The sequence below is a fragment of the Mobula hypostoma genome, chromosome 8 (genome assembly GCF_963921235.1).
Source record: "Mobula hypostoma chromosome 8, sMobHyp1.1, whole genome shotgun sequence".
In the NCBI taxonomy this organism is placed as follows: domain Eukaryota; kingdom Metazoa; phylum Chordata; class Chondrichthyes; order Myliobatiformes; family Myliobatidae; genus Mobula; species Mobula hypostoma.
Window position 1 is genome coordinate 142,612,832 of NC_086104.1, and position 72,089 is coordinate 142,684,920.

A 72,089-nucleotide genomic window follows, 5' to 3' on the forward strand; every position below is an offset into this window, starting at 1 on the left:
ATGGACTGAGCCACTCTCTGCAATTTCCTGCTGTCTCAGGTAGAGGATTTGCCGTAAGAGGCTGTACCCGATCCAGTTCCACATGATCACATAAACCAGCCTTTGTTCCATATCGCGTAATGACTGCAGATCACGAAAGTCAGAATTACTGTAAACATCTACAAAGCACAAAAATATCGGGTAAGATATTATCTTATTCTGCTTGCACCTGAGGGATCTGAGAACATGCACCATTCCAGTGGAGCTGAGTACAACTGGTGGTTATTACTTTGGAATACATTTGGTGCTAATTCCATGCTCAACCTTCGTGCCTCTCAGCCATTCTAAAGCAAATACCTACAAGAGGGATTTCAGACATCCTTGGGTGCATTCATTTGAAAATATGTGCAGTACTCATCCCACTCGGAAGTCACAAGATAATTTCAATTTTAGGAGGTCCTCTCTTTGAGAAATCATTATCATGGTTTACTTCTGTAAAGGACATTATAACCCATCTTGAACATTTCACATGCTTGCTGCTTGCTGTCCTCACAGCAGTAATGGTAAAATCCTGTAGATCCTGGCCCATGCAGAAGGCACGCTGTAAACCTTCACCACACAGCCAGCTGTATTTTAAGAACACAAGAAAGTCTGCAGATTCTTGAAATCCAAAGCAACGCACACAAAATGCTGGAGGAACTCACCAGGTCAGGCAGCATCTGCGGAAATGAATCAACAGTCGAAGTTTTGGGCCAAGAACATCATCAGGGACCTTCAAATCCAGTGGAGAGATTAAGGGAGTACAGGGACCTAAAGAAGGGTCTCAGTCCAAAATATTGACTGTCTATTCATTTCCATAGATCCCCCCTGACCTGCTGAGATCCTCCAGTGTTTTGAGGGTGTTATCAGCATGATTAATTGTTAAGCTGCTGCTCTGTAAAATGCAGCTGACATTTAATGCACAGCAAACTTACAGGAACAAATTATTTGATAGCCAATTTAATTAGCCTGTTTTATAGAGAAAAATGTGCCCTTGTATAGTTCCTCAACAACATCCCAAAGTGATTTACAGGCAATGAAGCAATTTTTGAAGTATTGTCACAGTTAGAATTTAAGAATCGCAGCAGCTAATTACTGTTCAACAGGTCTCTTGAAGCAGCAAAGAGGTAAAGACCAGGAAAAACACCTGTTAGGAAGTATTGATTGAGTACAAAACATTATCAAGGCACCAAGGAGAAGTGCAGTACTTTCAAATAATGCCCGCAGAATCTTTTTATGTCCAATAGACAAGTAGACAAGATCCTGGAGGAAAATAGAGTGGAATATCTTAACTCTGTGAAATTGTGGATAGGCTGGAATGTTTTCTTGAGGGATAAGAGGCCCAGGGGTATTTTTGTAGAGGGCATTCATATAATTATGAAAAAAATGGATGGAATAAACTGGGAGAAACCTAGCTGAGGGATCAAAAACCAGGGGAATTTTATGATCTGTGACTTGTAGGAACATAATAGTTTACTTTAAACTGGCACAAGCTTGATGGGCTGAATGGCTTTCTTCTTCAAACGTTCTATGATTCTACAAAGGGTTTGATTTGACTTCTCATTCAGACACCTCTAAGAGTTTCCTCATCGTCTAGCCTGGACTTGGAACAACTATAATTGAGGCAGGCTTACAGAAGTCAGTTCATCTGCATTGTTAGAGTCCACTTCAAATTATCTTTTCACTGCTAAATACTCTTGTGAAAATGTTAACCTTGAGATGCATAAAAGGAAATTCATAGTTTAAAACAATATCATAATGCAGAACTCAAATATTTTTTCCCCTGTTCTCTTTCTCCTTAACAGTTAGTTTATTAAGAAGCAGCAATTGAAATGAAATGTGGTTGCCATGAGTTTATGAACACATTACAGTTCACGTGATGGCCTCTTCCCCCAGCCGCAGCTTAATCCTTACACCTTGACTACAGCATGAACTATCCATGGGACGTATGCAGCATCTCCACCCCGTCTTAATCATATAACAATTACAGCACGGAAACAGGCCATCTCGACCCTTCTAGTCCGTGCCGAACTCTTACTCTCACTGTCTTCATCAACGTCACTCACCGAACCCACACTTCAGATAGCTAGAAGGAAAAGGGGAACAGGCTCTTGGGGAAAAAAAATTAAAAATCAAAATCAAAATATTTACTGATGCTGAAAATCAAAAATAAAACAAAAACCACCAGGGACTCAGCAGTTTAGACAGCAAATTTGAAAACTGAAGCTGAGTTAGTGAATCAGGTAAGCAGTTGAGATTTCACGAGCATGACTGTTGACCAAAATTAGGAGAGTGAGAACAAAATTCAAATTTCCAGCACTCTTCCTCCTTTCCTCCTTCCCCTTCTCCCATAGTTCACTGCTCATCAGATTCCTTCTTCTTCAACCCTTTACCTCATCCACCTCTCACCTCTCAGATTCTTACTTCATCTCCCCTTCCCCAGCTCGCCCCTCACCTGGTCTCACCTATCACCTGGTGAGCCTTTACTCCTCCCCCTCCCCCCCCCACCTTTTTATTCTGGCTTCTGTTTTCTTGCTGTCCAGTCCTGAAGAAAGGTCTCGTGCTCAAATGTCGACTATTTATTCCACTCCATAGCCCGACCTGCTGAGTTCCTCCAGCATTTTTGTATGTGTTTAATTTTTTTTTTGACTTTATTTTTCTCTGTTTCTCAATTCTGACAAAGGGCCCTGGACCTGAAGTGTTAACTGTTTCTGTTTCCAGGGAAAATTACCATCTTCAATTTCCAATCCGGAACAAAATATCTTCATTTGGAAATGTATTGGCCTAATTCAAGGTACACTTATTATCAAAGAATATATACCATACACAGCCCTGAGATTCCTCTTCCCACAGAAAGCCACAAAACAAAAATATGGAACTCGTTCAAAGACAAACTCAAAAAGAATCGTGCAAATGGCGATGACAAAAAAACAACAGGTGAAAAACACAGAACATAAAAAAACAAAATCGAAGAGTCCGAGCATATTCAGTTCAGCTCAGTGTTCATTATCAGCAGGCCGCCCCGACTCAAAATCGCCCAAAATAGCAACTAAAAATGGAGTGACCGGAAGCACATCTTAAAGTGAACCACAGTGTCCAATCCATGAACCAGTTTGAATAAACCTTGACCAAGAACTGGAGCTCTGGTGCCATCCTCTGACAGGGAGAGAGAGAGAGATCATTCAAAGGCAGGGACCTTCCTTTGGGAGCAGTGGGTGAGGGGGGGGGGGAAGAGAGAGAGAGAGAGAGAGAGAGAGAGAGAGAGAGACTAGCACACGCAGCAAGTGAGAGGTTGGTAGACGTCACTGAATACCATCTCACTGCCCACTTCCAGAGATCCCTATCTGCATCCTTGATGTATGATTCTAAGACTCAATAACTGTCGAGAGCACATTCATTACATTGATTGTGGCAACTCACAAGGTTGTCTCCCACCAATTTATTATTGGTAGTTAGGTCTGGGCAATAAATGTCACCAATGGCAGCAATGCGGACACCTCATGAATGAGTGTTACATCCTGCAGATTGATTGTCACTCTTCCCCTCCCGTCACTCCCGTAAAAATGTTTATAGTGCTCTCCATCATTGTTTCAAATGATCACCTACAGTACTTGGAAAGAAGCCACCAAACTTTGCATCGGTCTTTCTCACAGATTCTAACTGACAGACTGAGTGGCCCCACAGGACCTACGATAGGAGGCAATCAATCATATGCAGCTCACAGCTCTGCCCTGGAAAATCTGCTGGGTATGTTAATATAAAAAAAATTAAATTGTGATCATTACCAGCAGCAGTTTTACACAGCTCATCTGTTGCATGGTCCAAATACCAATTAATAATTTATAAAATCCTATATAGGTACCATTTTGTCTCTAAAGAGCAGAAATTATCCTCAGATTCATTTCATTCCAATAAAGGGTTTTCACAGCATCAAGACAGCTTCTTAATAATTTGTTTTACATCTTATGATCTGTGAATTAATACTCATGTGAACATGGATTTGCCAACTCTGGTCGAATACTCATTATATTTTCTCCCAACTTCAACCACCCACCTTGTCAAATGGGTACTTACAGTATTTATTTCTATTCACTTTGCAACAAGCACCAAACTGAAGGAGCGTTATTTTTTAAAGCCCCTCATGAGGTTTTACTCCTGACTGTTCAAAACACCCAGAGTCACATTGTTAATTTCTGGAGACACTGGGAAAACCTTGGAAGGTTGTCAGCCAAATGGTGTGCCCAGCGTAAGTACGTTCATAGTGGCTATAGTAGCCTCCACTTCCAGCATATTATTTTCCACAATTTCCGCCATCTCTACAGGGATCCTACCACCCAACACATCTTTACCTCCTCCCCCCTTTCTGCTTTCCACAGGGGTCACCCCTCTGGCTTCTCCTATCACTTTCCAGCTATCCTCCTTCCCATCCCCCACCTCTTTAATTCCAGCATCTTCCCCATTCCTTTCTAGTTCTGATGAAGGGATTTTGGCCCAAAGCATCAAGTGCTTGTTAATTTCCATGGATGCTGTCTGACCTGCTGAGTTCCTCCAGTATTTTGTGTGTGTTGCTTTTGATTTCCAGGAACTGCAGACATTTATTTTTGAGACTTAAAGGAAGTTGGAGTCCTTAAATAAGCAGACTTTAAACTTTGTCTAAGACACCCCTTTCTTTACATTAAAGTTGACGGCCAGAGCCGTAGTTTCATGCATTATGGAAATAGGCCCTGCTGTCCAAATGCTACAAGCCAACGAAAAGATTCGAATCTAATCTGAAACACAAGAGAAACTGCAGATGCTTGAAATCTGGATCAATACAAACAGGAACACAATGGTCAGGCAGCAGCTATGGAGGGAAATATACAGTCGATATTTTGGGCTTAGACCCTTCATCAGGACTCCTCCAGTATTTGTGTGTTCTAGTGTAAGCTACATGCCTGTGTTTGGCCCATCCCTTCTAAACCTTTCACATCCGTTCTGAAATTCTCACCAAGTGAACCCATTCTGAAAACACCATTTGCCACGTGTGCCACAGCTGTAGGTGTCACAGGCTGATATTGTCTGATCAAAAATACTGTATCCTTGCCCGTATTATTCAAATCAAACATCATTCCTGTCCCAACCAACACTGTCATTTCCTCTGTCATCAGCCACTGTTTCTATATCATACTGAGCTCTTCTCATCCCTTTAAGCAGCATCTTTACAGTAGAGGGTGTCCTATTGGTCTTCCAGATCAGACTACCTCCCCAATATGTCCTTGGGGCTGTGGCCATCTTTAATGACTGTACTTGCATAGCCTTTCTGCTCTGGGAGGAGAATCATTTGAAATTCCTTTTCCTTCTATGAGATGCCAAGAGTATATTGCAGACATCAAATTGACGTGTTGAGCTTTCTCTTTGCCAGGGCGATGAATCCATGCTTCACTGGCGAACAGCAGTTGACTAAGATTAGGCTTTATTGATTAGCATTGAAATCCTGAGAGCGAGTTTGTTATTATTCTATGCCTGATTTGTTAAGCTGCCAAAATTGGGGCTGACTATATAATGTACATATTGAATATTCATCATAGAGAGAAGTGAAGGAGAATCATTCAGTCACAAAGTAATGTGTGATGGTCACAAACAAGAGAAAAATCTGCTGATGCTGGACATCAAAGTAATACACACAAAATGCTGGAGGAACTCAGAAGGTCGAACAGCATCTACGGAAAAGAGTAAACAATCGATATTTCGGGTTAAGACCCTTCATCAGGATTCAAGTATGTGATGGTCTTGGGTTTGCTGTCCACGAAACTCTGAACTCAAATGAAGGTCTGAATCCCTATCCAATAATAGATAACTATGAGTACCTTCACTAAAGGGAGGTTATAATGTAGCTCCCTATTCATCAAAGGCTAGATCATTTCCCTTGTTTATTCTCCACAGTGAGTTTATCTGCCAACACTCACTATTTGAGTGGTGGGTCCACCCTCCTGAAGGGTGAGATACTTCTAGCCAACAAAGTAGCTTAAACAGGGTTCATTTATTTTTAGTGAAATAGATTTAAATTTAGATAAAATTCTTAAAACTCATTTAAAACTCACAGAGGATTTCTATCATATACAAGGTTTCCAAATTACAAAAGATTTCTAAAACACAAAGAATTCCAAAACACACATACAATTCCTTTAAGCTAAAAAGACACACCAATGAGTTACAGATAAATGAGTCGTCAGTAACAGAAATCAAAGGCAGAGAAATGGATTCTAGTCACCCATATTTCTGTCATTCTTCTTGCTATTCCTTGACCATTCCTAACTAACCTAACTGCTCTCTAGCGTTTATACAGTTTTTCTATTTTGCTACTTGATGACTTCACACAATTAGTCTAAAGGCTTCTGGGGACAGTGATAACAGGCACCCAAAACTAATACTCTGAGGGCTGACTCTCTGAGTACACAAATTTCCCAACCATTGATAGATCAACTTTTTAATATTTTGATGATAGTATCAGTCTGGTCCGATAGCTGCCTTGAACTGGTTTGATACAGACCAATTAACATAACCCCATTGTGTTACACTGCAGCTATCCTGTGCTGTGGACCAACAATCTGTACTCTATAGATAGTGCTGTTTGTCTGCAAAGTTGTCCTTTTAATTTCAGACTGATTATTGCTGCAATTTACATTAAGAACTGATGACTGGTTTTTGTTTATGACAAGAAGCTGAATAAAAAATATTGGTTGTGATTATAACTTACTCAAAAACATGTCAACTGCTGTGGCAGAAAGTTAAGCTTAGCATAAAGGCCTCTGGGCCCTGGATATTAAACATCCATCATAAATGCTGCATGGAAAAAGGTCCTTCTGCCCAACTTGGCCATGCCGTCCAGATGTCCATCTAAGGTAGTCCCATTTGTCGGTATTTGATCCTAGCTATATACTGACCTAAATGTCTTTTCTGTACCACCTCAACTATCTTTTCTGGCTGTTCATTCCATGTACTCACCATCGCCATGTGAAGAAGATGACCCTTTTACAAAATACAAAGTAAAATTATTATCAAAGTACATATATATTACCTTGAGATTCATTTTCTTGCAGGCATTTACAGTAATAAAAGAAATACAATGGAATTTTATGAAAAAATGCACATAAACGAAGACTGACAACCATTTTGCAAAAGAAGACATAAGGTGAAAATAAGAATTACACAGAGAACTTGAGTTGCATAGAGTCCTTGAGGGTGTTAAGTCCTTGTTAGCTCGTAAATTAGTGGGGAATGAAGTTATCTAATCAGTTCATGTGTCTGATGCATTGAGGGTAATTAATAACAGTGCAAGCTAAGGCTTCAGTACCGACTGCCCCATGATAGAAATGAGAACAAGACATGGCCTAGATGGATTAAATTTCTCCTCTCTCACCATAAAACTCTGTCCTCTCCTTTTAATTTCCCTTCCCCAGCAAGAAGACTGTGTACATTCACACTATCTACAGTACATGCCTCACACACTATTAATTACAATGAAACCAAGATAGCATTATTTGTTGACTCTTTCCAGTGAACATGATCACAGATGGAGCTCTTCGCCTTGCCCAGCTGCTACACTTTTCATGATATTAGCGATGAGGGAGAATATGGTGCAGATTTGAGAAAGATGATTTATGAGCTGTTGAAGTTGATCCTCTATCCAGAAAACTGATGTACCAGCATCAGCATAAATGAGTTCACCGGTCAAAATCTAGTAAACAGAACAAATGCTTTCTGACTGATTGTGTTTGAAGGGAACTCCAGCCATGTCTGTAAGGAAAACACAAGTCAGGTGCACAGTGAAGAAGAGAAGCTGAGTTGGGGTCAAAACACATCCTTGACTCGCCTTGCTTCTCATCACAAAGCTATCAGAGGAAAGCTGACAAACTGGATTGTGTCACCCTGGCTGTCATGAAAGTCAAGAACGAGGCTGAAGCCAATTTTCCCCAATCTCAGTGACTGCTCATGCTGTCAAATTCTTCGGTGAGTTGCACAAGACGGATCCGTGTTTACGATTCTCTGCAGTGCTTTTAGAGCTGACTTCAAGAAAAGATTTTGTCTACCACTGATCTTCCTGCCCTGTATCTATGTTGTGTCTCTGGATTTCTTCTTTCAGCCCTGGCAATAACTTTCCCATTGATGGTAAGTAGTGAAATTCCCAGCAATAATTATTGCCTCCCCACACATCGTTAACTTTTGGATAATGTAAAAATGCAAACCAATGGAGTTGAATGAAGAAGAGAGTCTTATTTTTTCCACAGATTCTATTGTAATTCTTTATCTTTCCTGTAAATGCCTGCAAGAAAATGAATGTCAAGGTAGTATATGGTAACATACAATAAGCATACTTTGATAATAAATTTACTTTGAACTTTTATTTAACACAATGAAGATCAAAGTAGTAAAGTCAGTTAAGTTTTTGTCATATGCACAAGTACGTGTACACAGAGGTGCAATGAAAAACCTAGAGTATCATATAAGCAGCGTTCATTGGAAAATATAAATTAAGTATAAATTATGCACAATGTTTACAAGAAAGAATACAATTAGAACAAAAAAAAATCATAAAACTAACGTGAATGGAAAGTGATCAGAGTGGTCAAAATGTTGCTGAATTGTGGTGACTAGGGTTGTGTTGGTAGGTCCAAGAACAGAACAGCTGAAGGAAAACAGTTGTTCTTAAACTTGGCAGTACAAAACTTCAGGCTGCCTTGCCCCCCTGTACCTTACAGACCAAAAGATTATAAAACATAGGAGCTGAATTAGACAATTTGGCCCACTTCATCATGGTCGATCCAGTTCCTTCTCAATCCCATTCCCCCTGCCTTCTCCCCGTAACTGCCACACCCTGACCAACCAAGATCCGATCAACTGCCACCTTAAATGCACCCAGTGACCCGACCTCCACAGCCGCCTGTGGCAAGGAATTCCACAGGCAGTCTCACAGAAAACCTGAGATTACAAAATCAAAAGGACATATTGCAATGAGTCACATTATGACTGGCAGCTGTCCTAGGATTCAATTATAACATAGTTTTCACTTCACAGTGAAATGACTGTAATTAGAGTGAAGTGAAGATGGTAATGTAACTCCAGCTTTAGAAAATAAACTTAGGTTGGACGGAATGTTATTGGACCTTATATCATTTCAGCTTCAGTCCCTACCTTACCAGTACTAAGAAGATGCATTTATATACCATAATTTTACAGGAACATTTTACAAGTAAAACATTTTACAGGAATACATGCAAACTATGTAACAGCTAAAGTTTCAAGAAGTATTAACGCAGATGGTCAAAGGCGGCTTTCTAAAGTAGGTTTTGATAACATTTGACCTCTCAAAATCGCGACTTCACAATACCTGATTCCGCAATTGTCCACTTCCCCAAACAGAATCCAGAACTATATCAGGATCAGCCTTGATTACAGACATTGACTGAATATCCTGAATCCCTATGAGGCAGAGAATACCAACGATTTTCGAATTTCTGCAAATTTTCTCACATCTCTTACCTAGATGGCCAACCACTTTTGGTGTGTCTGTGAATTTTGGACTCAGAAATAGGGGGAATGATCTATTTATATTTATTATTTCAATACCTTTCAGAAACCTATGTACCTTAAGGAGAACTTCTCTCAGAATCAAAGGCAGCATCAGGTTTATTTATACTGGCAAATGTTATGGAATTTGTTGTTTTGTGGCAGCAATACAGAGCAATGAATAAAACTAACAATAAGAAATATATAGATTTAAAAAATAAGCAGTGCAAAAAGAGCAAAAATTCTGAGGTTGTATTCTTCGGTTGCTCCATTGTCCAATCTGAAATTTGATGGCAAAGGGGAAGAAGCTGTTCTTAAAACATTGAGTGTGCGTCTTCAGACTCCTGTACCTCCTTTCTGACGGTAGTAATAAGAAGAGAGCCATGCCCTGGACACTGGGGTTCTTAATAATAGGTGCTGTCTTTTTGAGGCATTGCCTTTGAAGATGTCCTCGATGCTGGAGAGGCCAGTGCCCATGATGGAGTTGGCTGAGTTTGCAACCCTCTGCAGCTTTTTCCAATCCTGTGCAGTGGCCCCTCCACACTAGATGTGTGATGCAACCAGTTAGAATGCTCTCCATGGTACATCTGTGAAAATTCGTTAAAACCTCTGGTGACATACTAAATCTCCTCAAACTCCAAATCAATTCTAGCCCCTGTCACGGGCTCTTCATAACTGCATCAACATGTTGAGCCCAGGATCTTCAGAGACGTTGATACCCAGGAACTTGAAACTGCTCAAACTTTCTACTGCTGACTCCTCGATGAGGACTGGTATGTGCTCTCCCAACCTCCCCTCCTGAAGTCCAAAATCAATTCCTTAGTCTTACTGGCTTTGAGTGCAAAGTTGCTGTTGCTATGCCACTCAGTCTGCTGATCTATCTCACTCCTACTGTCTCACTGGCATTCTCCAATCTTTCTTACTCTCTCACAGGACAGCACGCTCACTCCAGAATTGCATCCCATCCTTCTGTTTCATTGCGCAAGGAAACTAAAACATGCAGGATGTTCCAAAACGTTTAAATCTGAACCTTACTCAATTGACACACATAAAAGTTGCTGGTGAACGCAGCAGGCCAGGCAACATCTCTAGGAAGAGGTGCAGTCGACGTTTCAGGCCGAGACCCTTCGTCAGGACTAACTGAAGGAAGAGTGAGTAAGGGATTTGAAAGTTGCAGGGGGAGGGGGAGATCCAAAATGATAGGAGAAGACAGGAGGGGGAGGGATGGAGCCAAGAGCTGGACAGGTGATAGGCAAAAGGGGATACGAGAGGATCATGGGACAGGAGGTCCGGGAAGAAAGACAAGGCGGGGGGGACCCAGAGGATGGGCAAGAGGTATATTCAGAGGGACAGAGGGAGAAAAAGGAGAGTGAGAGAAAGAATGTGTGTATAAAAATAAGTAACAGAAGGGGTACGAGGGGGAGGTGGGGCATTAGCGGAAGTTAGAGAAGTCGATGTTCATGCCATCAGGTTGGAGGCTACCCAGACGGAATATAAGGTGCTGTTCCTCCAACCTGAGTGTGGCTTCATCTTTACAGTAGAGGAGGCCGTGGATAGACATGTCAGAATGGGAATGGGATGTGGAATTAAAATGTGTGGCCACTGGGAGATCCTGCTTTCTCTGGCAGACAGAGCGTAGGTGTTCAGCAAAGCAGTCTCCCAGTCTGCGTGGGGTCTCGCCAATATATAAAAGGCCACATCGGGAGCACCGGACGCAGTATATCACCCCAGTCGACTCACAGGTGAAGTGTTGCCTCACCTGGAAGGACTGTTTGGGGCCCTGAATGGTGGTAAGGGAGGAAGTGTAAGGGCATGTGTAGCACTTGTTCCGCTTACGCGGATAAGTGCCAGGAGGGAGATCAGTGGGGAGGGATGGGGGGGACGAATGGACAAGGGAGTTGCGTAGGGAGCGATCCCTGGGGAATGCAGAGAGAGGCGGGGAGGGAAAGATGTGCTTAGTGGTGGGATCCCGTTGGAGGTGGCGGAAGTTACGGAGAATAATATGTTGGACCCGGAGGCTAGTGGGGTGGTAGGTGAGGACCAGGGGAACCCTATTGTTTGTGGGGTGGCGGGAGGATGGAGTGAGAGCAGATGTACGTGAAATGGGGGAGATGCGTTTAAGAGCAGAGTTGATAGTGGAGGAAGGGAAGCCCCTTTCTTTAAAAAAGGAAGACATCTCCCTCGTCCTAGAATGAAAAGCCTCATCCTGAGAGCAGATGCGGCAGAGACAGAGGAATTGCGAGAAGGGGATGGCGTTTTTGCAAGAGACAGGGTGAGAAGAGGAATAGTCCAGATAGCTGTGAGAGTCAGTAGGCTTATAGTAGACATCAGTGGATAAGCTGTCTCCAGAGACAGAGACAGAAAGATCTAGAAAGGGGAGGGAGGTGTCGGAAATGGACCAGGTAAACTTGAGGGCAGGGTGAAAGTTGGAGGCAAAGTTAATAAAGTCAACGAGCTCTGCATGTGTGCAGGAAGCAGTGCGAATGCAGTCGTCGATGTAGCGAAGGAAAAGTGGGGGACAGATACCAGAATAGGCACGGAACATAGATTCTTCCACAAACCCAACAAAAAGGCAGGCATAGCTAGGACCCATACGGGTGCCCATAGCTACACCTTTAGTTTGGAGGAAGTGGGAGGAGCCAAAGGAGAAATTATTAAGAGTAAGGACTAATTCTGCTAGACGGAGCAGAGTGGTGGTAGAGGGGAACTGATTAGGTCTGGAATCCAAAAAGAAGCGTAGAGCTTTGAGACCTTCCTGATGGGGGATGGAAGTATATAGGGACTGGACATTCATGGTGAAAATAAAGCGGTGGGGGCCAGGGAACTTAAAATCATCGAAAAGTTTAAGTGCGTGAGAAGTGTCACGAACATAGGTGGGAAGGGATTGAACAAGGGGTGATAAAACCGTGTCGAGGTATGCAGAAACGAGTTTGGTGAGGCAGGAGCAAGCTGAGACAATAGGTCGGCCAGGACAGGCAGGTTTGTGGATCTTGGGTAGGAGGTAGAAACGGGAAGTGCGAGGTGTGGGAACTATAAGGTTGGTAGCAGTAGATGGGAGATCCCCTGAGCGGATAAAGTCGGTGATGGTGTGGGAGACAATGGCCTGGTGCTCCTTAGTGGGGTCACGATCGAGGGGTAAATAAGAGGAGGTATCCGCAAGTTGTCGCTGTGCCTCGGCATGGTAGAGATCAGTACGCCAGACTACAACAGTACCCCCCTTATTGGCGGGTTTAATAATAAGGTTAGGATTAGTGCGGAGGGAGTGGAGAGCAGAGTGTTCCGAAGGAGTGAGGTTTGAATGGGGACAAGGTGCGGTGAAGTCGAGACGGTTGATGTCCCGTCGGCAGTTAGCGATAAAGAGATCCAGAGCAGGCAGAAGACCAGAGCGGGGAGTCCGTGAAGAAGAGGAGGTTTGAAGACCGGAGACGGGGTCATCGGTGGGGGTGGAAGAGTCCTTGCCAAAGAAGTAGGCTCGGAGACGGAGACGGCGGAAGAAGAGTTCTGCATCATGGCGAACACGGAACTTGCTGAGGTGTGGGCAAAGGGGGACAAAGCTGAGGCCCTTACTGAGGACACAGCGTTCTGCCTCCGACAGTTGAAGGTCGGAGGGGATGGTAAAGACCCGGCACGGATGAGAGCTGGGATCAGAGGGGGGAGGGGGGAGGCTGGTGGTGTCAATGGAGAGGGGAGGGTTGGGGTGAGAGCAAGATGGAGCCTCTGAGGGCCCAGGAGCTGACTCAATTGGATTGGAAAGCACAAGAATGGTCAGTCAACAGCTGCAAGTTTCAACACAGGATGTCCAAGTGTTAAAACAGGTTTGGATAAGGAAGGACAACCAGGAGTGTAGTTAACTAGATCAGACAATGGTTTGAAATTAAAGAGAGGCTGAGACAGATCCAGCGTTGTTACAGTCCTACCTTAGCAATGGAAGACTACAGATCACTTCTTGCACTACACATGAACTTGGCTCTGATTGTGGAGTTTTCTGTTTGTCTTGTCATAGAAACATAGAAAACCTACATCACAATACAGGCTCGTCAGCCCACAATGCTGTGCCGGACATGTACTTACTTTAGAAATTACCTGGGGTTCACCTAATCCTCTATTTTTCTAAGCTCCGTGTACCTATCCAGGAGTCTCTTAAAAGACCCTATCAAATCTGCCTCAAACACCATCACCGGCAGCCTATTCCATGCACTCACCACTCTCTGCTTAAAAAACTTACCCCTGATAGCTCCTCTGTACCATCATCCAAGCACCTTAAAATGCTATATCTGTGCATTTTCTGAACCTGCAATCCAGTGATTCTGTTGCAAGCAAGTTCTTCATTGTACCTGTATCTCACTGTATTTATATATATAACAATAAACTCAACTTAACAAAGGTAGAAGTCCAAACACGAGGAAATCTGCAGATGCTGGAAATTCAAGCCACACGCATCAAAGTTGCTGGTGAACGCAGCAGGCCAGGCAGCATCTTTAGGAAGAGGTACAGTCGACGTTTCGGGCCGAGACCCTTCGTCAGGACTCTGACCTGACCTGACGAAGGGTCTCGGCCCGAAACGTCGACTGTACCTCTTCTTAGAAATGCTGCCTGGCCTGCTGCATTCACTAGCAACTTTGATGTGAAAGGTAGAAGTCAGCTGGTTATACAGTTCCACCCAATGTAACACACACAAAATGCTGAAAGGAATTCAGCAGTCCAGGCAGCATCTACGGAAAAGGGTAAACTGTCAAGTTTTGGGCCAAGACCCTTCATCAAGACTGGAAAGGAAGGAGAGAGGCCAGAGTAAGAGGGCGGAAGGGAGGAAGAAGGACAAGGTGGCAGGTGACAGATGAAACCTCCTGCTTGCATACAGGCAGGCAGGCAGTGTGTGCTCTCTGAACATTGATACAAAGCCAGAAAATATTTGCAAGGCATATTGCTCTCTGTGTAATAGATACCAGTTTTGACTGGAATTCGATTGTAAGCAAGGTGGAACAGCAGAAACATGATGGATGAGAACTAACCAATCAGGAGGGACGGATGACGGGTTATAAATACCACCAGACTAGACATGCCCAGGCATCATCCCTGATGAGAATGGCAGAGTTTGTCATCAAAACATCAGTTAAAACCAATACCTGTGCCCTGCTGGAAGTGCAAGAAGAGCATATTTGTCACATACACTAGGAAAGCACTAGATTCTTTTTCTGACTCCAATTTGTAAACAACATTATGAAGTGGTTATGAGTCCCATTTGTTCCTGTGTAGGAACATTGGAATGGATGAGACTGGAAAACCTTATACTTGATCATCTGCTTAGACATAAATGACAGTAGATACAGTACTGATTTAATTTTTTACCTGAATCAGACAGTCTAACATAGTTTCTTCGTTAAACTCTTGGACGGATGCATGATCTTTGGAAACACCTTTCTCCGTTTGCATTTTTGAGCTGCAGTAGTGAAAGACAAATATTTCATTGATGGAACAGCAGGATCATGGGAGAAAGCATCACTTAACCTTCAAAGATAATGGGTTAAAGCGCAAAAGAAATTAAGTGCATACATTTTCGTTCTGGTTACTTCATGCATCAGTAGTATGATTTTTTTTTATTGTTGCTTTTGTTGGACGATCATAAATAAGAATAATGTGAGATTGATTGAAAGTGAGCAATGTTGCATTTACAATGCTACTGCCCATTATGACTAATGAGGTTGCTGCTGATCTGACAGCTCTCCCCGCCCTCCTCAATCTTCTTCTCCACACCCTGTCTTATTATTTTATTTGACTTACTTTGTTCAATCCAGATCTTACATAATGCATCTTGTCACACGCATTTTGTAGGTGGCACTGCCATTTAAGCATTGGTACTTTAGATAAGTGGCTTGAAATGGCATTGTGCAATAAAACAGAAAAGTAAATATCAAATATTCGGCGTTTCAAATAGGATAACTTCTGGTTTTTAAGTGTTACTGATTTTTAAAGGGCTGAATTTTGCAAACAATGTCTCTTGCCCAGTTGCAATTATTTCAACAAAGACACAGACGACTGCAGATGTTGGAGTCTGGAGCAGCAAGTAAGACTCTGGACAAACTCACAAGAGAGTCTGCGTACGCTGGAAATCTTGAGCAATGCTCAGTGCTGGAGGAACTCAGCAGGTCAGGCAGTAACTGTGGAGGGAAATAAGCAGGCTACATAAGCCAAGACTCTCAGGGGCACTTCACTCCTTTGATGCTGCTTGGCCTGCTGAGTTACTCTAACATTTTGTGCGTGTTGCTGGAGGAACAAAGCGGGTCAAAGATTCAAAGTACATTTATTATCAAAGTCTGAGTGTATGCAGTATACCACCCTGAGATTCATCTTCCCACAGACAGCAATGAAACAAAGAAAACCATGAAGCCTATTTAAAGCAAAACATCAGACTCCCAACGTGCATAAAAAGGAACAAATAGCGCAAATGGCAAGAGAGAAAAAAAAAACAAGCAAAGAAAAAACAGAATCGAAAACACCAAATCACAAAGACATTGAAAAATTCCAGGTATATTCGGTTCTGCTCAGTTCAGTTCAATCCAATGCTACGTCTTTCACTACCTGCATTCTGCAGCGCCAGTCCGCCCTGATCAAAATCGCACAAAACGGCAACAAGGAAAGGAGCAACCAAAGACCAGAAAGACATCTTAACATGAACTTCAGAGTCTAATCCACAAATCGAATCGATTGTACCTTGCCCAAGCCCCATGGACTCCAGCACTAACCTGCAGCTGCATTGAGTGATAGGGAGAGGGAGGGAGGGAGAGGGGGAAGGGGAGAGGGGGAGAGAGAGAGGGAGGGAGGGGGAGGGGAGAGGGGGAGAGGGAGGGGGGGGGGAGAGGGAGGGAGAGGGGGAGGGGGGGGAGAGAGAGAGAGAGCGGGAGAGAGCGAAGGAAAGAGAGAGAGAGAGAGAGACTGACTACTCATACATAGGCCCCTTCTTCTGGGAGCAGCAAGTAAGAGGGAGAGACCGAACACTCTCCCGCTTCCACTCTTGTCCTTATTGACTTAAATCTTCCTCGACGTTTTAATCGGCAGGATCAGTGAGAAATGGAGTTGATCATCCCCGGCTCCAGGCTGCATGCTTTGCTCGAAACCTCACAGAACTCCCTCAGACTCAGGAAAGTACCAGATCACACAATTCGCGTAAAAGCACGCCACCAAAATGTCAATCACAAGCTCCAACAGTAGCAGAATCACATTTGAAAGAAAAAGATGAGGTAAAAGAAGTGAAATAAGTAGTTTTGTGAACCATCTGAAGGATGTCTCCCTTTGTTGCATTGTTCGCTGGCGCCATCTTCTTCCACAGCAGTTATGGCAGGCAGTATATTCTCCACTGTTCATTTTCCTTCACAGGTGGAATATAACCTGCTGCACTCTTCCAGCATCTTGCCTATTGTTCTGTTGTTCTTACTTGGCTGTCAATTTTAGTTCTTGTACACTGGCGTGGTATGGACATACCTATGCCTCTGACTGAAAAGTAGTGGATATGGCCCAGTCCGTCATCACTAGAAAGCCCTCTCCTCCATTGAGCACACCTACACAAAACACTGTCACAAAAAAGCAGCATCCATCAGTAGGGAACACCACCACACTGAACACGCTCTCTTCTCACTGCTGCCATCAGGAAGAAGGTACAGGGGCCTCAGGGCTCACACCACCAGGTACAGGAACAGTTATTACACCTCAACCATCAGGCTATTGGACCAGAGGGGATAACTTCACTTAACTTCGAATGTTCCCACAACTTATTTCACACTTTCAAGGACTTTTCATCTCATGTTCTTGATATTTATTGCTTATTTATTTATTAGTTATTACTTCTTTTCTTTTTGTATTTGCACATTTTTGTGCCTTTTGCACACCAGCTGAACACCCAAGTTGGTGCAGAGTTTCAATGACTCTGTTATCATTGTTATTCTATGGATTTATTGAGTATTTCCACAAGAAAATGAATCTTGGTTGTATATGGTAACATATCAGAATCAGAATCAGAATCAGGTTTATTATCACCGGCATATGTCATGAAATTTGTTAACTTCATGTCAGCAGTACAACGAAATGCATGATAAATAAATATAGGGGAAAACTGAATTAAATTAAGTGTATATATTTCTATTAAATAGCTAATTTAAAATAAGTCGTGTAAAAAAAACAAATAAAAAAGTAGAGAAGTAGTGTTCCTGGGTTCAATGTTCATTTAGGAATCGTATAGCAGAGGGGACGAAGCTGTTCCTGAATCGCTAAATATGTGCCTTTAGCCTTCTGTACCTCTTTCCTGATGGTGACAATGAGAAAAGGGTATGCCCTGGGTAGTGGGGTTCCCTAATGATGAAAGCTGCCTTCCTAAGCACTGCTCCTTGAAGATGTCTTGGCTACAGAGGCCAGTACCCGTAATGGAGCTGACTAATTTTACATGTCTCTGCAACTTACATCGATCTTGTGCAGTTGCTCCCCCCCATACCAGTTGGTGATGCAGCCAGTCAGAATGTTCTCCACGGTACATTTGTCGTGCTTTTTGAGCACTCTAGTCGACAAACCGAATCTCCTCAAACTCCGAATGAACTATAGCTGCTGTCTCGCCTTCTTTATAGCTGTATCAATGTGTTGCATCCAGGTTAGGTCCTCAGACATATTGATACCCAGGAACTTGGAATTTCTCACTCTTCCCGCTTCTGATACCTCTATGAGGATTGGTTTCTCTTCCTTCATCTTACCTGTCTGAACTCCACAATCAGCTCTTGGTTCTTGCTGACATTGAATGCAAGGTTGTTGCTACGATGCCTCTCAACTAACTGGTATATCTCACTCCTGTATGCCCTTTCATCAGCATCTGAAATTCTGCCAACATTGTATATCTATATATATATATTGATAATTAACTTACTTTGAACTTAGTAATTTTAATTTCACTAATTGCATCTTTCCTGAAAATTCTACCAACTTTGGCAATGATTAAGTTCTTCTGCACTCAAGTGTTCAAATCATACTGTGTCAAAGCAAACCAACATTCTGTTAACTTTTTGATGGGTAAAATTGCACTTGGAAGGATTTTATGCAAATATGTAAACATGTTCATTACCTGCAGCGAATTCAACACAGAGATGAAACCACCAAACTATTTAATCCCAGACTGTGCATTCAATCAACATTCCAAGCATCATGGGCTGGTAATCAAGAGATTGCGATACAGAATTCACATCGTTAAACTGACAGAAACAATCTCCTCAAAGTCACCCCACCTTGCTCCGGTTTCTAAATTAAGGATGTCCTCAGCATATTCTGTCAGCTCTCTCTGTCAACATGCAAAGGCTAATTTAGTCTGCAAACTCAGGCTTCATGCATGCAAGGTAGGGGGAAGCAGGTTGAGCCTAATGCTGATTTCCAGAATCGGAAAAGAAATGAGTAAATATGTAGGTTTCTGAAAATAATTGGAACTGAATAGTGGGGAGGATTAAATGAATTTTACGGCGTGCTGTCTCCATTCGTTTGTATCATTGACAGGAACACTATTACCAGATGGTACAGTACTCTGTTTTATCATTTCATGCCAAAGGCTACACTAATGCTATTACAGCTCAGGTGCAGGAGTGCAGATTCAAAAACAGCTGCTATAATAGGATTTTCTTGAAATCTGTACGCGATATATCTCTCTAAACCATAAGGCAGAACCCAGCTCAAGGAGCCCATGTACATAGACGTAAAATGGATTACTGCAGAGTTCATCTTTTACTCCCCTTGGTTGCAGAGACGAGTATAAGAAAAGTGTGCTTCTTTGTATCAGATGAAATAATATATGATTTGAAGATTGAACAAAATATTGTCTGTTGTGCATGCTGTACATGTTTTTATAATTAATTACCCACACATAATGATATTGCAGCACAGTGGATATTTCTCCATTCAAGTGAACACAGAACATAAGCAATAGGCCACACAGCTCCTCATGCCTGCTTGCCTTTCAACATGATCACAGCTGACCTAGCCCAAGCCTCAACTCCTATTCAAAGTTCAAAGTTCAAAGTAAATTTACTATCAAAGTACATATATGACCCTGAGATTCATTTTCTTGTGGGCATACTCAATAAATCTATAGAATAATAATCGTAACAGAATCAATGAAAGATTGCCCAACTTGGTCTTCCAACCAAGGTGCAGAAGACAGCAAACTTTGCAAATGTAAAAAGACAGAAATGATAATAATAAATAAATAAGCAATAAATATCAAGAACATAAGATGAAATGTCCTTGAAAGTGAGTCCCTTAGTTGTGGGAAAATCTCAATGATTGGGCAAGTGAAGTTGAGTGAAATTAGCCTCTTTGGTTCAAGAGCCTGATGGTTGAAGAGTAATAACTGTTCCTGAACCTGGTAGTGTGAGTCCTGGGGCTCCAACAAGCCCTAAACTTATTATGGATGCTTAGGATCTCTGTCAGCAGAAGCGTTTAAGACCATCTGTGTGGTTACTTTGTCCCAGCAAAGAGATCTGGAAAACATCACATATAGAAAATGTCATCTAGCAAAAAATAGCCTAAATATTCAAAAGCATTGGGGATTGTTGGGAATGACAAGGAGAATGACAGAAAGACAGGGTGACAGAAAAAAGAACTAGAATTCAGTCCTCAACCTCCGGCTTCTAAGTCAGATGACTCATTCATCTGTAACTCGTAGGTGTGTTCTTCCAGTTTGTATGAATTGTACCTGTTTTGGAAATCCTCTGTAGTTTGTAAATCTCTTGTAATTCAGAAATCTTTTATAAATTATAAATCCTCTTTGAGTGTTAAATCTGTGTTAAGTACTATTTGTCTGAATTTAAATGCGATTCATTAAAAATAAAATAATGGTGCTTAAACTACTTCATTAGCTGGAAGTATCTCCTCCTTGGAGGGGAGAGGGAACTCACCACTCAAGCAGTGGGAATTGGCATTTCACTGCAGAGGCTAGACAGTGAGGTAAGCTTATCATTGACGAGTAGGTGGATACAATATAACCTCCCTATAGTGAGAGTACCCATAGATATCTTTATCAGATAGGGCTTAAAATCCTCTTCTGAGTTTAGGGATCTAAGGACAGGCAAACCAATGCCATCACAGCCAAATCAAGACTCTACGTTTCAGAGCATATTCAATGCTCAGTATGTTTTGACTTGTTAGGAGAAGTAAGTCTGTTTTGCTCAGTTAAATCTCTTTAAGCATACTGGTTCACATATCTGGAGGGTCTGAATGTAGGTGTCCAACCATCCTGACTTCAGATAACATCACTAAAACAAATCTTTTAGTCACCGTAGCATTGGGAGTTTGTGGAGTTACTCTTTGCATGAACTGGCCTTTGCATTTCCTGCATAATTAAACCATCTAACAGACTTCATAAGTATTTAATTGGTTGAAAAGTATTTTGGGACATCCTAACTATGTGAGAGACTGCAATATAGACACAAATCGTTCAAGCATGTCTTCACCTTTCTTTCCCACGTCTTTACCAACAAAACCAGATATGCTGAGCTTCAGTTCCAGTGAAGTACTGAGGTTTGTAAAACAAGATGGAAGGGCACATGGATGAAGGAAAATGGAGGGTTATGTTAGAGGAAGGAGTTAGGTTGATCGTGGAGTAGGTTAATAGTTCAGCACAATACTGTGGGCTGAAGGGCCTGCAGTTTATTGTTCTTTACTGTACTGTTCTATGCTCTATGTATGAAACTGAATGAACGCCAGGCACACAATCACTGAGGAGTATTGATAATGGCTGGAGTCATCCATCTTGTAAAGACGATGTCCAGAAGAAGGCAAAGGCAAACCACTTCTGTACAAAAATTTGCCAAGAGCAATCACAGTCACAGGACCATGATCACCTACATCATACAACACAGAATTTCATGATGATGATGATGATCTGTGAAAGGATGTGCTGACTTTGGAGAGGATTCATGAGAATAATTCCAGGAACTTCATTGTCGTCGTCATGGCTATCCCTCGAGGTCAAGGATGATGGTCTTCGTTCTGAAGAAGTGGCCCACAGAGTGAAGACGCCTGTGCCTGTATTTGTTTCATGTGTACTTGACATTGCACTCCAAGAAGCACACGATACTTCACAAATCAACCAACTGATTCCAATGGCATGGGAACCACGACGATTGGAGCTGATGGATTTGTTGCAGCCTTCATCCGCCTTCACAGCCGTTGAGTCCAAAGTAACTTTGTCCGCCTGTTCCACCGTTGAGGTCTTGGTTGGATTGTTCTTTGTCAGGGACCTCACCCTCGACCTTACCACCAACATGGGTGACCCTACCAGGAGCAGAACTCCAGATGACATTGCTCTCAGGATCACAGGGCCACACAAGCTTCTCCACCACAACAAGGTGACAATCCACGGAGAAGTCCAGGAATGAAAGGGTTATTGTATGAGGAGAGCTTCATGGCTCTGGGTTTGTACTCACTGGGATTTAGACGAATGAGGGGTGATCTCATTGAAACCTATTGAATGTTAAAGACCGAGATAGAGTGGATATGAAGAGGCAGTTTCCTATAGTCGGGTGATCTATAGGACTATAGACTACCTATAGAGGGCACAGCCTCATAATAGAGGAATGTCCATTTAGAATGGAAATGAGGGAGAATTTCTTTAGACATTGTCACATGATCAGCAACAATGAATATATCGAGTCAAGATTTATAAACAAACAAGCATTTATTAAACTCTGATAAACAATGAAAAAAAAACAAAAATCCTGACCAGAAGTAAACTGCTATGCGGCCATTCATTAAACCGCTACTCAGTACTAGTTCTTAAAGCGATAAATGTGAAACTAGTTCTTAAAGCCATAAATTCAAACACAGTTCCTCGAATGGTAAATTTTAAAGTCCAAGAGATTTATATAGTCAATTAGGAGAGACTTCATGAAGTAATGAATTCCTCGAAGACACGACGTCACTGCCATTCCCAGCCAGATCCTTCCTTGTCCACAGGATTCACGACGACGGAAATAAAATGGTTTTAAAGGCACTGACCTTCCTCCTCCGTAGAATAGATACTGTGCAGCCTTTCTGCCACTTTTAGCAGAGGCTATCTCATGCAGATCACTCTTTCTTGAACAAATTCAATAATGGTCGATCCTTTCCAAACCCGTCGAATGTCTCCTTCAGGGTCCCGTCTTCATTCTTCAATGTTACTGAAAAGATACATTAACAAACCTGGCAGCGATTGTCAAACTGCCGGCTCAGATTTCTGTACCTTACATAAGAACATAAAACTCGGTTTAAAATCAAAACTGCGTCATAATGCAAATACACAGCAGAGAGGAGTATCTCATTGACATTGTAACTGGAAAACTAAGTGCATCACCAGGGGTCCTCCCTTTTATACCCGTGGTGAACATGTCATCACGTGACCTCAGATCAGCGGGAAAATTACATCACGTGACCTCCAAAAGACCATTACATCATTCTCACAAGAAAGTCACAGAATCTCCATGAGGTATGTAACAACATAAGGTGGCAAATTGGTGGAATTCATTGCCACAGGCACCTGTGTAGGCAGAGTTATTGGGTATACTTAAGGCAGAGGTTGATAAGTTCCTGATTAGTCAGAGTGTGAAAAGTTATGGCGAGAAGGCAGGAGAATGGGATTGAGAGGGAAAATGGATTGGCTATGATGCAATGGCAGAGCAGACTCGATGGGTCAAATGGCCTAACGGTGCTCCATTTCTTATGATCTTACGGTTATGTACCTCCTTCTCAGTTTCTTAGGCTAGTCTTCCATATTGATCTCTCCATATAATTACCATAGCTAAATAAACCTCTAAATGTAGAATTGGATGTAATTTGGTTGCTGCAGGTTTCCAGAAATCCTCATCACATTCCTCTGCTCTGATATTCAGAGTAATGTTCTTCCTTAGTTCTTGGTGTAATCACCATATCCATTATACTAATAACAGGGATCAATACATTATGATCAGACAGTGAGCAATGTACAGTATTCCATTCTTCTAATACAGGACCCAAGGTGTCACTACATAACATTTCCCTGTTTCGTACAACACTACTGTCCTGCTTCTGTTAGCATGAGAGTAGGTGGCTAGCTCATACAGTAGTTAATACAACTGATCTCAGTCAGAAGGAGCTACAGTCTACAAATGAGTGGATTCGAATAAATCAAGGATGGGGGAAGCAGACAAACCAATGGTCTTTGTTTCCCACCCTCCCGCCCCTGCCCCCATTTTGTGGTCTCTGAACTGATCCTTGCTGTGTGATAATCTAATCAGAGCAATTTAATGTGGACAAAAGGAGCTTCAGCTAATGACCTGCTAAAGCTGAGATCAGTCTCAGGTAAGAATTCTCAGTTACTTATTACGTAAAGACCCAGACCTACCAAAGAAGTAATATGTAATCTCATTAGACTCTGTCTGGGTCACTTAGTTTAACTGGTCCGTTCAGAGTTCAAAGGATGAAATACACAAGGCTGGAGGAGTGGGGAGAGGTGGGGAAGGTGGTGGCAGACCCATGAAGCAATGTTGGTTGTAGCTCTGGTCTAGAGCCAGTAAGAAGGTGACCCAGGTAGGTCGGGTGACTTGAGCCAATGGGATGGAGATTCACCACTTCAATAGATGAGGAACACGATAAGAGTCAGGAGCTGCAAATACGTAGCGGCAGTAACTATGTAGGAGAACAACTGTTGTGGATGGGAGATGCCCCACGAACACGTGGAATTTTGAAACGGGACTACGAGAAACATGAAACTCCTTTTTAACTGGTGTTATCTTTTCTATTCTTTGACTGTTCATGGAAAGTCAGGAAAACTTAGTAGGTGTGCACACAGATATTGGTTGTCTAAGTTCATGTGTTTTTCCCTTGAGACAATAAAGGAACTTTTTTTTAGATTATGAGAACACTCAGTCCTCTTTTATTGTCATTTAGAAATGCATACATGCATTAAGAAATGACACAATGTTCCTCCAGAGTGATATCACAGAAAAACAGGACAAACCAAAGACTAACATTGACAGAACCACATAATTATAACATATAGTTACAACAGTGCAAAGCAATACCATAATTTGATAAAGAACAGACATGGGCACGGTAAAAAATAGTTTCAAGTCCGGATCGACTCCCGAGTCCCCGATAGCAGGCGGCAAATGGAGAAACTCTCTGCCATAAACCTCCAGGCACCGACAACTGCCGATGCCTTGGAAGCAGCCAACCACAGCAGACACCGAGTCCGTCCGACACTGAGACACTGAGTCTTATCAGTAAAAACAGATCTCTCTGTGCCTCTCTGATCATTATTACAAGAGGTGATTCTTGTAACACAGCTAAATCTACACTCTCCTTACCTGCTGCTAACACTTCCACCAGGCAGGTCCATTATATTCTTTTATTATGGCATTTGTTCTACCGTATCACAACGGATGTACATAGCAGTACCTGTTGTAGAAAGACGATGGGCAGCAGTGACTGATGAGGACCTGAGAGAGGGAGAGCAGTGAGATGGAGATTGACACATTACCTACCTTTTGCAAAAGAGCAGCGGGACAGGAGATGATGTAATGATTCGGGGAAGGATGATCAGCAGCTGACTGGTGAGTAGCAACGCTGGGCATTTCTTCCTTCCTTACCACTCTCATTCACTGACATAAAAATAAAGAATTGCTGCTCTGTAGAAGTCTGATTAGACCATACTTGGAGCACTGTGTTCAGTTCTGGTCACCTCATTATAGAAAGGATGTGCAAGTTTTAGAGGAGGTGCAGAAGATATCCATGGGGACACAGCCCGAAATAGAGAGCATGCCTTGTGATGAAAGGTTGAACAAGCTTGGACCTTCCTCTTTGGAATGAAAGGTCACTTGATAGAAATCTATAAGACAATAAGCAGCATTGATGGGGTGGACAGCCAAAGTTCTCAGGGCAACAATAGTGAATACAGGAAGGCATACTTTTACGGTGATTGGAGATGAGTATAGAGGGGTTGTCAGAGGTTGTTTATTACACAGATAATGTTAAGTGCATGGAACACACTGCTGGGGTGGTGATAGAGGCAGATTCTTTAAGAACATTTATAACAACTCTTAGATAGGCACACAGATGAAAAAAATTGGACTGTTATGTGCGAGGGAACAGGCAGATTCATCTTGGAGTAGGTCAAAAGGTTGATACAACATTGTGGTTTGAAGAGCATGTACTGTGCTGTAATTTTCTGTATTCTATGTTCTGTCATCCACTTAAAGTACTTTTGCTGCAGTGCACATGTCGGATCAACAGATGACGAAATAGCCGCTGCTCTACATACCGTCCTTACACATCTGGAGAAGAAGAAGGATGCTTATGTGAGAGTGCTGTTCTTGGACTACAGTTCAGCATTCAACACCATAGTTCCATCCAGGCTTGACAAGAAGCTCAGAGACCTTGACTGACGACACTACATTGATTGACCTTATCTCAAACAATAACGAGATGGCCTACAGGGAAGAAGTCATTTCTCTGACACAGTGGTGTCAAGAAAACAACCTCTCCCTCAATGTCGCAAAAACAAAGGAGCTGGTTGTAGACTGCTTGTTCCCAGAACAATCCTGTTAATCTCATTCTCCCAATTGTTTTATTAAATGGAGGTCCTCCCCACATTACGAACACTGACTTGTCTACAGCCAGTGCATATGACTGAATGTTCAGGACCTGAGCAGAATGGATTTCTTGCTTTATGGGGCAGTAGGCAGCTTCTGCCATGTGGGAACAGCTACATTTCTGACTTGTGAACGGTCCAAGTTATAATCAGCTCACAGGAAAAATACCCTGCCATTACCTGGGGAGAAGCTGTCCCGATATTCTAACTTCTGCTGATTACTGATTGCAGTTCAGTGCTGAACTGTCTCCATGGCTGTGTCCTGCAGCCATTGGACTCCTGGACTGGCTTCACTCACCTCACCACAGTGTAAACTGACTGTGGTTGTGGACTCACTTTGGGAGACTCAGTGGTTGATGTTCTGTGTGTTAATTGATCACTTTCTTATTGTTTGCCCAATTTCCAGTGTGTCTTTTTTATAATGGTTTCAATTATGTTCATTTGTTCTGTAGTTGCATGCAAAAAGACAGATTTCAAGGTTTTATACAATATACATGCTCTGATAATAATTGTACTTTCAACTTTGAACTTTGATTTCTGGGAGCTCATATGAATGTTGCGAAGGACGTTAACCCTATCTGGAAAATTCATAGGCAAGAAAAAAAATAGCGATTTACCAATTCCTGATTAATGAAAAACTATGGACTAACTCCCATAAAAATTCTCATGAGAATCAAAATGGCATGGAACACCCCTTTAAAAAGCTATGACATCTATCACCTCAGTCTGCTTGCTAAACGTGTCAGTGCAGGGGATAGCCAAATGGAGAATTTTTCATAGCCAGCAAGATTTCATGCCTGTTTGGTGATGCTGATCAGTAGATCAAACTTTCTCCCACGTATGAATTAATTCAGGGCAAGATTACATCTATAATCTCCTTTATTTATTTTTCCACTTTTATTGGAAAGTCTCCAGTATTTTCAACATTGTGTTGTATTCATTAGTAAAAGATTTATCTGATTTCTTAATTGGCTTTTATCAGAACGTCCAAACCAACAAACTCTGAGGATTGATAAAACCATTCAGTTCATGAAGCCCATAAGAGATAGGAGTTTAATTAGGCTATTCAGCCCATCAAATCTGCTCCACCATTCAATCATAAGTAATTTTAACCCCATTCTCATGCTTTCTCCCCTAACCTTAACCCCTTTATCAATCAGCAACTTATGAAACTCACAGGAATCTAACAATGAATTCCACAGATTCACCTCTCTCCAGCTGATGAAATTCCTCCTTATCTTTGTTCTAAAGCAGGGGTTCCCAAACTGGGGTCCACGGACATCTCGGTTATTGGTAGGGGTCCATGGCATAAGAAAAGTTGGGAACCTCTGTTATAAAGGGATGCCTCTTTATTCTGAGGCTGTGCCTCAGATCTTAGACTTTCCCACCAATGGAAATATCCTCTCCATGCCCACTGTATCCAGCCCTCTCCGTACAGAGTCATAGAATCATAGAACAGTACAGCGCAGTATCTGATAAGTTTCAATGTAATTGCTCTCATCCTGCTGAACTCCCATCAAGTATGAGCCCAGAGACATCAAATAGAATGAGCTACCAGAGGTGGGTATAATTACAACAGTTAAAAGACTGGACCATGAAAAGGAAAGGTGTAGAAGGATATGGGTCAATACAGACAAAATGGATTAGCATAGACTGGCATCAGTTTTAGCATGGATGAGATGAGCCAAAGGACCTGTTTCCGTGCTGTGTAATTCCATGAGTCTACGGATCTATAAAATGAGGAATGTAGACAAGAGGGAACGAGGGCAATGATGTGCTTAGGTTTTTAGAAGGCATTTAACAAAATGATGCACAAGATCATTAAACAAAATTGAAGCACATGGAATTCATGTAGTATACTTGCACGGGTGGCAGGGTGGAGATACGTCCCTCCACTAGCCTGCAGGTCACCCTTGGGCAGGGTGTAGTACCTGCTTAGTCCCTCAATCAGGTCACGTGAAGCCATGAGAGCAGGTGGTGGATAGTCATATGACCAGCTGGTGCATATCACGTCCTTGTGATGCGACCACTGACACGAGGCAAACAATCTCGGAAGAGTATCAATAATGTCTGGGGTTAACCTGCCCAGATGAAGGCAATGGCAAACCACTCATGTAAAAGAATCTGCTAAGAACGTTCATGGTCATGAGACCACGATCGCCTATTTCATAGGGCATGGCACATAATGATGATGATACTGGCATAGCTAAGGATAGGATACTGGCCAGAGAACAGCAAGCAGGAATGAATGGGTCAATTTGAACCTGAGTGCCTGTCACAAATAGGTGATGCAGGGATTACTGCTGTGGCCCTAGTTATACACAATCTTTCGCAATGTTTTTAGCTCAGAAAGCAAACATGATATCAAAAGTTGCTGAAAATGCAGTTGTTGATGAGTAATAATGCTCTTTTGGTCATCCAGAGGAAAGAAAGCACTTCATCCAATGATTAACTCCACATCAGTCCCACGAATGGATAAGTCTATAATAAGTGATGGATACAGTCCAGTCCATCACAGGCAAACCCTTCCTATCATTGAGAACATTTACAAGTACAGCTGCCCCAGGAGAGCAGCATCCATCAACAAGAACCGCCATTGTCCAGGCCATGCTCTGCTTTCACTGCTACTATTGGGCAGGAGGTAGAGGAGCCTAAGGTTCAGGAACAGGAAGAGTTACTACCATACAAACATCAGGCTCCTGTCTCAGCATAGATAACTTCACTCACCTCAACTCTGAACATCCACAACCTATAGACTCACTTTCAAAGTATTACTTACGTTCTCAGTATTATTTATTTACTTATTTTTATTTACACAATTTATCTTTTTTTTACACACTGGTTGCTTGTCAGTCCTTGTCTATGTATAATTTTTCATCAATTCTTTAATTTCCTGTGAATGCCTGCAAGAAAATGAATCTTCAGGTGTATATGGTGACATATATGTACTTTGATAATAAACTTACTTTGAGTTTGACTTTAAACCTGTTTGTTTACTCTCTTTAAACACAGGACTGATCCTGTGTGTTAAGAGTTACAGTACTCTGCAAAAGTATTAAGCACATATATATAGCAGGAGTGCAGAGAAAGAGATTTTGTAACTCTGGTGGGAGCAAAAAATGTTGAAAATGACGAGTGTGGAGCACCACATATGGGGGAGTAGGGGACAGGCAGCAGAGGAGTGTCGAGACTGGGGGGGAGGGGTGGGTGGATTGGGTGCAGACTCACTCACTCTCAATAGAGACCCATAGCAGAATCAGATTTATCATCACTCATATATGTCAGGGAATTTGTTTTTTTTGGTGGCAGTAGTACAGTGCAACACATAAAATTACTACAATTCTGTGCAAAATCTTGGACGTCCTACCTATATACATGTGCCTAAGTTTTTTTTTACAGTCCTGTGTGTATTACCTGCTTGTCTGTGTCCCAGACCAAGGGGTTCCCCTTCTTCCTTGTCACTGGTTGATCTCTGGAGTTGTTGTTGCTGATGTACTTGATGTCTGTTCCAATTTTTGAAAATGTTGGATGTCCCCAAACCCCAACTAATCCAGCACAGGGAAGCATAGAATTAAATGACTGTTCCCCCTGTGGATCTTATGTGCGCCTTGAGTTTCCCCATAATGGTTTCATCCTTTGCTGCTGGCAACTCTTATTACTGTATCAACAACCAGTTCTTCTCCCTGCTTTTGAGAGCTGGAAGCCAATGGAGATGTTTCAGAGTGGCCATGGTTCTGTTTATGATTTAGGTCTTCTAGATTTTGGGAGTCATCAAAGCCAGACAGCTCACTACCAAAATGAATAAATCTTAGAGAAAGCTACGTTGCAAAGTTATTTCTGTTTTTCATGAAGTTTTAGCTTCTCTCTGTATAGCACCATTTAATTATCACAAACAACTTTTCAAAACAATTCCTGATTTATAATTCTGTGATGAAATATTGATCAACACCCTTCCAATTATTTTTTTTATCAATGTCTTTGCTTATATTCTGTTAGCATTCTCAGAGAACTTCACAGACCATTAACTCTTCTTGAACGTGACTTCTTCAAGTTGAGAATATTGCCTAGCTTTCTGCTCTTTGATGGTTTCTTTTAACTCTTTGCAAGCCTCATTTACTATTTTGTTTCTTTTTTCACAGTGGTCTGTGGCTCACACGGTTACTTTTTTTCCATCATGCTTTGGAGCCGTGTAACTTGGCATGTGGCCGCAGTCATTGTTTGGTACAGATTGCGAGGAGGACACAAAGTGCATATACCCGCACCTCAAGGGCTGCAATGTTGCAAGGAGACAGCTCAACACCACTTTCTCAAGGGAACTATACACAAGCAATGAAATGCTAACTCAGTCTGTGAAGCCCACATCCCGTGAATTAAAATATTAAAAGAAGGACTACAGAGAGATATAAAAAGGCTATAAACAATCATCAAAAGCATAGCAGATGGTATACAAGATGGAGCATTTGAGGTCATCCATTCTGGGAAAAAAATATACAAGTACCGAGTATTTTTTAAATAGTGACAGGCTGAAAGGTGTTGGTGTTTAGAGTGATCCAGGAGACTTGCATACAAATGCTGGAGGTTAACATGTAAGTACAACAAGCAAATGGACAGGCAAATGGACTGACTTTTACTGCCAGAAGAATTGAGTGCAAGAATAAAGACATTTCAATTCAATTGTACAGGGTCCTGAAGAGGGCATATCGAGTGCAAGCTCTGGTCTTCCAGTATAAGGAAAGATATATTGGCAACATTTGTGGTTATTCTGATTGAGTTCCTGGATAGGGAGGGTTATCCCATGAGCAGATTTTAAGCAGACTGAGCCCATGCTCTCGAGTGTTTAGAAAAATGAGAGCAGATTTCATTGAAGTGCTCAGTATTCTTTTACTGCTGGACATGGTGGATGTAGGGATGATGTTTCCTCCAGCAGGGATGTCAAAGTCCAGAGGACAAAACATAAAGTGGTAAAGTGGGTAACCTTGCATTTTATCATTTACCTGCACTGCACTCTAGGTATTTTTTACACTTTATTTTGCACTGTTATTGTTTTACCTTATTCTAGCTCAATGCTCGGTGTAATAATTTGATCTGTTTGATACCGTTTTCACTGTATTCGGCACATGTGTCAATGCTAAACCAATACCAGTCAAAGTAAGTTTTTAAAAAAATTTTACTCAGCACGGGCCCATCTGGCCGAATGTGACCAAATTACACCCAAGTGACCAAGTAACCGGGATATCTTTTAATTTCTGGAGGAAACCAGAGCACCCAGAGGAAACCTACATGGTCATGGGGGAGAATATATAAAGTCCTTAGACTTAGCAGCAGAAATTGAACCTGGGTTCCTGGCACTGTAAAGTGTTATGCTAACCACTACACTATATGCCTCCCAGCTTGCCATTCAGGATAGCGACGGGATGATTTTTCTTTACCCACAAGGGTGATGAGTCTTTGGCACACTGTTCCCAACAGAGCATTAGAAACACAAACACCATCATCATCATTATGTGCCTTTTCATATGACTTGAATGATCTTGGTCACTACCACGATGGCCCTTGGCAAATTTTTCCACAGAATTGGTTTGCCATTGCCTTCTTCTGGGCAATTGCAGAAACCCAAGCACTGAGTGCATTCAAGTAAAGGATCAGACGGATATTTGCGAGTGAAGGGAATTGAGGGTTATTATTGGAAACTATTGCTGAGATAGAAGATCAGCCATGATCTTATTTAACACCAGAATATTGCCCAAGAGGCTGAATGGTCTCCTCCACCTTCTGTTTCATAGGTTCACATGCTCGGCACTTGAAAGAAAAATTCACCTTAAGTACCGAAGGATAATTTTCCTGGCTTGGGAAACCTAACAGCATAAAACTAGCAGAGAATGAGAATGTCAATTGGCTCACTGACATCTATCCATCATAAAAACTAGCTTTTTTCAGCCTAAATCTGTGGGCAGCACGGATATTGGAGGCCAGAGACAATGGCTCATAAAATTACTGTCTCATTTTACACATTTTATTGAAAAGCAGTTCTTTCCTGATTGCTTCATTAAGCAAAGATATTTCTTTGTGGTTTTAAAACCTCTTAACAACTCTCTCTCTCTGGTTAATCACTGCAGTTGTTTGTTACTCTCTCAACAAATAATAACATCTCCCATTAACTGTTAACTTTTGTGTAGATGCACAAGTTTTATTGAAGTAAAAGTGGCATATCTATAGAGTATTTAATGTTCCTCCAAGGATATACAAATATACGTTACATCTAAATTAATACTTTTGAATTGTGTTCAGTCTTTTAATGTTAAAAATACAGATTGTGCATGGCAAGATCTCCCAAACACCAATCTCATACTTTGCTTCTGAAGAATAAAAAATTACTCTATAATGGGTATTCTGAACCTATTTTATGCCATGGACCCTCAGTGTTAACTGAGGGGTCCAGGGGACCCCGTTTTGGAGAACTCTGCATGATATAATTCAAAAGGTTTCCTTCATTTTAAAGACAATATTTTAATTATAATGATTCACCTTCCAAAAGCTCGTTTGAAGGGTGCCTCTTTTTCTTTCTGGCATTAATTATCACAGCAACCAAATAATCATTTTTTAACTTTCTTCAAGCTTTCTTCCCCTCCACCATTATACTTGATTGGACTTTGTTTCTATTTCATATTATTTTAAGAATCTCATATAGACAGATAGATATAGATCAGAAGTGGAAAGAGTGAGCAATTTCAAGTTCGTATGCCAATATCTCCAATACCTCTGAGACTGAATCACTGTCTGTTATTGGTGGGGGGGGGGGGGAACAGCTACTGAACAGCATCGAAGTAAACTGCAGAGAGTTGTAAAATTGCCAAGCTCCATCATGGGCACTAGCCTCCATAGTATTCAGGACATCTTCAAGGAGCGATGCCTCAAAAAGGTGGCGTCCGTCATTAAGGACTCCCTTCATAAACACAAAATAATCTGCAGATGCTCTGATCAAAGCAACACTTTCAGTACGCTGGATGAACTCAGCAGGTCAGGCAGCATCAGTTAGAAATGATGAGTCAACATATCAGGCCGGAACCCTTCGTCAGGACTGAAGAATGAAAGATGGGGAAGGATTTGAAGAATGCTTGTAGGTTCAGTTGAAAGACCAGTAATTTGAAAGACAATGGGGTGGGGGAGGGGAAGCAGGGACGTCATGGGCAGGAAAACAATGGGTAGTAGAAGAAGGAGGCGGAACCATGAGAGAGCTGAGGGAGGGGGTAGAGTGAAATAGAAACAGAGGAAGGGAGGGGGAGGGAATTACCGGAAGTTGGAGAATTTTATGTTCATACCAAGGGGCTGGAGACTACCTAGACATTATATGAGGTGTTGCTCCTCCAACCTGAGTTTAGCCTCATCATGGCAGTAGAGGAGGCCATGTATGGACATATCCGAATGGGAATGGGAAGCAGAGTTGAAGTGGGTGGCTACCGGGAGATCCTGTCTGTTATGGAGGACGGAGTGGAGGTCCTCGACGAAGCGGTCCCCCAATCTGCGTCAGGTTTCACCGATGTAGAGGAGGCCGCACCGGGAGCACCGGATGCAATAGATGACCCCAACAGACTCACAAGTGAAGTGTTGTCTCACCTGGAAGGACTGTTTGGGGCCCTGAATGGTTGCAAGAGAGGAGGTGTAGGGACAGGTGTAGCACTTATGCTTACAGGGATAAGTGCCGGGTTGGAGATCAGTGGGGATGGATGTGCAGATAAGGGAGTCGCGGAGGGACCGATCCCTGCGGAAAGTGGAGAGGGGTGAAGAGGGAAAGATGTGCTTAGTGGTGGGGTCCTGCTGAAGGTGGCGGAAGTTGCGGAGGATAATGTGCTGGATCCGGAGGCTGGTGGGGTGGTAGGTAAGGACAAGGGGAACTCTGTCCCTGTTGTGGTTGCGGGAGGATGGGGTGAGGACCGAAGTGCGGGAAATGGAGGAGATGCGGGTGAGGGCATCATTGATGACGGTAGAAGGGAAACCACGATCTTTAAAGAAAGAGGACATTTGAGATGTCCTGGAACGGAAAGCCTCATTCTCGGAGCAGATGCGGCGGAGATGGAGGAACTGGGAATAGGGAATGGCATTTTTGCATGTGGTGGGGTGGGAAGAGGTATAATTGAGGTAGTTATGAGAGTCAGTGGGCTTGTAGAAGATGTCAGTGGACAGTCTGTCTCCAGAGATGGAGACGCGACATCGAGAAAAGGGAGAGAAGTGTCTGAGATAGAGCAAGTGAATTTGAGGGCTGGGTGGAAGTTTGAAGTAAAGTCGATGAAATTGACGAGCTCAGCATGGGTGCAGGAAGCAGCACCAATGTAGTCGTCAATGTACCGAAGGAAAAGTTGGGGAGCAGTACCAGGATAGGTTTGGAGCACAGACTGTTCCACATAACCAACGAAGAGGCAGGCATAGCTGGGGCACATGCGAGTTCCCATAGCTACACCCTTACTCTGAAGAAAGTGGGAAGAGCCAAAAAAGAATTTATTAAGTGTGAGAACCAGTTCCGCCAACCGGAGGAGGGTAGTGGTGGTGGGGAACTGGTGAGGTCTATAATCCAGGAAGTAGCAGAGGGCTTTGAGGCCTTCTTGATGAGGAATGGAAGTGTATAAGGATTGGACATCCATAGTTAAAATGTAGCGGTTAGGACTGGGGAATTGGAAGTTATTGAAGAGGTGGAGGGCATGGGATGTATCCCAGATGTAGGTGGGGAGGGTCTGAACTATGGGTGACAAAATAGAGTCCAGGTAGGCAGATACAAGTTCGGTGGGACAGGAGCAGGCAGGAACTATGGGTCTACCGGGACAGTCAGGCTTGTGTATCTTTGGGAGGAGGTAAAACCAAGCGGTACAGGGTGTGGGAATAATGAGTTTAGCGGATGAGGATGGAAGGTCTCCAGAATTGATAAGGGCGGTGACGGTGCGGGAGACAATGGTTTGATGTTTTTTGGTGGGGTCCTGTTCCAGTGGTAAGTAAGAGGAGGTGTCAGAGAGCTGCCGTTTTGCCGTAGTGAGGTAGAGGTGCATCCGCCAGACTACTACGGCACCACCTTTGTCAGCAGGTTTGATGGTGAGGTTGGGATTAGTGCAGAGAGAGTGGAGGGCGTTCAGAAAGGACTCCCTTCACTCCCTTCACCCAGGACATGCTCTCTTCTCATTTCTACTGTCAGGAAGGAGCTACTGAAGCATGATGGTACACTCTCAACGATTCAGAAACAGCTTCTTCCCCTCTGCCATCCAATTTCTGGATGGACATTGAACCCATGAACACTACCTCACCATTTCTTTATTTCTATTTTTGCACTACTTATTTAATTTAACTATTTAATATAGAACTTAAAACATACAGCATAGAAGAGCGTCTATTTACTGTAATTCACAATTTTTTCTATTATTATGTATTTTTTAAAAAATTCTTTTGACCTTGTCTTCTAAGTACAAACAATTTCCACTGGTCTTTTGCTAGTTTATGAAATATCCAAACTCTCCAACTCTCCCATTCCAGCCCTTTGATCTTTGCCACATTTGATGATTTCGAACCACCTTAAGCAGTAATAGCAAGTATACTTCAATGAAGATCACAGTACATTCTGTGCAAGGAACTCAGTATAATCTCTGAGTGATTACAATGTGGCATCTCTTAACACATGGAATAGTCTCAGCAGACAGCTAAAATAACTAGGAAAACAAAAGTACTTGAACTTGTAGCAACAAACAATCTTTTGGAGGAAGTCAAGGGGTCAAGCAGCAACTTAAGTTTGTGGTATTCTGTGCTGCTGTAGTTCATCTGCTTTCAAGTTTTGACAAGCTGTGTGTTCAGAGATGCTCTTTCGCACACTACTGTCGAAACGCATGTTTATTTGCGTTACTGTCACCTCCCTGTCTGCTTGAACCCAACCAGCCATTCACCTCTAACCTCTCTCATGAATAAGGCATTTTTGCACTCAGAACTGCCACTCGCTGGATGTTTATTTTTGTCTTTGTACAATTCTCTGTGAACTTTATAGACTGTTTTGAATGAAAATCCCAGAAGATCAACAATTTCTGAGATATTCAAGCCACCCTGTCTGGCACCAACAACCATTCCACAGTCAAAATCACTTACATCACCTTTCTACCCCCATTCTGATATTTTGTCTGAGCAACAACAGAACCTTTTGAACTTTTCTGTACACTTTTATGCCCGATAAGCTGCCACTTGATTGGCTGATTAGATATTTGCATTAACGAGCAGATGCACAGGTATATCTCATAAAATGATCTCCGGCTGTAGGTGGCAAAGGAATTGTCGTCATTTCAGGTCCAAATCCTGTACCAGGACCAGTTCGTTTCTCCTCAAAGATGATATGGGCCCGCTGAGTTTCTTCACAGGCTTCTTTGTTGCTAAACTTTCAAGCATCCACAGTCTCAAGTGTCCCTGCATAAATTTATATCTATATAGCATCTTTCACATCTGTTTCAAACAGCACATTCATCACAGCCAATGAAGTGTTTTTTTTAAATCAGCCACTATTCCATGTGGGAGAAAGAACAGAAGCTCCCATTAACAACAATTTTGAAGGCAACATACTTGCCAGGAACACAAGGGCTGATTAACTGAACAAATTTAAAAGTATTTCTTTGGGATCTTTTACATTTACCTGATAGAGCAACCAGGTCTTTCTCTCAGCCAAAAGACAACTCTAGGAGCTCTGAAGCTCTTCCTCGTTACCGCATTGAGTATGCCAGATGTAGTAACTTCTACTTTGAAAAAGGCACACTCAACAACTTCATGCCAAAGAAACAACTTTATCTCGAACTTCAAAACCGTTATGTATATACAAAGGCTTTCACAACCCATACGGCATGGCAGACACACTATATACAAAGCACACCGAAAGTAAAAAGAACGGAAGTAAAACCCCCCATTATCCTAATTAGTACTAACTTACTTTTAATAATGCTCACATTACAACTCCAGAGTATTCAAGTCTCCAGCATGGGAGTTGAACATGGAATCCCCAAACTGACAGGTGCCATGATAGCCCAGCAATACACACAAAATACTGGTGGAACTCAGTAAGTCAGGCAACATCTACGGAAAAGAGTAAACAGTTTATGATTTGGGCTGAGACCTTTCATCGGGACTGAAGAAAAAGAAGAGAAGTTAGAGCAAGAATGTGGGGTGGAAATGAAGAAGTACAAGGTAATAAGTGATAGGTAAAACCAGTGGGGGGGGATAGTAAAGAGCTAGGAAGTCAACTGGTAAAAGAGATAAAGGATTGGAGAAGGAGGAATGTGATAGGAGAGGGTAGAAGACCTTGGAAGAAAGGAAAGGGAAAGGAGCACCAGTGGGAGGTGATGGGCAGGTAAGGAGATAATGTAAGAGATGGAAACGGGAATGGAAATGGTGCAGGGGGGGTGCAATTACCAGAAGTTCGAGAAATTGATGTTCATACAAGGTGTTGCTCCTCCAACCTGAGTGTGGCTCATTGCAGTGGTAGAGGAAACCATGGTCTGACATGTCAAAATGAGAATGGGAAGTAGAACTGAAGTGGGTGGCCACCAGGAGATCCTGCTTTTTCTGGTTTGACAAAGCAGTCTCCCAATCTATGTTGGGTCTCACCGATATACAGGTAGCCATACTGGGAGCACTGGATGCAGTACATGACCCCAACAAACTCACAGGTGAATTGTTCCCTCATCCGAAGGACAGTTTGGGGCCCTCAATGTTAGATAGGGAGGAAGCGTCAGGCATGTGTGGCCCTTGTTCTGCTTGCAAGGATAAGTACCAGGAGGGAGATCAGTGGGAAGAGATGAATGGGCAAGGGAGTCGTGGAGGGAGCGATCCCTGTGGAAAGCGGAATGTGAGGGAGAGGAGAAAGATGTGTTTGGTGGTGGGATCCCGTTAGAGATGGCGGAAGTTTCAGAGGATTATTTCCTAGACATGGAGGTTACTGGGGTGGTAGGTGAGGACAAAAGGAACCCTATCCCTGGTGGGTGGTGGGAGGATGGGATATGAGTAGACATGCGCAAAATTGAAGAGATGTGAGTGAAAACAATGTTGATGGTGGAGGAGGAAAGCCCCTTTCTTTGAAGAAGGAGGACATCATTAGTTCTCCGGTTCCATGGGTTCAGATGTGACTGACGAATCCATTGTTGGACTCAGCCCATACTGTGGCCTGGGGAGTGTGACCATTTTGGAAGGAGCTGTCAATGCTAAACCAAAAATTCCTTCTGTACTTCAAGCAGTCTGGCCAAGGATTCCCAGGGTTTGGTTGGTATGGTAGAAGGAGACGACAATACCTCAGGCCCCATGAGTAGGGCTTTTCACTCTGTAGTGAAGAAGGATGAGAGTTGACCTGACAGAGATGTACAAAATGATTCGAGGCATAGATTGAGTGGATAGACAGAGACTTTTCCCCAGGGCAGAAATGGCTGAAATGAGAGGGCATAATTTAAGATGATTGGAGGAGAGTATTGCGGGGGAGGGGGTGGAATGCCACAAGTAAGTTTTTTTTACACAGAGAATGGTGAGGAAGTGGAGTGCCCTGCTGCCCTGCCGAGGGTAGTGGAGGAGGCAGACAGATTGGAGGTATTTAAGAAACCATTAGATTGGCTCATCCTTGACAGAAAAATGGAGGGGCTATATTGGAGAGAGGGGTTAAATTAATCTTAGAGTAGGTAAAAAGGTTGACACAACATCGTGGACCTAGTACTGTGCTGTAATGTTCGATGTTCTATGAGGTCTTTGTAACACCATGCTGTTTTTCAGGATAATCCAATTATCTTCTAACTTCCGCCACCTCCAACGGGATCCCACCACTAAGCAAATCTTTCCCTCCCCACCCCGCTTTCCGCAGGGATGGCTCCCTACCCGACTCCCTTGTCCATTCGTACCCCCCAGCCCTCCCCACTGATCTCCCTCCTGGCACTTATCCGTGTAAGCAGAACAAGTGCTACACATGCCCTTACACTTCCTCCCTTACCACCATTCAGGGCCCCAGACAGTCCTTCCAGGTGAGGCAACACTTCACCTGTGAGTTGGCTGGGGTGACATACTGCGTCCGGTGCTCCCGATGTGGCCTTCTATATATTGGCAAGACCCGACGCAGACTGGGAGACCGCTTTGCTGAACACCTACGCTCTGTCCGCCAGAGAAAGCAGGATCTCCCAGTGGCCACACATTTTAATTCCACATCCCATTCCCATTCTGACATGTCTATCCACAGCCTCCTCTACTGTAAAGATGAAGCCACACTCAGGTTGGAGGAACAACACCTTATATTCTGTCTGGGTAGCCTCCAACCTGATGGCATGAATCTTGACTTCTCTAACTTCCGCTAATGGCCCACCTCCCCCTCGTACCCCATCCGTTATTTATTTTAATACACACATTCTTTCTCTCCCTCTCCTTTTTCTCCCTCTGTCCCTCTGACTATACCCCTTGCTCATCCTTTGGGTTCCCCTCCCACCCGTGTTTCTCCCTGGGCCTCCTGTCCCATGATCCTCTCATATCCCTTTGGCCAATCAGCTGTCCAGCTCTTGGCTCCATCCCTCCCCCTCCTGTCTTCTCCTATCATTTTGGATCTCCCCCTCCCTCTCCCACTTTCAAATCTCTTACTAGCTCTTCCTTCAGTTAGTCCTGATGAAGGGTCTCGGCCCGAAACATCGACTGTACCTCTTCCTAGAGATGCTGCCTGGCCTGCTGCATTCACCAGCAACTTTGATGTGTGTTGCTTGAATCCAATTATCTCACTACTTTTCCCTACAACACATTCTCCCAACATTCCCACAGATAACTCTTGCCTAACCTTGCATCACCCTCCCTCTTTCCACATTCCCCCACTCACCTACAAACTAGTGGCAATTTACAGCAGCCATTTCCTCTACCACTCCCCACATCGTTGTGGAATCTGGCAGGAAAGCAGGAGCAGCCAGAAGAAACACGTGCGGTCACAGGGAGAATGTGCACAGGCAGACAGCATGGAAGGTCAGGGGTGAGCACAGTTCACTACAGCTGCACAGCTACAGCTCCACTAATTGTGCCACAGGTTTGAAATAATGTGTCTGAATCAGGTCTGACTATTTAGATTATAAAACCTGCCAACTGTGAAACATAAAATATTTTCTAAGAAATCGTAAGATGCATTCGGTTTAATATAAATTGTGACCTTTAGGATGATGCCTGGCAAGTCATCAGAAATTATGTCCTTTAGGGTCATACCCCAAAAATGACTCCTGACAAGTCATTACTAATTAATATTAAAGTCTTCTGCCTCTACCCCTACCCCAGCCATCATTGCCCATTACTATCTCTCCAGGGTCATTTTCCACTGGTGCAATATTTACTCTCACCTCTCTTTTACACTTTATGCATCTGAAGAAACTTTTGGTATCCTCATCAATATTATTGGCTAGCTTGTCTTGGAATTCTGTCGTTTCCTTCTTTATAGCTTTTTAAATAACCTCCTTTTGGCTTCTAATAGCTTCCCACTTCTCTAACTTCCCACTAATTATTGCTCTATTATAAGCCCTCTCTTTGGCTTTTATGTTGGCTTTGACTTTGTTTCTCGACCATGGTTGTGTTATCCTGGCTTTTGAATACTTCTTCCTCTTAAGAATGTATATATCCTGCTCCCTCTGAAGTGCTCCCAGAGATTCCAGCCATTGTTGTTCTGCTGTCATCCCTGCTAGTGTTTGTTTCTAATCAATTTTGGCCAGCTCTTCTCTCATGCCTCTGTAATTCCCTTCATTCCACTGTAATCTTGATGCAGCTGACTTTAGCTTCTCCTTCTCAAATTGCAGGGTCAATTCTGTCACATTATGATAATACCCCTAAGGGTTCCTTTACCTTAAGCTCTCTAATCAATTCTGGTGCATTGCACGATACCCAATCTAGAGTCCCCTAGTGGGCTCAACCATGAGTTGCTCTAAACAGCCATCTCAAGGGCATTCTTAGAAATTCTCTCTCTTGGGATCAAGCACCAACCTTATTTTCCCAATTACCTGCATATTAAGATCCCTCATGACCATTGTAATATTGCCTTTTGGCATGCATTTTCTATTTCCCGTTGTCATTTCTTCAGCGGTTGAACAGGGCACGACTGCGCAAGTGCGTGAAAGTCGGACCGTGAGGCAGCAGGAGAGTTAAAAAGCGAGCAGATTGAGAAGGATCGGTCATTTCTTTGGCGGTTGAATGGGGCGTGACTGTGCAAATGCATGAAAGTCAGACCATGAGGCAGCAGGAGAGTTAAAAAGTGAGCAGATTAACGGAGCGGGTGACGGAGTAGAGGGAGACAGAGTAGGAAGGCTTTGGCTTGAGAAGCTTCAGCGAGCAGAGGCTGAGGACGAGCTTCACTCCTTTAATTAATTTAATTACCTTAAGAGTAGGTAATAGAGGCAGCAGTTAGGGCAGTTGTAGTTTGTAGTATGTGGGAAGTCAGGGCAAGCACAGTTGCCCCTGATGACTAAACCTGTAAAAGGTGCATCCAGCTGCAGCTCCTGACAAACCGAGGTAGGGAACTGGAGCTGGAGCTGGATGAACTTCGGATCATTCGTGAGGCAGAGGCAGAAATAAACAGAAGTTACAGAGAGATAGCTCTTAAGAGTCAGGAGACAGGTAGCTGGGTGACTGTCAAGAGAGGGAAGGGGAATTGACAGAATGAGCTGAGCACCCCTGTGGCCACTCCCACCAATAAGTACATCGTTTTGGATGCTGTTGATGGGGACGACCTACCAGGGACAAGTTGCAGTGGTTGCGTCTCTGGCACTGAGATGGGACCCTTAGCTCAGAAGGGAAGGATGGAAAAGAGGAGAGCAGTAGTGATAAGGGATTCGATAGTCAGGGGGACAGATAAGGGGTTCTGTGGAAGAGATCGAGAATCCCGGATGGTCTGTTGCCTCCATGGTGCCAAGGTCCGCGATATCTCTCATCGAGTTCTCAGCATTCTCAAGAGGGAGGGTGAGCAGCCGGATGTTGTGGTCCATGTAGAGACCAATGACATGGGTAGGAAGAGTGAGAAGGTCCTGAAAGGTGAGTTTAGGGAGTTAGGCACCAAGTTAAAGGACAGGATAACAATCTCAGGATTGCTACCAGACCCACGTGTAGGCGGGTTTAGAAATAGTAAGATAGTGCAGATCAACATGTGGCTGAAGACATGGTGCAGGAGGGAGGGCTTCAGATTTATAGATAACTGGGCAGCTTTCCAGGGAAGGTGGGACCTGTTCCAGCTGGACGGTTTACACCTGAACTGGAGGGGGACAAATATTCTTGCAGGTAGGTTTGCTAGAGAGGCTCCAGTGGATTTAAACTAGATACAAGGGGGGAGGGGAACCAGAGTGTAGGAACAGATGTAGGGGAGAAGGAAGAAAAAGGAGATAGTAAAGTTGTATGCACGGTTAGTGATAAACAGAGAGTAAGAGGTGGAAAATTTCTTAAATGCATTTATTTTAATGCTAGGAGCATTGTAAGAAAGGTGGATGAGCTTAGAGTATGGATGGATTCCTGGAAGTATGATGTTGTATCTATTAGTGAAACATGGTTGCAGGGGTGTGATTGGCAATGAAATATTCCTGGATTTCATTGCTTCGGGTATGATAGAATTAGAGGGACAAGGGGGGAAGTGTTGCATTGCTTGTCAGAGAAAATATTACAGCGGTGCTCTGACAGGATTGATTAGAGGACTTGTCTAGCAACGCTATTTGGATGGAATTGAGGAATGGGAAAGGTGTAGTAACACTTACAGGGGTGTATTATAGACCACCTAATGAGGAGCGAGAACTGGAGTAGCAAATTTGTAAGGAGAAAGCAGATATTTGTAGTAAGCACAAGGTTGTGATTGCGGGAGATTTTAATTTTCCACACATAGACTGGGAAGCCCATACGGTAAAAGGACTGGATGGTTTGCAGTTTGTAAAATGTGTGCAGGATAGTTTTTTGCAGCAATACATAGAGGTACCAACTAGAGAAGGGGCAGTGTTGGATCTTCTGTTAGGGAATGAGAGAGGTCAGGTGACGGAGGTATGTGCTGGGGAGCACTTTGGGTCCAGTGATCACAATACCATTAGTTTAAATATAATTATGGAGAAGGATAGGTCTGGGCCCAGGGTTGAGATTTTTGATTGGAGAAAGGCTAACTGTGAGGAGATACGAAAAGATTTAGAAGGAGTGGATTGGGATGGGAAGGATGTAATAGAGAAATGGAGGTCATTTAAAGGTGAAATTTTGAGGGTACAGAATCATTATCTTCCTGTTAGGTTGAAAGGAAAGGTTAAAAGTTTGAGAGAGCCATGGTTTTCAAGGGATATTGGAAACTTGGTTCGGAAAAAGACAGAGATCTACAATAAATATAGGCAGCATGGAGTAGATAAGGTGCTTGAGGAATATAAAGAACATAAAAAGAATCTTAAGAAAGAAATTAGAAAAGCTAAAAGAAGATATGAGGTTGCTTTGGCAAGTAAGGTGAAAATAAATCCAAAGGGTTTCTAGAGTTATATTAATAGCAAAAGGATAGTGAGGGATAAAATTGGCCCTTGGAGAATCAGAGTGGACGGCTATGTGTGGAACCAAAAGTGATGGGGGAGATTTTGAACAATTTCTTTTCTTTGGTATTCACTAAGGAGAAGAATATTGAATTGTGAAAGGTAAGGGAAACCGGTAGGGAAGTTATGGAAACTGTGATGATTAAAGAAGAGGATGTATTGGCACTTTTAAGGAATATAAAAGTGGATAAAGTCTCTGGGCCCTGACGGGATATTCATTAGGACCTTGAGGGAAGTTCGTATAGAAATAGCAGGGGCTCTGACAGAAATTGTTTCAAATGTCATTAGGAATGGGGATGGTGCCGAAGGATTGGCGTATTGCTCATGTTTTTCCATTGTTTAAAAAGAGTTCTAAGAGTAAACCTAGCAATTATCGGCCTGTAAGTTTGACGTCAGTGGTGGGTAAATTAATGGATAGTAGAGATAGTATATATCATTACCTGGACAGGGTCTAATTAGGAACAGTCAACATGGATTTGTGCGTGGATGGTCATGTTTGACAAATCTTATTGAATTTTTTGAAGAGATTACTAGGAAAGTTGGCGAGAGGAAAGCAGTGGATGTTGTCTATATGGACTTCAGTAAGGCCTTTGACAAGGTTCCACATGGAAGGTTAGTTAGGAAGGTTCAATCGTTAGGTATTAATATTGAAGTAGTAAAATTGATTCAACAATGGCTGGATGGGAGACGCCAGAGAGTAGTGGTGGATAACTGTTTGTCAGGTTGGAGGCCAGTGACTTTTGGTATGCCTCAGGGATCTGTACTGGGTCCAATGTTGTTTGTCATATACAGTAATGATCTGGATGATGGGTTGGTAAATTGGATTAATAAGTATGCAGATGATACTAAGATAGGTGGTGTTGTGCAAAATGAAGTAAGCTTTCAAAGCTTGCAGAGAGATTTAGGCCAGTTGGAGGAGTGGGCTGAAATCTAGCAGATGGAGTTTAATGCTGATAAGTGTGAGGTGCTACATTTTGGTAGGACTAATCAAAATAGAACATACGTGGTAAATGGTAGGGCACTGAAGAATGCAGTAGAACAGAGGGATCTAGGAATAATGGTGCATAGTTCCCTGAAGGTGGAATCTCATGTGGATAGGGTGGTGAAGAAAGCTTTTGGTATGCTGGCCTTTATAAATCAGAGCATTGAGTATAGGAGTTGGGATGTAATGTTAAAATTTTACGAAGCATTTGTAAGGCCAAATTTGGAGTATTGTGTACAGTTATGGTCACTGAATTATAGGAAAGATGTCAACAAAATAGAGAGAGTACAGAGAAGATTTACTAGAATGTTACCTGGGTTTCAGCACCTAAGTTACAGAGAAAGGTTGAACAAGTTGGGTCTTTATTCTTTGGAGCGTAGAAGGTTGAGGAGGGACTTGATAGAGGTATTTTAAATTATGAGGGGGATAGATGGAGTTGACTTGGATAGGCTTTTTCTATTAAGAGTAGGGGAGATTCAAACAAGAGGATATGAGTTGAGAGTTAAGGGGCAAAAGTTTAGGGGCAACACAAGGGTGAACTACTTTACTCAGAGAGCGGTAGCTGTGTGGAATGAGCTTCCAGTAGAAGTGGTAGAGGCAGGTTCGATATTGTCATTTAAAGTTAAATTGGATAGCTATATGGACAGGAAAGGAATGGAGGGTTATGGGCTGAGAGCAGGTCGGTGGGACTAGGTGAGAGTAAGCGTTCGGCACGGACTAGAAGGGCCGAGATGGCCTGTTTCCGTGCTGTAATTGTTATATGGTCATATGTTTATTGTAATTTGTAGACCATATCCAGTAGTGTTCCAGAGGGGTCTATGTTAGGTCTGCTTCTTTTTATGGTATATGTCAAGGACTTGGATGATGGAATTGATGGCCTTGAGGCCAATTTAGCAGATAATATGAAGATAGGTGGAGGGTCAGATAGTTTTCAGGAAGTAGAGAGGCTACAGAAGGACTTAGACAGATTTGGAAAAAATGGGCAAAAAAGTGGCAGATGGAATACAGTGTCAAGAAGTGTATGGTCATACACTTTGGTAGAAGAGATGAAAGTGCAGATTATTTCTCAAAATGAAGAGAAAATTCAAAAATCTGAGGTTTAAAGAAACTTAGGAGCCCTCATGTAGGATTAATTTGCAGGTTGAGTTGTTGGTGAAGAAGGCAGAGGCAATGTTAGTATTTAGATTAGATTATGAGGACACTCAGTCCTTGTTTATTGTCATTTCGAAATGTATGCATTAAAAAATGTTACAACATTCCTCCAGAATGATATCACAAGAAAACACAGGACAAACCAAGACTAAAACTGACAAAACCACATAATTATAACATATAGTTACAACAGTGCAAAGCAATACCATAATTTGATAAAGAACAGACCATGGACACGGTAAAAAAAAAAGTCTCAAAGTCCCGATAGACTCATCTTCTCACACAGGCGGCAGAAGGGAGGAACTCTCCCTGCCATGAACCTCCAAGCGCCGCCACCTTCTCCTCCTGCCGAACTGAAGAGCTATATTTATTTTGAGAGAACTATAATATAAACACAAGGATGTAATGTTGAGGCTTTACAAAACACTGGTGAGACCTCACTTGGAGTACTGTGAGCAGTTCTGGGCCCCTTATGTAAGAAAGGATGTGCTGAGAGAGGGTTCAAAGGAGGTTCACGGCTGTGGACACCAAGTTATATATTGAAGGCAGTGGTTGATAGATTTTTGTTTGATCAGTGCATGAAGGGATATGTGGAGAAGGCAGGAGATTAGGGCTGAGAGAGAAAATGGATCAGCCATGACGAAATGGCGGAGCAGACTTGATCGGCCAAATGACCTAATTCTGCTCCTATATCTTATAGTCTTTCAATCAGCAGAGGAGGCATGTTTGACCACGTGTTTAAGCTAATCCTGGCTAAGATGATCTCTTGGCCAGCGAGACGAGATGTCTTGGATCTTCAACTTGCATTGAGGTATATGTTTTCCAGAGCATATCCGCCAGCAGTAGATTACCTTCTGCTGCTGAAATAAAGATACTTTACTATATAAAGGGAAGTATTTAATTACTATGTGACAAATAGAATTCTTAAGACCATAAGATATAGGAGCAGAAGTAGGCCATCTGGTCTATCGAGTCTGCTCTGCCATTTAATCAGGCTGATCCAATTCTTCCAGCCATACCCTTTGATGCCCTGGCTAATTAAGAACCTATCTATCTCTGCCTTAAATAAACCCAACGATTTGGCTCCATAGCTGCTCATGGCAACAAATTCCACAGATTTACCACCCTCTGACTAAAGTAATTTCTCCGTACCTCAGTTCTAAATGGACGTCCTTCAATCCTGAAGTCATGCCCTCTTGTCCTAGAGTCGCCTACCATGGGAAATAACTGCCATATCTAACCTTTTCAGGCCCTTTAACATTCGAAATGTTTCTATGAGATCTCCCCCTCATTCTCTTGAACTTCAGGGAATATAGTCCAAGAGCTGCTAGATATTCCTCATACAGTTACCCTTTCATTCCTGGAACCATTCTTGTGAATCTTCTTTGAACCCTCCCCAATGTCAGTATATCCTTTCTAAAATAAGGAGCCCAAAACTGCACAAAATATTCCAAGTGTGGTCTCATGAGTGCGTTATAGATCCTCAACATCACATCCCTGCTCCTAAATTCTATACCTCTAGGAATGAATGCCAACATTGCATTCGCCTTCTTCACAAGTACACATTGCAGTACTTAATTTCAAGATTCATCATTTTCATATTGAGTAAGACTGAATGGAATGTTCCATGCCTAAAGTTTTGCTTGGTTTAAAATTCAACAATTCCTGAAGGTAAAGATAAATACAGATCCCTAGAAGCTAAGCCTATGCCTTTATTAGATTAGATTAGATTCAACTTTATTGTCATTGTCCAAGTACAGATACAAAGCCAAGGAAATGCAGTTAGCATCCAACCAGAAATGCAAAGAATAGTGTTATTTACAAAATAACTGCGAATAAAAAGTGCTACAGCACACAAATATAAAAGTACTGAGACAGTACAATATGGGTGCAATACTGCTTAGCGCTGTGATGTGAGGTTCAGCAGGGTCACAGCCTCAGGGAAGAAGCTCTTCCTGTGCCTGCTGGTGCGGGAGCGGAGGCTCCTGTAGCACCTACCAGATGGGAGGAGAGTAAAAAGTCCATGGTTAGGGTGAGATGCATTTATCCCCTTTTAATTACTTCCTGTATCCAATACAAGTGAAAAATACAGAGACTGCCTCTGGTGTAAATTACAAGTTCGAATTCCTACAGCACTTACAGTGTAATTGTTTGCTTTTACATATTAGAAGATTATAATCAGCTTAGTTGGCAAATCATCTAGTTCCCAGTATTGTTTTTAAATTTGTCGTTTAGATTATTTTAAGTATTCTAAATTAGAGTATACTTTTTAAGCTGTTTCTCATTTGTCTGAATGAACTCTCCAATTAACTCTCTTCCCTTCATTCTCCCCTAGCACACAGCTCTATGGATCGTCACCTTCTTGAGGTGGCAAAGCTTGTGATTTCCTGAGATCTCAGGAGCGATGCCACTGCCTGGAGCTCAGCTCCTGGTAGGGTCAAACATGGCGGCAAGGTCAAGGTGGATGTTCCAGTCAAAGAGCGATCCAATCAAGCCCTCAACGGCGCAGCTGGCGGAAGTTGGTGACACGTCACAATGGCAATGAAGGTGGAGGAAAGCTACCACAGTCAAGGGTCCCCAGTCATCTTGCACGTCATGCCACTGGACTCAGACCCCAACCTGCCAGAAAGCTTGTGGTGGCTGCCGGTGTATCAGTCTCCACATTAAACAAAGTCATGCTCGGGCATTCTCCACTGAGGTAGGAACCCCTCAGGAGAACATTATACTCGACCCAAGTGATCGCACTACTACTACAGTTCCATGGAACTGACACAGATATCTTGACCCAACCTACCATGACAATCATTTCCCCTAAAATCCAAAGCACAGTCTCCCCTTCTCTTACCCCTTTTGTTAAGCCAGTTTTCCCTTTAAAACAGGTTTACAAGTCACCACAACTATTTGGGGTAGCAACTTCCACGTTCTCACTACTCCATGGAGAATATCCAGTTGATATCTGAAAACCAATCCTATGTTAATAATATTTGGTGTTCCACCAATTATTTTTGCATGCACCATAGAAATCATTCTATCTGGATGCGTAACAGCTTGGTGTGGCAACTATGCTGCATGAGACAGCAAGAAATTTTAGAGGCTTATGGACACATTACGGGAACTATTCTTCCCTCTATGGACTCTCTCTATACTTTTTGCTGCCTCATTAAAGCAGCCAGCATAATTAAAGAGCCACACACCCTGGACGTTCTTTGTTCTCCCCCCTCGCACCCAGTAGAAGATACAAAAGTCTGACAGCACATAACACCAAGCTGAAGGAAAGCTTCTATTCCACTGCTATCAAGTTCTTGAATAGACTTCTCGTAAGATACGATGGACTCTAGACATCACAATCTACCTCATTAAGTTCTTTCACTCATTTGTCTAGTGACACTGCACTTACTCTGTAGCTGTTACACGTTATTCTGCATTACTTTGTTCTGCCTAAATGCACTGCGTAATGATTTGATCTGTGTGAACAGTAAGCTTTTTACTTGGCAGATACGACCATAAAAAACCAATATTGATACCAATGCTCGTGCACAAAAAAATGCCTGGAATTTTTGTAGCGTCTTTCATGACTTTACAATATTTCAAGGAGTTGGAATATTGCACTGGAGGTGCACTGAGAGCGGTAAGCGTAAAGGAGTTGGGTGCTTTCTGATCTGGTTAACAACAGATGGTGCAATCCGGATCATATTACGATCAAGGAACGTGTTTGTAGACCGGATATTGAACTTTTTACTGTTGGACTTTGGCCACATTCCACCAAGATTCAACACTGGGCAGCACGGGAGGTCGTTCCTGCCTGTGGCCATGGAACTTGCAGCTCCTCCCGTGGAGGGTCAGACACCCTGAGCCAATAGACTGGTCCTGGACTTATTTTCCATCTGGCATAGTTTGCATTTTGTTGTTTGATTGTTTGTGAGTTTTTGTATTGCTATATTTACGCTCTATTCTTGGTTAGCGCGGCTGTAACGAAACCCAATTTCCCTCGGAATCAATAAAGTATATCTATCTATCTGAGTTCCATTGCCAATTCGGCATTCCTGAAGTACTGTTGCTGTTCTAAATAGGAAATATGGTAGCCAATAGGGCACAGCAATCTCCAACAAATAACAATATGATAATTACCTAATCAATTTGCTTATTGAGGTCAAAAAAGTAAACAAAATCTTTAAATCTACTTCTACAAATTCTCTAAAGTTCAAGTCATTCACGTTTATTGTCATAGATATGCATTCCCAGGGTATAAATGCCATCAAAACTAACTTTTTGCAGCAGTAGCAGCACAATGCATTACAAACATAAATTCAAGTACAAGGTTATTGTCATTCAAATCTATACATGTACACTACCCAATGAAACATTGCTCCTCCAGACCAAATTGTACAACACAGTGCATATAACCTGCACAACTTATAGAGTACTATTACCACAAATAATAACAAATATTCCAGAAGTTTGACATTCAAATTACTTTAAACTTAAGTGAACATAAATTTTATATTATTTGGATGACAAAGTAAACATAGCAACATTAGTGCAAGATGAGAAGAAGAAAATATAGTCTGAAGATGTAATAGGGGTGTTTCTTGTTGGTTTGCGAACCCAGTGGCAGAGTTTTTCAGAATATTTATCACTTTTCATCAGTTCCATATTCCACATCCTGTTTCTGTCATTATTCAAGATATTTCATATCCTAACAACCTCTGTGATCCCACCTCATTTTCTCCAGCTCTCTCCCTTTTTATCATTGCTGCTTTTCACTGCTGCATGAGCTTTGCATGTCTCACATAGTAAAATACTAATTTATTCTTTCAGACTTGCCTGCAGAATACAGACAGTTCCTGATGGGATCTATCTCCCTGCTTTGCTCTTTTATACCCTAGGCTCTTTGGTCTCTGCCTGCCTCAATGATTTTGAATTGCCTTAGAAGATCGTTGAAACATTCTCGAGAGCTATTCATCTTCGTGCATGTGCTAGAGCCAGTCAAACCAACAATATCTTGCTTTTAATAAAAATCGGGGAAAACTCAGAACTCTTTTGAAACATAACTGTAATAAATAAATCAAAAGGGAAGTGCAATCATTACTCCAAGTTGAAACACTGGAGAAGGTTGGGTTGAATGACTGAGGATGCGACAGACAGAAAATAATGCAGAATAATGTGAGGTACAGAAAAGGCAGAGTATTTTTTGTTAAATGGTGAGAGATTGAAGGATGTTGACGACAGGAATCATTGTAGGTTAATATGCAGATAGAGCAAAACAATTAGGAAAGGAACTAGCAAACACAAGAGATTCTGCAGATTCTGGAAATCCAGAGCAACACACAAGGAAATCGTATGTTGACCTTTATTGCAACAGGATCCGTGACGAAGAGCAAGAATGTCTGACTGGATTTGAAAGTTCGCTGTTTCTTTTATGTTTAAAGTCCTCACATTTCCCATTCTGCTAATGCTAATCTTAATAAGAAAAGAGTTAGGCTAATGTGGAACTTTAATGAGCTCATTCTTGATATGATATCTGACTCCAGAATCCTTCCCACCAAAGAATGAAAATCTGCTGGCTAGCATTGTAAAGTGTCAGGCTAAATGCTACACTGCTATATCTCCTCAGACAGCCTGCAAAGAAGTTCAACGAGATATTCAAGCAAACACAACTGAAGAGTATTGAGAATGTGGAATCAGTCTCGCTGGGAGTGGCTGAAGTAATTTTTTGATGCATTTCAGAGAAGGGTGAATGGAACATCAGGCCATGTTGAAAGATTAAGATGAGGAAAGACAGAAGGTGTCTCTGGTGGAGCATAAAATTTGACAGAGAATATGTGAACCACGAGGTTTGCTTCTGTGCCATGTCTCTAGTGTAATCCAGTCAGCTGGGAGAATGGCTAGTTACTTAAACCATTACAAATGTACCCCTGGAACCCCAGACCTTTATTGCAACAGGATCCGTGACGAAGAGCAAGAACCCCAGACACATTAGCCTAATTGTTTTCTTATTAAGATTAGCATTAGCAGAATGAGAAATGTGAGGACTTTAAACATAAAAGAAACAGCAATAGGCTGCTAAATATTCCGGGTATGGTCTCATCTGGGCACTTTCAAGTCCAGTCAGACATTCTTGCTCTTCGTCTCGGATCCTGTTGCAATAAAGGTCAACATACCGCTTCCTTGTGTGTTGCTCTGTTATTCCAGTGGTGTCTTGCGGGTGAGCGGTGGGAAGGAGAAACTTACACCTCCTTTGGTAGAGATGTATCTCCACCCTGCCACCTTATTAGACCTTTCAATGTGCCTTAACTCTTACATATCAGGATTAAAATCCATCTGCCATTGTCCTGCCTAACTTATTGACTAACCAATATCATTCTATTACCTAAGACAACCCTCCGTGCAATTGACAATGCTACCAATTTCTGTGTCATCTGAAAATTTACCAATCATACCTGCTATGTTTACATCTAAGTCATTTAACTAATAGTCACGAGAGATTCTGTAGATGCTGGAAATCTTGAGTAACACACACGAAAGAAGCACCATTTTGTGTTCATTGCTTAATGTAGTGGTGTTCATGTTAATGTAACAATGCAGAGATTCTAATGTCCCGTTGGAGATTCACTCATCCAGATGTCATCACCGATTAAAGGAACTCTAACAACTTGCACACGTTTCTTAATCATCACTTAATTAACTTGTGCACAAGGAGAGCAGCTCTGCACTGGTCACTGACCTGCTCTGAAATTTGAACAAAGAAATGCCTTTTTATGGACAAGTAGGATACAGATATTAATCCAATAGAAACTTTGTGCACTTAACAATCCCTTCATTTGCAAACTTAAGTGCCAATCATAATACATGTCTGAGGTGTTAATAACTAATTAAAAATAGTCCATAATACCTCAGAGTTTGTGAAGTAACAGTACACTTATCAGTGTGTGCCTTGTATCCTTCATTTGCATCTTTATCTTGTCTTCTTATCACAATTGGCCTTGGTTCTGAAGTTCAGAAAAGGCTGGTGTATAATTGAGCTGGGCTTTCAAGGGCTGTATTCTTGATGGATGACTGCACTATGTCTGTGCCATGCCCTGTTTAAGATTTCTACTGCTATGCTGTGAGGTATTTTATTTTAGCAGTTTCTGTAAAAGCAGTGTGCCCTACTGTTGAGAGTGTTTTGGTTTTGGCTAAAGATAAGGAGCCATGTTGTCCAACTTTGGAATGTTGTGTCAGCCAATCAGGATATTAGGGCAGAGAAAAGGTTCTAAAGAGAGCTGGGTAGAAGGAGATTGCTGATGGACAGTAGTCAGGTATGTGTACTTTTGGCAGGAGATGCAAAGAAGAGAGGATTGGGAGGATCCAATCTGAAGGAAAGACATTAATACAAGGAGTGATTTGTGAGACAAAGGAGTCCATGAAGGGAGGTTCAACCTGTGATTGGTGTTGAATAAAGTGGTATACCAAACCCCTACAGGAACGAACTCCAATGTTTATGTGCACATATAGACTGGTTTAACTGTAATGGGCCCTTATATTTTTTTTTCTTTTTCTTTTTCCTATTAACTGTTAGAGAAAGCAGAAATGAATAAATATAATGATATAATTTATAAATTCTAATTTTATGCAGAGTGTGATGTGTTATTTCTTGGTGCCAGATAATTGTGTATGGCCAGTGTTTACACAGCATTCGCTCAAATCAAGGTTCCTTTAATTGGAAGTCACAATGTTCCTGTTCAGTTGAACCCCAAATCATACCAACCCTAGATGTATATTGTTTATGAAGGATAGTCTTCTTACCGCTGAGTCACATGACTGTAAGCGGAGTGAGCTAACGAGCGAAGTTTGTATATGAACCCTGTTGAGAGGATTACATCTGCACATTGTCTCTGTCAGTTTATCATCTTTAGTGAACTTCCACACACTGAAAAGACTGTACAAATTGCACTCTGTTCTGTCAGTACTCTACTTTACCCCTTGCCTTGCTGGAAATTCCACACGGAAAACTGAGGGTATTTCATCGTACTCCTGACATAAAGATGGTAGAAAGCATAGTCAGGGACTGAGTTTCTGTCTGCAGACTTCCTCCTCCTAAATTTCAACTCCTCCTTATTCTATTCATTGTGTTGATGCCCAGAAGAAATGGAACTCATGTCTGGGTATGGTTAAAGTTTAGAGGTCAGGATACAATCCTCACTTTTACCACAACATTTCTGTACTCTTTAGGGGTTGTGGAGTGACCTGCAAAATGCAAGGAATATTTCCCTGAAACCAAATCAAGCAGCAAGTAATTGAAATGTCTTTAAACAAACCATTGGAGGGTCCTCCTTAATATGAAGCACTGCTTAGCGTCACCTCAGCAGTCCACACTAGTTGGTGTCACAATTTGGCACTCCATATCTTTCTTCCATACAAGAGCACTGATCCTCCTTTTCACCTTGCTATTAAGGATGAGCCATGTTGAAAATGTATATAGTGCGTTGCACATGGTACTTGAGTAGATCAGCACTACCCAAAAAAACAGATGTTAAGGAGTCAAGTCTGGAGTCCGATTCTTTGGTTTCAGTTACAGATAACTTCTATAAGCTGTCCCTCAGGATAAAGGATGATTTAGAACAGAGAACAGCACAGCCTAGGAATACGTCCTTCAGCCCAGGATACCTATGTGGAAGATGATGCCAAGCTGAACTAGTCTCATCTACCTGCACATGGTCAACATCTCCCTGTCCCATGGTTGTATACTGTATGCACCTGTCTAATATTCTTAAGCATTGCTATTGAATGTTACTCCACCACTTTCCCAGGAAGTGTTTTCCAGGCACTCATCAGTCCACGTGTAAAACATGCCTTATACATCTCCTTTCAACCTTGCCCCAATTGACTTAAAGCTATGACCTCCAGCATATCATCTTTCCACCCTGGGAATACGATTCTGCCTATCCATCCTATCTATATCCCTTATAATGTTATTGTATACTGTAAAAGGGCTAGATGGGATACACACAAAATACTGGAGAAATTCAGCAGGCCAGGCAGCATCTAAGGGAATAAATAAACAGTCAATGTTTCAGGCCGAGACTCTTCTTCAGGACTGAAAAGGAAAGGGGAAGACGCCAGAATAAAAAGGTGGGGGGAGGGGAAGAAGGAGGATAGCGAGAAGGTGATTGGTGAAGCCAGGTGGATGGGAAAGATAAAGGGCTGGCAAAGAAGAGATCTGACAGGAAAGGACAGTGGACCACAGGAGAAAGGGAAGGAAGAGAGTTCTCAGGGGGTTGATAGGCAGATGAGAAGAGTTAAGAGGCCAGAGTGGGGAGAAAGAAGAGGGGATGTGGAGGGAATTTGTTTTTTTTTCCTGAAGGAGAAATCGATATTCAGGCTATCCAACTTGCAGGGATAGAGCTGGGATGAGATTAAATGTGTTCAGGAAAGTTTCCTTAATCAGTTCATTAAGGTCCCAACTAGAGAGAATGTGATACTAATCTCTTTTAGGGAATGAGACAGAGCAAGTGACTGAAGTTTCTGTGGGGGAGCACTTGGCATCTAGTTATCATCATGTCATTAGTTTCAAGCTAATTATGGAGAAGGGTAGCACTGGTCTTTGAGTTGAGATTCTAAATTGGAGAAAGGCTGATCTTGATGGTATCAGAAAGGATCTGACAAGTGTGGATTTGGACTGACAAGTACAGGCAAAGGTGTACTTGGTAGGTGGGGGGTCTGTAAATGTGAATTTTGAGAGTACAGAGTTTGCATGTATCTGTCCGAATAAAAGGCAAATGAAACAGTTTTATGGAAACTCGGTTTTTGAGAGATATTGGGCCCTTGGTTAAGAAAAAGAAGGAGGTACGTAGCAGGTATAGGGCAGAAGAAACAAATACGATACTCGAGGAGTATAAAAAATGCAAGAGAACACCTAAGAAGGAAATCATGAGGGCTAAAAGAAGGCACTAGGTTGCTCTGGTGGACAAGGTGAAAGAGAATCCCAAGGGCTTCTCCAGATATATATTAAGGGCAAAAAGATAGAAAGGGACAAAACTGGTCCTCTGGAAGATCAGAGTGATCACCTATGCATGGAGCTGAAAGAAATGGTGGCGATCTTAAATGGATTGTTTGCATCCATATTTACTGGGGAGAATGACACAGAGGCTATAAGGAGATATTGAACCATGTACAGATTGGAGGAGGAGGTGTTTGCTGTGTTGAAGCAAATTAGGTTGAATAAATCCCAGGGCCTGAAAAAATAACTTCAGATCCTGTGGGAGGATGGTGCAGAAATTGTGGGGGCCCTAGCAGATACTTAAAACATCTTTAGCCACGGGTGAGTTGCTGGACGATTGGAGGATAGCTAATATCATTCTATTGTTTATGAAAGGCTCTGAAAATAAACCAGGAAATTATCGGCCAGTAAACCCGATATCCACAGTGGCTATGTTATTGGATGCTATTCTAAGAAACTGGATATAAGTATTTGGATAGACGGGGCCTGATTCGGGATAGTCAGCATAGCTTTGGGTTTGGTTTGTGATGTCTAACCAATCTTATAGAATTTATCGAGGAAGTTACCAGGAAAGTGGATGAAGGCAAGGCTGCTTACATGGACTTTAGCAAGGCCTTTGACAATGCCCCACATGGGAGGTTGACCAAGATGCTTGGCATCCAAGATGAGGTAGTAAATTGGAATAGATAATGGCTTAGCAGGAGAAGCCAGAGAGTACTTGCCTCTCTGACTAGAGGCCTGTGACTAGTGGTATGCTGCAGGGATCAGTCCTGGGCCTATTGTTGTCTGGCATCTATATCAACAAAGTGGATGATAATGTGGTAAACTGGATTGGCAAATTTGTGAATAACAGCAAGATTGGTGGTGTAGTAGACTGTGAATGAGACTGTCAACACTTGCAGCAGGATCTGAACCAGCGGAAAAATGGGCTGAAAACTGCAGATGGATTCTAATGCAGACAAGTGTTAGGTGTTGGACTTTGAGAGGGAAAACCAGTGACTGACACAGTGAGCAGTAGGGTACCGAGGAGTGGTGCCATAGAACAGAGGGATCTGGAAATACGGATCCATAATTCCTTGAAAGGGGTGTCACAAGTAGACAGGGTTGGAAAGAAAGCTTTTGGTGCTTTGGCCTTCATAGATCAAAGTATTGAGTACAGCAGCTTGGATGTTATATTGAAGTTGTATAAGACATTAGTGAGGCTTAATTTGGAGTATTATGTGCAGTCTTGGTCACTTACCTACAGAAAAAATATCAATAGGATTGGAAAGAGTGCAGAGAAAATTTACAAGGATGTTGCCAGGACTGGAGGAGCTGAGTTACAGGGAAAGATTGAACAGTTTAGGACTTCATTCCCTGGAGCGTAGAAGAATGAGGGGAGATTTGATAGAGATATACAAAATTATGAGAGATATAAATACGATAAATGCAAGAAGGCTTTTTCCCACTGAGGTTTGTTAAGACGAGAACTAGAGGTCATGTGCTAAGGGTGAAAGGTGAAATGTTTAAGGGGAACATGAGGGGAACCTCTTCAGTCAGAGGGTGGTGAGAATGTGGAACTAGCTGCCAGCAGAAGTGGCGGATGCAGGTTCGATTTCAACACTTAAGAGAAATTTGGATAGGGTCATGGATGGGAGAGGAATGGAGGGCTGTGGTCTGAGTTCTGATCAATGGGACTAGGCAGGTAAGTAATTTGTCATGTCTAGATGGGCTGAAGTGCCTGTTTCTGTGCTGTGGTGGTCTATGACTCTATGACTATTAACTTCTACCATATCTTCCTCAGCCTCTGCCAAGTTTGTCCAAACCTTCCTTTCAGCTAATTTAAAATCTATGTTTGTCAATTTTGAAGTGCCAAAAAGGCCAATCTTCAAACGCCAGATTCATCTGCAGATGGGGCAGGTGGGTCACTTGTGAAGTTTGTGCTATGACTACATTTTGCCCAGAGCTTCTGTATCCTTCTAGGTTTCAAATATCATCCCGAAACTTCAGCTAACATAAGTCTGAAAAGCAGTTAATTTCCCCCTGACTGGAAATTCAATCACATTAAAATGAAACCAATTGATTTTTGCTATGATTAAGTGACTAAAATCAGCTCTATAATCAGGAAGTCCTCATGAAGGGTCTTTCTTGAACTGAAATGCCAACTCTTTCCCTCCATAGATGCTGCCTGAGCTGCTCCAGTGATTTTAATTTTACCTCAGGTTGCAGCATCTGAAGTCTTTGGTGTCTCTTTGCAAAGAAAACACTTGTTAATGTCTCGGATTAAAGAACTTTCATCAGAACGTTAATTCTGTTTCTCTTTTCACAGATGCTGCCTAGCATTTTTTTCCAGTATTTTCTATTCTGGTTTCTGATTGCTAGATTAGTATTCTTTCTGTTTTTTTAATGGAATGCCATATTAGAAACTCTGTTACCTTTGAAAAGACTTGACACTTGTTTTAATGGCCCAAGTAGCAGGCTCCCCTTCTCCACGCAGCTGATGAATCCAAAGGAACAGCAGAGTCCAATTCAGTTTGGCACCAGCGGCATCACAGGGGTCATCAGTCAGCACTAAACTCAGTGACGAACTGCCTTAGGAAGTCCAGCTCCATATTTTTCCCTGGGATTTCCTCCTGAACCTTTCCCCATAAGTGGGTAGAGCTGCAAGGCAGGGGAGATTTGAGATCAAAGTTTCCTTCTCCCAGATGAGCCACTGACCGAGGCTAATAAGAGGCTGAGATGGAAAGAATAGCCAGAGACTTTTCCCAGGGCAGAAATGGCAAATATAAGTAGAGTGGGGATGTATTTCCCATTCTTGTTTCCGGTTGCTAGATTAGAATTTTTTCTGTTTTTAATAGAACACTGTAATAGGAACTCTGTCACATGCAGAAACTATACCTGATTTTTTTTTTTACTGGCAAAATTAATGAGCTCCGAGTACAGTCAATAGCATTAATATATGGTTCTAAGTCTAGGTATAGTCAAGACAAGCTTGGTTTTTAATTGAATTGCTATGATGAGGCCTCACTCAGGCTGGAGGAGCAAAACCTCATATTCTGTCTGGGTAGCTTCCAACCGGACAGCATGAACATCAATTTCTCTAACTTCTTCATTAAGATAGAGAGTGATATAGTTAATTCAGAAACAAAGCTTCTGAACTTAAAGAAGGAATGAGATGTGAATTACTAAGATAGACTGGCAAATAATATTTAAAGGGTTGACGTTGGATATGCAATGGCAAGCATTTAAAGATCCCATGGATGAACTACAACAGTTGTTCATCCCAGTTCGGCAAAAGAATAAACCAGGGAAGGTAGTGCACCCTTGGCTGACAAGGGAAACTAAGCATAGTATCAATTCCAAATATGAAACATACAAATTAGCCAGAAAAAGCGGCACACCTGAGGACTGGGAGAAATTCAGAGTTCAGCAGAGGAGGACAAAGGGCTTAATTAGGAAAGGGAAAAAAGATTACGAGAGAAAGCTGGGAGGGAACATAAAAACTGACAGTAAAAGCTTTTATAGATATGTGAAAAGAAAAAGATTGGTTAAGACAAATGTAGGTCCCTCACAGTCAGAAAGAGGTGAATTGATCATGGGGAACAAGGGCATGGCAGACCAATTGAATAACTACGTGGGTTCTGTTTTCACTAAGGAGGACATAAATAATCTTCTGGGAATAGCAGGGCATCGAGGGTCTAGTGAGATGGAGGAACTGAGGGAAATACATGTTAGTGGGGAAGTGGTGTTAGGTAAATTGAAGGGATTAAAGGCAGATAAATCCCTAGGGCCAGATGATCTGCATCCCAGAGTGCTTAAGGAAGTAGCCCAAGAAATAGTGGATGCATTAGCGATAATTTTTCAAAACTCTTTAGATTCTGGACTAGTTCCTGAGGATTGGAGGGTGGCTAATGTAAACCCACTTTTTAAAAAAGGAGGGAGAGAGAAACCAGGGAATTATAGACCGGTAAGCCTGACATCGGTGATGGGGAAAATGTTAGAGTCAGTTATCAAAGATGTGATAACCGCACATTTGGAAAGCGGTGAAATCATCGGACAAAGTCAGCATGGATTTGTGAAAGGAAAATCATGTCTGACGAACCCCATAGAATTTTTTGAGGATGTAACTGGTAGAGTAGATAGGAGAGAACCAGTGGATGTGGTATATTTGGATTTTCAAAAGGCTTTTGACAAGGTCCCACACAGGAGATTAGTGTGAAAACTTAAAGCACACGGTATTGGGGGTATGGTATTGATGTGGATAGAGAATTGGTTGGCAGACAGCAAGCAAAGAGTGGGAATAAACGGGACCTTTTCAGAATGGCAGGCAGTGACTAGTGGGGTACCGCAAGGCTCAGTGCTGGGACGCCAGTTGTTTACAATATACATTAATGACTTAGACGAGGGAATTAAATGCAGCATCTCCAAGTGTGTGGATGACACAAAGCTGAGCATCAGTGTTAGCTGTGAGAAGGATGCTAAGAGGATGCAGGATGACTTGGATAGGTTAGGTGAGTGGGCAAATTCATGGCAGATGCAATTTAATGTGGAGAAATGTGAGGTTATCCACTTTGGTGGCAAGAACAGGAAAACAGATTATTATCTGAATGATGGCCGATTAGGAAAAGGGGAGGTGCAACGAGACCTGGGTGTCATTGTACACCAATCATTGAAAGTGGGCATGCGGGTACAGCAGGCAGTGAAAAAGGTGAATGGTATGCTGGCATTCATAGCAAGAGGATTTGAGTACAGGAGCAGGGAGGTACTACTGCAGTTTACAAGGCCTTGGTGAGACCACACCTGGAGTATTGTGTGCAGTTTTGGTCCCCTAATCAGAGGAAAGACATTCTTGCCATAGAGGGAGTACAAAGAAGGTTCACCAGATTGATTCCTGGGATGGCAGGACTTTCATATGATGGAGGACTGGATCGACTAGGCTTATACTCTCTGGAATTTAGAAGATTGAGGGGGGATCTTATTGAAACGTATAAAATTCTAAAGGAATTGGACAGGCTAGATGCAGAAAGATTTTTCCTGATGTTGGGGAAGTCCAGAATGAGGGGTCACAGTTTGAGGATAAAGGGGAAGCCTTTTAGGACCGAGATGAGGAAAATATTCTTCACACAGAGAGTGGTGAACCTGTGAAATTCTCTGCCACAGGAAACAGTTGAGGCCAGTTCATTGGCTATATTTAAGAGGGAGTTAGATATGGCCCTTGTGGCTAAAGGGATCAGGGGGCATGGAGAGAAGGCAGGTACAGGGTTCTGAGTTGGATGATCAGCCATGATCATACTGAAAGGTGGTGCAAGCTCGAAGGGCCGAATGGCCTACTCCTGCACCTATTTTCTATGTTTCTATGTTTCTATGTTTCCAGTCATTTTCCCCCTCCCTCTTCCCTTTTCTTCCATTCCCCACTCTGGCTCCTCTCTCAGCTCTTCTTTTCTCCTCCACTGCCTATCACCTCCCTCTGGTGCCCCTCCTCCTTCCCTTTCTCCCATGGTCCTCCCTTCTGTCCTATCAGCTTCTTTCTTCTTCAGCCCTTTACCTTTTCCACCTATCACCTTGCAGCTTCTCACTTCATTTCCCCTCATCCACTCACCTGACTTCACCTATCACCTTCTAACTTGTGTTCCTTCCCCTTCCCACCCCCCCCCACCTTTTTTTCCTGGCTTTTTCCCCATTCCTTTCCAGTCCTGTTGAAGGGTCTCGGCACAAAACATCCAGTGTTTATCCATTTCCGGAGATCCATAGATGCTACCTGACCTGCTGAGTTCCTCCAGCATATTGGGTGTGTTGCTCTGGATGTCCAGCCTCTGCAAAGTCTCTTGTGTTTATGACTTATTTTTTAATCTGAAACTTCCTTACACAGTTTATCTTGATGAACAGCACTGACGTTGTCAATGCCTCAGGGCTTGAAGAAAGTCTTTGGATTTATGCTTACATTTCTCGAACTAACATTGATTTTTGATCTTACCCACAGACTGTGCAGGAATCTCATTTTAATTGTGTTGGTGACAATCAGGTGGTTCCTTAAGGTTGTTATCCCAGAGTCGGTACTGGGCATAAGCTCCCTCCTCCCACTATCTATTCAATGCTCTCAATGGCGTGCACCTCAAATGGCCTCTGACAACTAAGTCCAGCTCCTGGCCTTCATGTGTGGCTTAGCTACTAAACCCATCAGAACCATTTCTACTGACAGGAGAAGGGGCAAGGGGAGTTATCGGTTGTCTTAAAACCAGTCGCTTTGGGAAAAATGGGCTCATCTGCCTTGGTTGGTGGCTCATTTAGGAGAAGCAAATTCTGATCTCAAACCTCTGTAAAAATCCAGAGCAGGAGTCCCTAAGGCAGTCCTACACTGACTGGCAACTCTTGCAATGCCACTGATGCCAAACTGTAATGGACTTAGCTGTTCCTTTTGATTGATCAGTTGTGTGGGAAAGGGGAGCTTGCTACAAGGCTATCAGCTTACTTGCCATATCATACTGCCCTGGCTTGCATATCACATAGCTAGCTGGGACACAACATCTAACCAACAGAGGGCCTCATAGTGACATTCAGGTGCAAATCCTAACAGTGAGATTCTGAGCTGACATATTGAATTTTGTTTCTTCTCTGTTTCTCCATTGTTTCTTCAGATTCCTATTAAATTGAAATGTACCTGAACACTTTGAAGCTCCTCAGGGTAAGGGGTTCAGGCAGATGAACTCTGCTCAATATTGAGTCTGCACCTTTGGCGCACAATTGTGCCAACCTATTAGCTTACTTTAAGATCAATCTAACTCTCCCTCCTACATAGCCCTTTATATTTCTATCATCCATGTGCCTACCTAAGAGATTTTAAAATGTCCTTAATGTATCTGCCTCTACCTCCACCCCTCACAGGGCATTCCGCACACCCACCACTCTGCCTATAAAACTTACCTCTGACATCCCCACTATGCTCATATTAGTCATTTCTGCCCTGGGAGAAAGTCTCTGGCTATCCACTCCACCTATGCCTCCTATCATCTTTACACACCGCTATCAAATCACGTCTCATCCACCTTCCCTTCAAAGAGAAAGGCCCTAGTTCGCTCAACACATCCTCATAAGATGTGCTCTCTCATCCAGGCAGCATCCTGGTGAAAATGCTGCTTTTTCTCCTCCCCTCACCACCTTACTCTGACCTTTCCTCTTCCTTTCCAGTCCTGATGAAGGGTCTCAGCCCGATACATTGACTGTTTACACTTTTCTATAGATGCCGCTTGACCTGCGGAGTTCCTCCAGAATTTTGTGCGTGTTGATTTAGCATCGTGTATATCTCTTCTGCATCCTCTCTGAAGCTCCCACATCCTTCCCATGATGAGGTGCCAAAACTGAACACAATATTCCAAGTGTAGTCTAACCAGGGTTTAATAGAGCTGCAAAGTTATCTTGTGGCTCTTGAGCTCAGTCCCACTATGAATGAAGGCCAATGCCCATATGCCTTCAGAATCAGAATCAAGTTTCTTATCACCGGCATGTGTCGTGAAATTTGTTAACTTAGCAGCAGCAGATCAATGCAACACATAATATAGAAGAAAAAAACGATAATAGATTAAAAATCGTCAAAAGACAGAAATAACATATATTAAAAAGTGAGGTAGTGTCAAAGGATTCAAGGTCCATTTAGGAATAGGATGGCAGAGGGCAAGAAGCTGTTCCTGAACCGCTGAGTGTGTGCCTTCAGGCTTCTTTACCTCCTACCTGATGGTAACAATGAGAAAGGGGCATGCCCTGGGTGCTGGAGGTCCTTAATAATGATGCTGCCTTTCTGAGACACCGCTCCTTGAAGATGCCCTGGGTACTTTGTAGGCTAGTACCCAAGATGGAACCTACTAAACGGACAACCCTCTGCAGCTTCTTTCAGTCCTGTGCAGTAGCCCCTCCCCCCACCCCCCCATACCAGACAGTGATGCAGCCTGTCAGAATGCTTTCCACAGTACATCTATAGAAGTTTTTGAGCGTATTTGTTGACATACCAAATCTCTTCAGACTCCTAATGGAGTATAGCAGCTGACTTGTCTTCTTTTCACTGCATCAATATGTTGGGACCAGGTTAGGTCTTCAGAGATCTTGACACCCAGGAACTTGAAGCTGCTCACTCTCTCCACTTCTGATCCCCCTATGAGGATTGGTATGTGTTCCTTCGTCTTACCCTTCTTAAACAAGCTATCAGCTTGCACTGAGACTTTGAGAGATCTCTGGATGTGGACTCAAAGATCCCTCTGTTCCTCTACAATACTAAAAATTCTGCTATTAACCCTGTATTCTGCCTTCAAAGTTGACCTTCCAAAATTAATCACCTTATACTTTTCCAAGTTGAACTCCCTCTGCCACTTGTTAGCCCAGCTGTGCATCCTGTCAATGTCCTAATGTAACTTACTACACTATCCAAAACCTCACCAGCCTTCACGCCATCTACAATTATTGCCTTTGTCTCATTGTTTTATGTGTTGAAGGTTCCAGCAAATTCTTTGCCATGCCAGCTGTCAGAATGCTTCATGCTGCTTTGTCATCTGTCAATCAAACTCAGTAGATACAAATGAACTTCGTACCAGACAAATCCGAATCTATTTTTGTGACATTGATTTCCTTTGCTTCTATCCTGATGTTATGGAACTCTGGCTCATCTTTGAACCTGGGATCATGCATCAGGAAGGAGTTTACTCGACAATGGAGCTTACAGGTGCTTTGGTTTGACAACAATTTCCGCTTCACTTGCACAGTACCTTATAAAGGTTTTGAGGCAAATCAGTGTAATTACTTTAGCCTTTCATGTGAAAAATCTGAGATAAATGATTCACTGGAATTTGACTCTTGCTCAGCGTATAGATTAGGAACAATTAGATATAGTAAACCTACAAGCTAGGAAATTTTGTGTTAAGTAGAAATCTAATGAGTGTCAAAATATTTTTGACCACCTTCAAGTACAAGCATTTGGTCCCAGTTTCGTGTTACAATGACAGGGTTCACAGCAATTACTCCATTAAATTAGCAGCAACCGGGATTCCTGCCCACTAAGATTTAACAGAAAATGCCACTGAACTAATGCTTCTTCTTAGATGTGTTTTCTACAATCTTTTCTACCCCAATCAAGCTGAAAATATCGACTTTCAGGTAGAAACAAACAGGTCCTAAAGTAAAATACCCTGAAAATCCTACGGTTAGTTACATCAGTTCAAAATGAATTTTAATGATGTAGCAAGCTTTAGAAATGTTCAGCAAATGGCTAGCTCTGGAAAAAAAATTAGATCAATGTAATGTAATGAACATATAAAATATTTTAAATAAGGATTTTAATTTTTTAAACCTCTTATTGCTTATTAATAGTTAATATTTAATTATTTCCTAGTCTCTTTTGCTGCTCAACCGTATTGATGACATTCTAACTGCTTGATCATAGAGCCATAGCGTCAAAGAGCAGTATGGATACTCTGCCCTTGGCCCATCAGTCTGTGCTAATCATTTTATCCACTCAGCAAGTCCCAATTTCCTGCTTTCAGCCCATATCCCTACAAGCCCCACTGCTACACATACCTACTGAAGTGTTTCTAAAATGACAGGGGGTTGGGAGGCATTGTCACTCTGCTTGGCAGGTGAGACTTGTTGCTGTGACACAGTCTCAGGTTCTGGGGCCTCCTCTGTGGCGATTACAGGAGTTAGCTCTGGATCTGCAGGAAGTGGTTCCGATATCTCTAAGCAACACACACAAAATGCTGGAGGAACTCAGCAGGCCAGGCAGCATCTATGGAAAAAAAGTAGTCGATGTCTCGGGCTGAAACCCTTCGATAGCTCTGACATCTTTCTTCTCCTATCTTCTTCCTTCTCCAAAATGCTCTTGGCATCTTCTCAATGGGTTGAACAGTGCATGACATGCTGCTTAATCTGCTAATCTTTCCCAGGCCACCAGACAAAATTTCGAGCCAATGCTTTCACACCTAGATGACTGGGATCTAGCTCCTCTAACACTTTAGCTCTCAGCTTGGATGGTATAATAACTCTCAATCCCCATGTAAGGCAATCTCCACCAGGGCAAGCCATCCTGGTTGGAGAAAATGGTGGAACTGGAATTTCTGCTGCACATTCCAGCCATTTTGGGTGGCCATGCAGACCTGAGACAGCGTGGGGTCTTATCTAGTTTCCCTTTAGATCGTCCCTGCCATAATAGGGAGTCTTTCAATTTGCATTAGGGAAAATACATAAAGAAGAGTGTCCTCTTTATGTCAATTTTAAAGGTATTTCCCTTTCCAAGGGTAAACAAAAGAATTCATCAGTATTTCTATGATTAGGATTATATTTAGTCTTTGGTTTTGTAATTGTGTCCTCCAAGAAACAGAGCAGAGTCATCTCTGTATTTGTCTGCTGCTGTTAGTAGGACACTCCTCTGTGGATTGAAAATGGACATCAGTGGTTGTGGATCAGTAATGAGGGTAAACTCTTTCCTATACAGGTACTGGTTGAAATGTTTTACACCCCGAACCAGATTCAAGGCCCTTCTGTCCTTGTGAATGTAAGTTTTCTCCGCAGCGGTAAGGAAACATGATGCCAATGCTTTGGGGCATTCACTTACATTACTCATAACATGTAACGTGACTGCACTTATACCATAAGTTGATGCGTCACAGGCAAGCTTTAATGGATGACGTGGATCATAACGTGTGAGTACAGTGTCTGATATCATCATTTACTTTGCCTTTTGGAAAGCCACCTCACACTGCTTTGTCCATTGCCATTTTTTCTTGAACTGCAGTAATAAGTTCAAATGATGGGGCACAGTAGCCAGGTTTGGCAGGAGCCTGCTAAGTAATTGACAAATCCAAAGAAGACCACAACTGTGACAAGTCCTTTGGTCTTGGGGCATCCACCACTACTTGAATTTTCTCAGCACACTTAAATAAATCTTCTGCCTCAATGATAATGCTTCATGTAAAGAATTTACACCTGTCGCGTTGTTGTGCTCTGAACCCATAATTTCTATCTTTATAAAACTGCCTTCAGATTTTGGAGCAGTTCCCAGTCATCCTCGCCACTAGCAATGATGTCATTCAAGTAACACTGAGTGCCTGGGCAGCCTTTCAGCACCCTGGTCCTTATCTCTCTGTCAGAGTGCAGGTGCAGATACTACACCAAAAATAAGCCTACTATAATGATAAAGCCTTTTGTGAGTGTTTATGGTGAGAAACACAAGAGTCTTTTTCCATGTCCATCTGTAGGTAGGACTCAGCTAAGTCCACTTTGCTAAGGTGTTTTCCTCCAGAATGGCAGAATGGTTTGCAAAAATACCCAGTATCTTGGGCAGAAGGTGTTGATCTACTTTCAGTACTGAGTTGAAGGTGACCTTAAAGCAACCACAGATCCTGACAGACTCATTCTCCTTGGCTACTGTGACTACTGGTGTTGCCCATGGGCTCCACTCAACCTTCAGTCTCCATGCGATCTAGCTTACTAGTTACTTTATTATGAGGAACCATGCGGGCTTTGAAAACTTGGGTGTGATATTTTCAGTTAACAATATTTTGCCCTTGATATGATTGAATTTTCCAAAGCCATCCTTGAATACTGCTGAAGCATCATCAAGAACCTTCCTTAATTCACTTTCAGTTGAGTCTGTTGCAGGGGATGTGGTGCAACTGGTGGATGGATTTCCAATCAAATTGTAGTCTTCTCAGCTACTCACAAACACACGATGCTGGCCCTTCTGTTTTGACCAAATACAAACGCATTGTAGCTTAATTGTTGCTGTATTTCATTGTTACAAATATCATTCCCACAGAATTATCTTATCTCCAGTATAAATTGTTAGTTGGATATTTGCAAGCTTCAGTACGTTATCCTTGAAATACTGTCCAAACTCATTATATGGAGTGACTGAAACAGCTGCGCTTGATGAATTTCCTGCTCGCTTCTGAGGTAAACCATATTGCTTATCAATTTTTAGTTTGCACATAGTAAATCTTAAGGTTACCTAGTCCTGTGTCGCTATCAGATTTTTCATCAATAGCATGCAGATTAGTGTGCTTTTTGAAACTGCAACTTGACTTTTTAGCTTTTTCTCTTCCCTATGCAGTCCATTTATTTTTGTCTGCCCACCATGCTCTTTTTATGTATCCTAACTTGTTGCGTTTTCTTCAAGTTTTGCCTTTAAATCTTCATCTGACCTGGTATATGCGAGCCCTTGCCACAGTAGTAACATAATTTGTTTGTCCAGGCTGATTTCTGTTTAGACAATGCAATTTTGTTTAGACTCATTTTCATTCCTGACTGCAACTCCATTTAGTCTGTCTGTTGTTTCCATTGATACAGCCATTTCAACTGCTCTTTAAAATGTGAGCTGCGCTTCAGTCAGCAAACTGTATGCTCTTCCACAAATTCTATAAAACTGGCACTCGCATCTCATTGGTTATTACATTTGCTTCAAAATACTGCTCAATTCACTCAGTTTACTTCAGCCAATTATATTTTGGGCAATAGAATGCATCTGTATTTCTGATGTACCCAGCCAATTCTCCATTTTTATTTATGATTATTATCGTCTGGTATTCACTGTTTATGAACCTATGAATTTGTCTTTTTCTATATATTTTTAACTCAACAGTTTTTGTCCATTCCTGAAGAAGCACGCACTATGCTTTTTTTTTGGCTTGACTCTTTTTCACTCTGTTTTCTTTAATCTTGAATATCTCGCTGTGCTTTCTTTAAAATTTGAATGTCTCGCAGCACTTCAATAGGTAGGTTTATTTAAAACTTCCTTATCACCACTGTGACATGAGGAAATCTGCAGATGCTGGAAATTCAAGCAACACACACACACACACACACACACACACACACAAAATGCTGGTGAATGAAGGGTCCCGGCCTGAAACGTCGACTGTACCTCTTCCTATAGATGCTGCCTGGCCTGCTGCGTTCCACCAGCATTTTGTGTGTGTGTGTTGCTTATCACCACTGTTATGTTTTATAACTCCGAAACATAAAACTAATTGAAAGACAAATGCAGAACTGGCAGATAGTGTCTACTACATTTTCACTTTCAGCAGAGCACACACTTATGATGTGGTGGCATGATGACGTATGCCATTCCCGTACTTCTACATATAACCGGTATTGAATAATGTAAAGAACAAAAAAAATTTAATCAAACAATATATTTAAAATATTACTGAAATGTTAACTACATAGTATCTAACCAATACACCTTTGGAATGTGAGAGGAAACAGGAGCACCCGGAGGAAATCCATGTCATCCTGGGGAGAATGTATAACCTCTTTGCAGAGAGTGGAGGGAATTATCCCCAGTTATGATTGTTGGCTCTGTAAAGCATTACAATAACCACTACACCAGTCTGCTGCCCCCTACACTACCATGTTGAATGTGTCTTCACCTGCACGAAGATCAGGCAGTCAGCCCTATGATGACAGATCCTAAGTGATGTTGAAAGAAGCCTGACATATGATGTGAAACTCTGTTTCTGCAGGAGTATCCAACAAGCACACACAACTAAAATTCAAAGAGGTGTTGTCCACATTGGGGTCAGGTAGTTTTCAACACACACGTGTATTGTAGACTGGTGCCAATCCACTGGATATCAGGGCATTTCCACGTATGTTTGTATCATGGAGAACTGAAGATAGTTTGATATTGTTTGCAGACATCATGGTAAGTACCTGATTACTTCTAGTGATTGATTTTTGATCAGGTTCGGTCATGCATACATAAATGCTGGGATGCTGAAAACAATTTGCAAACCATCTGGCAAGCTTTGAATATTTTATCTGCTGTATGCATGTGGGTGTATGTTGTTATATGGGAGTATGCAGTGTGCTTGTGTGTGTGTGTGTGTGTGTGTGTGTGTGTGTGTGCGCACGCGCGCACCTGCTTGTCTGTGCAGGCGTGGGGAGGATAGGATGTGAGTGGGTAGTTGGGTTTTAGTATATTGGTCCCATTGGTCCAACATGGAAAGCAGCTATTTTTCCAGACTGCTCCCAAAATTAATCCCTGGCATCAGAGATTAGAAAATCTCACAGTAGCTTGGTAGTGTGACACTATTACAGCTCAGGGATTTCCGGAGTTCAGAGTTCAATTCTGGCACAGACTGTAAGGAAACTGCATATTCTCACTGTGAACCACATGTTTCTTTCAATGCTGCAGTTTTCTCCCACAGCCCATTGATGCACCAGTCACTAGGTTAATTGGTCATTGTATGTTGCCCTGTGATGAGACAAGGTGGGTTGCTAGGCAGCACGGTTTGTTGGGCCAGAAGGGCCTGTTCCGTTCTATATCTCTAAATAAAACTAAAATCTCAGCTCACTGAGATATCCATACTGGAAAGCAAAGACCCTTGGGAATCATTTGAGAAGTGGTTGATGTTGTGTTTGAGAAGCTGTTAGTTTACATGGATGAGTGGGCATGGGCAGTATAAATTGCTTCCTTTGTCTAGAGTCATAAAGTTGTAGAGCATGGAACCTGGCCTGTTGAACCGTAATGTCTATGCAGACCCTTTCTACACTGTGTATATACCTTCTCCCCTGTTTCACCTCTGCTAAATTACCAGGGGTGTATGGGGTGTCTAGGGAAGGGTAGCGCCTCTGGAGAATGGGGGGGCCTGCCGTGCCCTTTTCAGGACAGCTCGTCCACCTTTGGTCCCCACCTGGCGCTCATCTCTCATCTGTGGCTCCAAGTAGCTGTAGCACGTGCAGCAGCCACACCCCGGTAAACCGTCTCGGCAGACGGGCTAAACCAGGTGAGAGTAGCCAACAGGTCTTTGACCCTTGGTGTGGTAGGGGATCTGCCTGTCCCAGCGTGTGAAGTCTGGCCACAGGAGATTGAGTGGAAGAGACCAATTAATGGTCCAACAGTCAAGAAGGCAGGCCAGCAGGTGTTGGTGGAGCGCTAAGAGCACGACAAGGCTCTTAGACGTCCTGGTCATCCACTGCAAGAGGTGGTGTCCTCTTTAAACTCACCTGGCAGAAGGCAAAGGCAAACCGCTGCTATAACCTGTCACGTACACGATTTCCCAATATGTCAGAGCGACGTGGAGGGAAATCGTCCGCCAGCTGGAAATTCCAGATGCGACTTATGACGACAACGAAGTTACTTTAGTTGCAAAATGAGCCATTTCAAATTAGTATTACATAAGAACATAATAAATAGGAGCAGGAGTAGGCCATCTTCCCCATTGGACCTGCTCCACCATTCAATAAGGTCATGGCTGATCTGGCCATGGACTCATTTCCACCTACCTGCCTTTTCCACATAACCCTTAATTCCCCTACTGTGCAAAAATCTATCCAACCTCGTCCTAAATATATTTACTGAGGTAGCCTTCACTGCTTCATTGGGCAAAGAATTCCACAGATTCACCACTCTCTGTGAAAAGCAGTTCCTCCTCATCTCCATTCTAAATTTACTCCCCTGAATCTTGAGGCTATGTCCTCTAGTTCTAGTCTCAACTATCAGTGAAAACAACTTTCCTGCTTCTATCTTATCTATCCATTTCGTAATTTTATATGTTTCTACAAGATCTCCTCTCAGTCTTCTGAATTCCAGCGAGCATAGTCCCAGGTGACTCAATCTCTTCTCATAGTCTAGCCCCCTCATCTCTGGAATCAACCTAATGAACCTCTTCTGCACTGTTTCTAAACCCAGTATATCCTTCCTCAAGTAAGGAAACCAGAAAAGGTGCGGCCTCACCAATACCCTGTACAGTTGCAGCATAACCTCCCCACTTTTCAATTCAATCTCTCCAGCAATGAAGATCAACATCCCATTTGCCTTCCTGATAGCCTGCTGTACCTGCAAACCAACCTTTTATGATTCATGCACAAGCACTCCCGTCCTTCTGCACAGCAGGATGCTGCAATTTTTTACCATTTAAATAAGAACCTGCTCTTCCATTTTTCCTTCCAAAGTGGATGACCTCGCATTTACCAACATTGTATTCCACCTGCCAGACCCTTGCCCACTCACTTAACCTATCTATATCTCACTGCAGACTCTGTATCTTCTGCACAATTTGCTTTTCCACAATTTAGTATCATCGGTAAACTTAGATTCACCACACTTGGTCCCCTCTTCCAGATCGTTAATGTATATCGTGAACAGTTGCGGACCCAGCACCAACCCCTGTGGCAAACCATTCACCACTGATTGTCAACCAGACATTTGCTGTCTTCCAATCCCTCGGGACCTGCCCAGAGTCCAAAGAATTTTGGTAAATTATCACCAAAGCCTCTACTATAGGGGAGGAGAAGATG